A 72,089-nucleotide genomic window follows, 5' to 3' on the forward strand; every position below is an offset into this window, starting at 1 on the left:
ACACATGACAGGGTGGATTGTAAAAATGAAGAAAGATTTGTCTGACTGGGCTATGAGTGATCTGGCACTATAGGCTGAGTAATTGCAGTACTCATAAGATGCATGTAGGTTGTTAGGACCGTCTATTCAGAAATGCTCTTTTGAAAAATTTCTCCATATTAAATATATTTTATTATAAATCAGATTTTCAACATCATTAAGCCAGGAGTATCAGTTTCCAAAATGCTTTAGAATTTATCTTTTTGTCTATTGTTTTACTATTCCATTATGGTATGGGCATTATTATCTTATGAAGACACCAAAAATACACTATTTAACAATATCAGGTATTCATTTTGGGCGTAGGCTCACTTAAATCTTTGGAAATGCTGGTGCTTAAGAAATAAATAGTGCCAGTGACAGGAAGTAACTCTGACACTGAGACTTCCATGATGTAACCTTAGAGGGGAAGGCAGACACGATCAAAGAAGAAGTGGGTCTGGCCCACGAAAGCTCATCGCCTAATAAACCATCTTGTTAGTCTTTAAAGTGCTACATTGTCCTGTTTTTTGATTCAGCTACACCAGACTAACACGGCTACATTTCTATCATGATCAAAGAAGGCATAGGTTATACCATATTATCTTCTCCTAGACTATTCCCAAGTTTGGCTCTAAAATTTCAAAAGTTTCCAGATTATGTAGAACCTTACCACCAGAGGAAATCATTCATAGAATCAAAAACATCTGTTTTATTAGAAAAAAATAAAGCAGTGTCCCCACCCATAACAATCAGCTTCTCAATTGATGTAGCCAAGTAAAAATGTTCCATAAACAACATTCTATATAACATAATGGGGATTAAACTTTAAAAAGGAGTAAGAACTGTTATGGTAATAAGAAAATACTCACTAAGGTATGTCTACACTACAGCATTAATTCGAGTTAACCTAATTAGAAATAGTTAATTCAAATTAAGCTAATTTGAAATAACGCATCCATACACACAAACTATTTCAAAATAGCATTTTGCTATTTCAAAATCATGCATGCACACTGAGTGGACCCTGAACCGAAGTTAAGGGTGGCTGGAACCAGTGCCGGCAGGGCATCAGGTTAGGACTTGGTGTGGGGCTGCTGCCTGAGGCTAACTGAGCTCCATGCTTAAAGGGACCCTATTCCCACCCCGGGCAGACAGTTCAGGGTTCCCCGCTTGCTTGTCTACCTCGATGAGGGACAGCAAAGCAGTCCTGTCTAGGAGTGCCTGCACTTGGGACACCACAGCACTTGGCCACATAGAGCCAGAGCTGCCAATGGGCGTGCTGGCATGTCTCATGGGATTGTTGCCATCAGCCCAGCTGCAGTTGCTGCAGGCTGCCATCCAGGAGGTCCATTGGGGGGCTGTCAGGATCCAGTAGGCCCTGAGGGAGAGCGTCCACCCCGAGGAGCCCTCAAAGCCTCCCTGGTCCTCTCCACCAGGGACTCCTGCACCGGTTCTCCCTCATGTCCTTCCACTTACCCCTCCCTAGCCCCTCTTCCTGATGTCAAATAAAAGATACATATGTTCAAAAATAGAAACTGAGTTTATTGAACAAAACTGGGGAAGCGGGGATGAACCTCTGGGGAGACTGGGAAAAGGAGGTGGGAGAGGGGAAGAGAGAGGGTGGGAGAAGGGAGCAGGAAACCTGGGAGGAGGAAGCTGAAAGCAAGGGGAAGAAGGGGGAGGGCAAGCTTAGGGATCGGGGGTAGGGGTCTCACCAGACCAACTTGAGTTTTATGCCAACTTGCTCCTGGGTTCTCATGTGGCCTTTGGTGGCTGCGTTCCTCCATCTAGTGCGGAGATCATGGACCTTGGGGACATCCCCCAAACATGAACAAGGTTCATGATCTTCACCCTGGACCAGGAAGGCTCCTGCCTTCTCCAGCCACTGTCAGGCTCCTGGGAGCTGGCAGACTGCTCCTGGGGAGTGTGTGCCAGAGGCTTGCTGGCTCATGTTTTGGGGGCACTGGGTCAGGGGCCCCAGTGGCCACTGCTGGCTCTGGGCTGGCAGGCTTGGAGCTGGCACAAGCACTGTGGCCAGGGTCTATCCCTTTAATGGCTCTGGGGCTGAGGAGAGTAAGTTTTCCTGGTTGTGCCCAGAGTGGCCACCAGGGCTCCCTGGGAAGGGCTGGAGGCCCCCTATTTCGAATTAAGTGTGTACACAGTACTTAATTCAAAATAGCTATTCCGAATTTGGCATTACTCCCCCTAGAATGAAGTTAACCAAATTCAAATTAAGGGCTCCACTATTTCAAATTAAATTCGAAATAGCCGTTTGCATGTATAGGCACTATTAAAGTTAATTCGAAATAACGGTTATTTTGAGTTAACTTTGCAGTGTAGACATACCCTAACTCCTTTGAGAAAAATACAGAATCACAAGCAAGAGAGTTTGTTCTTACTTTATCATTTTCTTGTTTTTGTCTCTGGAGCATAGTCTGCTCAAGGTTGCTATGTTTACGAATCTGTCAAGTCCATTTGATTTATACACAGCACATGAGTGTCCCACAAAGACAGAATTTGTACTTTGTACTTCATCTAATGACTTGAGCAATGAGGAATATACTCACATCAACATTTGAGAGAATTTACCCATTCAACTTGCTGAAGCATTAATGTTTTGCAAAAGAGTTTGGTGATCTAAAGTGGAACCTTTCATTAGTTGAAGAGTTGGCCCTGCAAGAAGTTGAAAAGTCAATAAAAGCAAAAAAAATTGGGGAGGGTAAGAATCACTTAATTGGGAGAGAGAATGGAAGTGTAAGCATGTTGCCTGTCAATAGATTTCTAATTCCTCTGCAATATTAATTGACCAGAGTGTTGAAAATTTTATTTTTTTGGTCAATCAGAACTCAATTCTGTGTTCTATCTCTGATCTACTAACCTCCCTCCCTCCCCGCTTTTATAAATCTAGAACCTCATTCCAATGAGAGAAGAGGAGCTGCCATCTGAAGAAGAAATAAAGTTGCCTGAGAAATGTAATCTCATTCTGACCACTTTTTTAGCTGTCTCAATTTACATCCTCTTAAGTTGTGTTATAGGACTTGGGTTTGTTTGGATGCTTTTCTCAGGTCTTCATGGGCTGCTGCCAATCTATTTCATCCTGGCCATGCCTGCTCCCCTAGCATTTCCTATTGTAAATAATCTAAAGGAAAAGAGCCAGAATTTCTGTTAGATAAACTGCAATGGCAGGAGATTTAAAAGTGTGGTTTGGTAGACTTTTAAACAGTGGCATTCTTGCTAACTTATCTTCTAATCAGAAACTTGTTAGTTCTGCTAAATATTAGTTTCTGGGGTAGAAAAAGCTCCTTCAGTCAAAGAGCTGAGACTAGAGAGTGGACACACACAGTTATGACCTTGATTATATCTGCACTGCATGAAGAAACAGAAAACTAGACTAAACTCCCCAATTTCTGTTCTGCCATTCATGACAATCCCTATAAAACTAGATTTGGGTTTTCAGGAGGAATGATTTAGTTGTTCCACAATTTTGAATGGTCTTATGAGCAATATAGGCCTGTTAGAGGGTGACTTGGTCACATCCTCAAGTCCCCCTCTCTCTGCCTCCATGGTCCTACGCCACCCTCACCTGCCCCTCCTCGTCGGGCATGTGTGTCCTAACCGATTTGCTCCTATAGTTACTCCAAGTGGTGTGTGAGAGGGGGCCCGGCACAGCCCTAGCCCAAGGCCCTAAGATGAGGGAAAATATCTGATATCCCCCACCTGGCTGATGGGGCCATCTGCCGCAACTCATCAGCCTGCAGGTGATCCAATTACGCCCGCCCTGGGCTACTTCCTCACCCTGGTGTTCCATACGCTTCTTGCCGGGAGTCCAGACTCTCCTCCTCTGGGTCCCACACTGCCCTTCCCCATCCGAAGGCCCCAGCCACCCTTATAATGCCAAGGGCGCCACTCTCCTCCTCTCGGGGCTCAACCGTCTCCCTCCCCAGTACACCTGCATTGGCATCTTTTACCTCTGCTCCTCCCCCACCCCCACGGGATCCACCCCCGACACCCTCACTGGCATCAGCGTTCACTTGCGCCGGCGCCTCCCCCGGTGCCAGCCAAGCCACTGCCCACGTGGCACGCTCCTGCCGCTGCCGCAGCCTTCCCTGCCCGCTCACCGGCCGTGCGGCGTGTGCCTGATGCTGCCATGGCCTCCCTGGCAGCGTGGGGTGCCAATTCATCTCCCTCTGACTCCCAGAGGGGGCTGAAGGTAGTGCGGGGTTGCGTCACCCTGTTACAAGGTGTCAGCTGATGGTCAGGGCAGTGCGTGTGTGTGTGTTACACCTGAGTCTTCAACTGCTGAAATACAAGGTCCCGTTGCAGTGGGCAGTCTAGGTGAGACTGATGGGCACCCTGAGGAGTTTACCTCTAGGACCAGGGTCCCGTCGAGGAGGGCAGCCAACAGGCTGACAGGTGCCCCGCAATTTATAGGAAGAGCGTATTACATCTCAGATTTCAGCTGCTAGGATACAGGATCCCTTCGCAGTGGCCAGTCTAGGGAAGACTGAGAGATGCCCCAACGGATCTGTCACCTGGGAGTGACACGATCCAAAACGCCCAAGCTCTTCATATACCTGTCCCTTATGACCGTCTGAAGTTTCTTTTAAAATTGTGCTTGGTTCTATTACAGCAACTGAAGGAGTCAGGTCACAGCTTAAACAGTTACTATTTTATTGTTACAGGGTAAACTTAGCTTTTAAATGCTACTACTGTGTTACAGATAACACAGCCACTACAAAGGACAGGACAGAAATTACACTAATAAATCACTTACAGGTACCATGAAACCCTTTTGGTTCTTTGAGCTCTTATTAAATGCATACAAAATAGACACCTAGCAGGTATATATTCTTACCCCTGCGTTCCAGAGTTGGCGTGGCCAGCATCTTTCTCTCAATCCCTCGGGAAGAAGTAGGGCGAGGTTGGGCGTCCCACAGACCTCGGGAGACAATCAATACCTGCCTGCAGGTATAGATGATTGGAGCTCAAATGGGATGGGCTACTAAACCCCTGTTTGTACGCCTTGGGTCACGTAGGCTTCTTCCTGGTCTCAAGTGGCCAATTAGGAAAAATGGCTTTGAACACCAAGTTTCCCACAAAGGGTGCAAAGCATAAGTCACACCTGGAAAAATGCAGACAATGGGCACCTCTGGTATGTGATAGGCGAAGATTCCTCTCCTGGGACAGTGCAGGCGTGTCAATTACTGGTACTAGCCATCAGGGCAGTGGGAGGCCCCGGGTCGTCAGCTAGCCCATTTACTGTCTGGTTTCTGTTTATGGTAGAGTCAGGGACAGGCAGCACACCTGCATTCCCAGGGCATCAAAGGCTGACTGCCTTTCTCTGGCTCTCTGGGGGGAGGGGGAGGGAAAACAAGATGGGGTTCATGTCTGGCTACACAAGGCCCATAGTGCAAAAAGGTGATTGCTGATTACATCAGGACTGAATCTGACCTAGTCACCAGAGCTTGTTCTAATACCTGAAACTACATGAAAATCACCTGGTTTTGTGTTTGATAATGCATTTTGAAATTCAGGTTAGGTTCAGTGAAAGATGTTCTAAAGTTTACAAACCATATCTCTGTGGTTTAGGATTCAAACACAGCAGTCCTGTTATTTGTGTTGTGGGTGTTTTTGTCTTTGATGATCAAACCACAGCTGAGGGTATAAATTGTCACATGCAGAGAAGGTTCATACAAACCTATCAACCAAAACTACCAGTTTTGAACAGTTCCTTGATATACATCAAACTTCACGGTGGACATGCTTCTGTCTATTTACTGTGCACATAAATGATTCAGCCCTGTGTCATACTTATTTGTGCAAATGCAATCCTTGGTGCAGGGACCATGGTAATTAATAATCCAGTTGGAAAATAGTAAGAGCAGCCAACAAATGGACACCAGTCAATGACTGCTCTGTTGTAGGCTGGGAAATGCTGGGCATATTGCAAAGGTGCCTGGGAGATGTGTTGATCCACATTCTATGGGCACTTTTTATAGATGGAGGCTCTTACAGGTCTCTAGATCCAACATACAGTTACCCACTTTGTGAAAGAATGGCACTTGCAATACCTATCCTCATAACATAAGGTATTGTAGTGAGTCTGTGCTGCGGGAGCTCCTGGTAGCTGATGCAAGCACAGTTTATAGTTTTTGTCCCATAGGAAGGGAATGGAGTCTTGAGAGCTTAATTTAAATAAAGGTAGATGGAAGTTGTACCTATAATTATCTATTAGGCATGTACTTTCCTGTGGCTAGCACAGGTCTAACTAAGAAGACTTGCCTCTATCAACAGCATTTTCCTTTCATCTGCTGCTTTGTTCTCAGGAGACTTTCTTTAGCAGGCAGCCTCAGTAGAATAAGATCAGGTAGCTCTGGTAGTTTCATAGTGATCCAGGAAGTCACTTTAATAAATCAGTGCAATATACAGATAAGTCCTGCTCCTTGCTTATAAACAAATACAGCATCTTCTGGAGAAAAAATTGCTTTCTGGAACCACTTCAGTTCACATGCAAAATTACATGTGTATTAGTTAGGACAAACTTTCTAGTTATTTTTAAAAAACAAGAACAAAACTTAGCATGAGTAAAGGCATTGAACTTCTCCCAAAATAACTCATAGCAGATCCTTCAGAACAGATTTGAAAATTGTCAGTGACTAAAACATTTGGTACATTGTTCCATGATTAATTACCCCTCAGTGTCTAAAATTTATGCCTCATTTCCAGTCTGTTTGTAGAGCTTCAACTTTCAGTCACTGGATGAATGAGATCTAACTGCATTAGATAAGATATTTTAAAGAAGGTACGAAAACCCCCATGCTTCTGGGTATAAGACAGAAATGAGAAAAAAACTTCCAAGTTGTCTGTTATGCAGTTTATTGCTTTTTCCTTGAAAGCATTTAGGTCTAACCACTGAGAGATATGGGACTGGATGAAGCGCTGTATAACAACTCCTGTATTCCTGACAGCTGAGCAATGGATACTGCAACCAAAGAAGCCAGGCAGACTGGTGTCAGCCAGGCTTACCTGACCTGTGTTGCTTTGTAACTATATAACCAAATTAGATTGTTTCAAAAATAGTTTCACATACGTCTCATGTTTTTGTTGACATGACATTCAAACAGTATGAGTTAAATAGTCTTCTAAAATACATTTTATAAATATTGAATTTGTGCCATATATATATATAGTGCATTTTAGTAACTTCTTTCCATTGATATGTTACAATTAATCATTTTGCTATATTGAGATTAGTATTTAATCCCTGCTTGCCCGCCTGAAATCTAGTTTGATAGTGAGAACAATAAACCTCAGCATTTTCACGTTTACATTTTAATAGGGGACAGTATGACATGAGCCAGGAAAAACCTACACTTTTAAATTACCAGTCTGATGCTTCATCTTCCACAGAGCATTGCGTTTTTACCATTGTTGGCCTTTCATTGAACTCTAAGGTGCTGCATATTATGGAAATTGCTCATGCTATATTCAGCTTTAGTTTCAGTTGTGCAAGGAAATCCAAATTTCTGACATTGTCCAGTCAGTGCGTATGTCCATCTGTATAACTAAAAGCAGGGCTGTGTGGCTTTGTATTTAAAATAACAATCCCAAACAAAATATTGTATTGGTCATTAGTCAATAGTTAAAGTTGAGAAATGTTATCCCAAATATTTACAATATTTTTCTGTCAAACCCAAACATAAAAAATTATGCAAATCCCAGATGAAATGAAGTATGCAGTATTGTCACCAAATTTCTCTCACTACTCATTAGCCTCCATAGACAGCATATTTGCATAACAAAGTGACCTTAACGTTGTCCTGTTCTGACCCCAGTCCTATTTGTGCTTTTTTTGTTTTTTGTACCTGGGGCTTGAGCTTGAAAATCTTTATTCATGAACTTAAATGTTTGAAAGACAAGGCTGCTATAATGTATTGACTGCTATTTTTGGGTGAAGAACTTTGTGAAGGCTTTAAACAAGTTCTCAGACTGTGGTTGCATTTAACACCACAGAACTTCTGCTCATGTAATTACTGTAGACCAAGTAAAGTATATGTAGGTGGGGAAGTGTGATCTTAGAGGTATAGTTGTAGTTTCATTCCTCAAGTATATTAAAAAGGGCAGGAGGGGAGAAGTCCTCCCCCCCCCCCCCCCTTCCAGTGAGTTTTGTTTTTACATACGGAAAATTTACCCTTTCAATTTTTGGCTTCAAACTTTTTTTTAAAAAAAATTACTGTTGTCACACAAGTCCCTTTTTATAGATTTCAAGTGAAAAATATTTTTTATTTAAAAAGTGAAGTTATGGTTCTGAGCATGCTCAGTATACAGCAATTTAAAATGATTGAAGTAGTTTGATTTAATAGACTGCATCTCCTTGAAAACGAGGAACACTTCACATTACACTGCACAAACTCAGAAGTTAGAATCTGATCACTTCCAAAGTGAAGAGCTTATTAAAAAAAAGTGAAGTAGTCTAATAATTTTAAATTACTCTATATTACACATTTTCAGGTCTCTGATCACCTCCAAATTCAAGTGCTTATAAAACTGCTCCAATAATTTTAAATTGCTATGTGCAGAGTAATTTAAAATTGTTAAAGTGCTTCAAAGTTTTTTAATAAGTGCTTTAATTTACAAGTGAGTTGAGCAATACTCCAGTATAACTTCAAGATATTATTAAACTTGTGTAAAAATTTACCATCTGGAAAGAAAATTAAACATTTTTAAAAGAAAGGTGTTACTCATTGGGAGAGGAACGGGAAGTGGGGGCTAGAAAGGAAGTAGAAGGAATATATTCTCAAATCCCAGATTAATAAACTGCTAGTAGGTTAATAGAAATCCTCACTGCACATGAATAGCTTAAATGTGGCCAGGAAGCTTCCCTTAAAATTCTGGCAACATTCAGTGACCAATCAAAGAGATCTATAGGAAGAGAATAGTTGACAGAAGGAGTGCACAACTTATTCTAGGCTGATAACCAGTCTGACACACTGTAGTTATTAATCATTTTCTGTATGCTATCACACTCACCATAATCTTAATATAGTTTGGTAGAATATTTTTTCATTAAAAGCAAGGATTCTTCCTAAAATGAAAACTAATACGTGTCCATACCCCACTACACTGGATATTACTCATTTTAGGCTCAAGTTCACATCCTTCCTCCCAGTCAATTTTAGCATTGTATCATGATTCACTACTAGGTGGAGAATTATTAACATCAGACATATACAATCTTCTAACAGAGCTTGCTAAAAACTTTATGGTTGGCAAAGAGAAGTATCTTTGATTTCAGAATTATCATTTGGTATTGTGCCTCTTGTTTTGAGTTTCTTGGCACACATTTCAACCTGGAAGTTGAATAATAGTGATACGCTTAAGAGTAATATGTCATCCCACATTTTATGTAAATAAAAAGGCACCACAATGGAAACAAAAACTCTAAAACACCTACAAATAAGTTTTTTTTAACAATGAAAAACGTAACCATGCATGTAACCAATTGATTTCAATGAGAACACTGCTCCCAAATAAGACCTCTTATTTGAGACAGTACAGCAGGATTGTTCACTATGTTTGTAATATGTCCTGGAAAATTAAAACAGTTTCAGTAAGGGCTTATGCTAGCAGGTACTGAACTCTCTCAATTCCAGTTCACTTTGGTGGGAGTCCAGGGCATTAAAATCATGCTGAATAAGCTATTACATCCTTCATCATGGTTTATATTGGTGATACAGAATAAGAGATGAAAACAAATTGTTTTCCAGCTCCAATAATATGCCTATCAACTGAGATACAAACTCAGATGAAACAATACTGGGCATATCTGGCAATGAAAATCCAGGATTCAGAACAAGGACCAGGCACATACAATCATAAAGGGGCAATATATGCTCAGAAAACTGTTTTTCAAAACTACAAGTATTTTATAAAAATAATTACCATTATGTTAACTCAGGTGTATTTATTAACTCTTTTTCTGTCATAAAAGATTTAAATCAGAGTAACTTCATAGACTTTCATTGAATTACTCATTATTAAAAACCATTTGCCCTATTTGTTCCTGCTTTCCAAATCCCATAAAAAGACTTCAGTAATATCTAGCCTAATGTGTGTCCTTTATCTGAAGTAGATGAAACTGTGTAGATTTGTGTCACCTGAAGATCTGGCCTGTATGTATTTGGGGCTTGTGAATAGAGAGGTGGGTCTCTGAACTCAAATCTTTATATATGACCCAGCTGACTCTTTTGAAAAGTTTTGGGTATCTGCATCCTGAATGCCACAACTGCTCAGTGTATTTTTATGGAATGAACCAAAATCCCAGATGTATACCCTTGGATTTTTGGGACTAGGCAAAGTTTAATATCTGGATCTAATTTGTTACAATGCTGGAGAACCACCTTTTGGTTCTGAGGGACCCTCAGAAGTAGGTCAATTGTTCTCTCCTTGGGAAAATGCAATGTATTGGGAAAGATTTAATTTTGATTACTGGTGTGAAGTAAGCATCAGTGCTACAACTTGCCCCACCATGTTCATGCGTATGGCCTTTAAGGTACTGAATAAGATGATCAATACTCATTTTCTTTTTGAATGCTGGGACCATGATAATTAGTCCTTTTTCCTTTGTTTTGTGTAAGGAGGCAAGACACTCGCTCTGTGGTAAAAATATCGATGTTTACAGACCCAGGTGGAGAGCAACATGAAGAGAGTAATGAGAAATTTGACTGCTTTCCGTTCCTTTCCTTAGCTTTCGTGCTTAGTATTGCTGCATCCCACAGTGAATGACTAGCTACAAAGAGAAGGGACTGTTTAGGGACTGACAACTGAGAGCATTTACAATTAGCTGAATTGATTAACCTTTACAAATGCTGCTACTTTACGAGGTTTTTCCAACACTAGTTGAACAATATGCCTTATTGATTAAACACACTCCTTTACGATAGCTCTGATTTGTCCAGGACTTCACCAGTCATAAAGCCTGCCTGCATTAGCTGCTGTGTGTTCTTATGGTAGCTTGACACCGGAGACTGATTGGCATTATGTAAATAGCTCTCCCTGTCTGAGCTGAGGGAGTCAGGCTGCAGAAACAAGGGAAGTAAATCTGCATTCCAACTGCTTGTGTACAGCCTTATCTGTGCATAACTCCCTTTGTTTATCTTCATATATCTCACCCACTGTACAGGAGATACATTTTCTAGTCTACATGAGAGATTGGCAGCTATATTTATATACACCCACCCACCCACCCACCCCTAAGGGACATTATTTGTAACAACATTTATGGCCTAGGTTACTGATAGCATATTGGTTTGTGTACATAACACAAAATAATATGACAACAGAATTCTGTTTTGCATTGACTAGTATTTTTGAGACCGTTACATTACTTTGAAAGCTTATTGTTGGCCACAGAGCCCTGAGGGGAAGGGTTCCTAGCGATCAGTGTCCATCAAAAAAGCCATGTACTTGGAAATAATGTATATAATTGTCAGATGGATGCTTTCCCTAACCTTGTGCCCCATAAAGCTGCATGAACACACAGGGAATACCACCTGCCGTTTTTTCTTCTTTAGTATTTCAAGGAGCGAATTTTTGTGATCATGAAGGTTAATGGTCTGACAGCTCAGGCTGCTACAGTGCAAATTTATCAAAAGTCTCACCAGTGTCCTTAACACTCACTATACATGGAAAGACTGTTATGAGAGAGGCTAGCAGGAACTTAAATTTCTCTCTTGGATCAAGCAGTAGCTTCTCTTGCACAGAGACTTTGATCCATTCTGAATTGTGCTGAGTTACATACATTGGTTTAATTATGGGTGTGGCACAATGGAGACTAAATAGGGAACCCCGGACTCATTTCATTAGGATTTTGGTGGATTCACAAATATATCCAAAGAAGTAGAAAAGCCACTGGCCTTTATCTATATAAAAGTATCAGCAAGAATTAAGTATTTGGCACTTCTCCTTTTCAAGGATTGTGAAATAATATTTGGATTGTCAATGTGACATAAGTAGCACAAGGCATATGAGAATTATTGAATACAGATGTTTAGATGACTTTTTTAAAAGTCAAACTGTAATTTGAAAATATGTATGGTATATTAGTAATGTGAAAGATTCAACCAAGACTTAATTTACTCATGAGCTATGTATTTTTTATATATATATATATATATATATATATATATATATATATATATATATATATATATATATATATATATATGTGAATGTTTGTAAACACCTGTATTGAGTGTGTATTTAAATAAAAATTATATTCTGCATATAATAGAATTGATACATAGTGTATCAGAGGAACAATGATGGCACTAAGCCATTTCTTTTCTGAATAACTGCTGCATTTTTTAAAGGAAAAAAAAACAGGGAACTGCTGTAGCAAAGTCTGTAACATTCACAGCATGACAAACAAATTAGAAAACAGCAGATGCAGCACAAATTAAGATGTATTTAGCACAGCAGCCCATCAGATGTGTGAAAGTCTTTTGTATACCAGCTTTGCAAGGTTGATGTATTGCACTTTAGACAGCTGATAATGAACCCTTCTAGCAATTAGAGGTGGAAATACCAAGGATTCAAAATTGTGCTGTTCCCGGTGGGTTCAAGAATGAAAAACAAAACAAAAAACAATCTCTCTCACAACCGCAAACCTCAGCCTTCCATCCCCAGTGTGAAATTTACGGCTTTTATTTTTGTGGTGGGTAAACTGAACACATGTTTCAGATTACACCCATGCACCTCTGAATTTCTGTTTATTTTTACAACCAGCTATAATGTAATTATTTGATTTTTGTCATTTAACAAGTGCATATTTGTTATGTGAGGTTTTATGACCAATACATATCATATTGATGGTGCTTTGCCTATGTGATGCATTATTTAGTAATCTGATGTGAAGACTGTAATTTCAGCAATCTAGTCTTCAAATAGCAATAAACATTTTAATGGCTTAACTAATTTACATCATTATGGCTAGCATCATTTCATATTTTGCTTTTTCTTAATACTAATGTAGTCTCTTCTTCATACCACCCCTGCTCCCAAACACGCTCCTCAAATTATAAAGGGAGTTTTGTCAAGGAAAGGACTGCAGTGTTTTGGTCCTTGTGGCTCTTATCCGTGTACCTCTGGTTTGATCCTGGAAGGTGCCAAATCCTTTCAGCTTCAACCAAAAATAATGGGGTTTGAATGTGCTCAGCAGCTTGTATGATTGAACCCCTGGAGAGCAGAGTGTTGTACTGGAGCCAATATCTGTCTGCTATGTAGATAATAAAGCTTCCTTTTATATTGGGCCTTTTATCTGAGCATTTTGAAATGCTTTACACATTATGGAGGTACAGCTCCACTCTTATGGCTACAGAGATGAAATTAAAGTAGGCATTAAAGCTCTGTTATGTATGAATAAAAGAGGGCATCCTTCCCAAGCACCAGAGATTACTCTTTGGGGGGGTGCAGGGGGAATGCATTTTCTGAGCATCTTAATTGGCAAAAGACTTAGTTTAAGGTTCCTTGTGGCCTTGTATTTTTGTGAGAGACAGTGTGCTTTGTCTTTTATCTGCAGAGAACGTCCACTTTTCTCTTCCCATCTTGTAGGTTCTGGAATCAAACGCTGAATGTAGATAAAAGCTCAGCAGTGCAGATACCGAGACACTTCCAGATACTCCCAACAGGAGGAGCCAACTGCAAAAGTTCAGCTTCTGTTCTGGCTGCATGCCAAAGACTGGAGTTAATGATAGTTTCCCAGGACAAAAGGGAGGGAGAAGACAATTGCTAGTTTTCTCACTGTCCATTAGGCATAAGAAAGGGCAGGGGGACCCTCCAGGTGATATGCTGGAGAGAACATCTAGGACAGAGAGAACTGAGGAGAGGATCTGGGAAGACGTGGGAGGAGTGAGATGCAGAGGGGGTCTTGAGGAAAATGGGAGAGAAACACCAAAGTGTGGAAAACAGGAGTCCTACCCAGCAAATCCATTTGCAGCCCCTGCAGTCCAATAATAGGAGCTCCCCAAACTCTATCAATCACATAAGACTCCTACACCAGACCTGTTATAAAGTGTAATAGGCATTACAGACTCATAGCTGGGGCCCCAGACACTGGAGTCACATGACATCAGAATCTCAGGTTTCATTTAAAGCCCAGTTTGAAAACAAGAACCAAATTATGCATGGTTCAGTCTGCCCACAGCGTAAAATCATAGACCTCAGGGAGAGGACCTAATCTATTCAGCTTAACTCTGAAACCTGGTTCCACTTCAAAGGAGTGGTAGGGTGATTGTGATCCCAAGGGGGGATGCATAGGACCCCATATTTGCCTAAATTCAGGTCTGCCCCTACATATCCAGGACTATTGGTCCTGACACCAAAAGTCTCCAGATTTTTTTACACGAAACTCACAAAATGGTCAAACTATCCCATGACCCAACTTGAGATCTAGTGGTCACAAGATGATTTTTTCAGTCATTTTGTGGGCTGCAGACCAGGAAAGGTTGATTACCACTGGAGTAGGGGATGTCTGGAATATCATTCTGAAGCCACAGAAGTTAGGATCATATATGTTTACAATATACTGCCAAGTTGAACTGCCAGAACTGAAGGGCCACATGCTTTAATTTAGTCTAACCTTTTTCCATCTTTTGAGTGCTGTGGACTTATTCTTTCACCCACCCAATTTGGGTCCTATTACTTCAATAATTTCCTTTCCTTGCACATATAAGATTGGACAGTAAAAATGCAGATCTTACTATCAAACTCTTCTGAAAATGACACATTCCTCACTAAATCCTTTTATTTTGGTAGAATGAAGCATCATATCTGACATGTTGCTAGGTTCATTTCACTGAACAATACAGTTAAAGCTCTTTGAAATGGGAGAGGATAATAATACACCATTTTACTTTGTGGCATTTTTGTTAATCTTACTTATGATAGGGGTGATAACAAATCACCTACAGAGGATTTATCATAGTGACCTTTTCGGTCCAAGCAAAGGGTTTGTCTTGAACAATCTGCATAGCTTTGAAATGTATTTTGCTTTCAAGCCACAGCTTTTGACCTTCGTTTCAGTACTGTATAATATTGGTAGTCATTAGCAGTTATTGCTTGATATGATAGTTTTTAAATTAGACCAGATTGCTAGCCAAAGCACTCTGATTGCATTTAATCAGGAAGCGAAGATGATTCTCTCTGGGCAAATGACTTACCCTTACAGCTCTCTAAGGAGAGAGAATCAATCGGCTAAGAGTCTGTCACCTCTCATCTTTTGTTTATCTGGTTTCCCAATGATGGTAATATCCAATAAATAAAATATCAAGCATGGATTCATACTTTTGATTTTAAGGAAAACCATGGTATGAAATCACTTTCTGATAAAGCCTAAATAATACTATGTCTGATCATTTTCTGGTTCTCTCACAGTTCATTTTCGATAGTTTTATCTTTCTCCTGACAGTGTTCTGAATGACCTCATATTTAGTGATTCATTTTATGAATGATAACCTGATGTAGCAGTTGACTATGCAATAGCCTAGTAAATGTTGGAAAGTAATCTTATGACTGTTGTAATGACCATTGATTTAAAAGATGGAATTAGGGAACTTCCTAGCAATAAGTTGTATACAAACGTGAAAGAGACTAGGGAATCAATCAGATATATTGAATTCAGATTATTCTACTGTACCACACCTTCTATGCCTTTGCAGGTATTCTGAGAGAGAGAAACACTTTACTTTCTTTTAATGTTTTGAAAATATAGGGCAAAATCATGTCTTCCTATGTAAATGAAGACAGACTGGAGTTAACTGTGGAGAACACCTGTGAGGCTCATGTTTCCACTATTTCATCTTGTATGAAGTACAGCCCTTCTTACCCTGTAGAACCCCAACATTTCTAAGGGAAGCACAAGGGTCTTGTGACATCCATGATTGGGCTTTTCACTGAGGCTATTTGTTCTCTATGGCAGGACAGCGGCTTTCCTTCAGCTTTGGGTCTGAAAACTGTAGAGTCTCCCCCTTCCCCCTCAAAATGGAAGAGGTGAGAAACATTTTGTTAGTCTTTTTCCTGTTCTATACAGGCAGTCCCCGGGTTACGTACAAGATGGGGACTGTAGGTTTGTTCTTAAGTTGAATCTGTATGTAAGTCGGAACTGGTGTCAGCCGCTGCTGAAACTGATCACTTTCAACAGCGGCTGAATCTGGACGCCAGTTATGACTTACATACGGATTCAGCTTAAGAAACTGTCAGCCGACGGTCAGGGCAGTGAGTCCCTTATGACCGGCTGAAGTTCTTTTAAATTGTGCTTGGTTCTGTTACAGCAACTGAAGGAGTCAGGTTAAAGCTTAAACAGTTACTATTTATTGTTACAGGGTAAACTTAGTTGTTAGATGCTACTACTGTGTTACAGATAACACAGCCACTACAAAGGACAGGACAGAAATTACACTAATAAGTCACTTACAGGTACCATGAAACCCTTTGGTTCTCTGAGCTCTTATTAAATGCATGCAAAATAGACACATAGCAGGTATATATTCTCACCCCTGCGTTCCAGACTTGGCGTGGCCAGCGTCTTTCTCTCAATCCCTCGGGAAGAAGTAGGGCGAGGTTGGGCGTCCCACAGACCTCGGGAGACAATCAATACCTGCCAGCAGGTATAGATGATTGGAGCTCAAATGGGGTGGGCAGCAGAACCTCTTTTTATACCCCTTGGGTCATATAGGCTTTTTCCTGATCTCAAATGGCCAATTAGGAAAAATGGCTTTGAATGCCAAGTTTCCCATGAAGGATGCAAAGCATAATTTACACCTGGGAAAATGCAGACAATTGTCACCTCTGGCATGTGATGGGCGAAGATTCCTCTCCTGGGACAGTGCAGGCGTGTCAATTACTGGTACTAGCCATCAGGGCGACGGGAGGCCCCGGGTCGTCAGCTAGCCCATTTACTGTCTGGTTTCTGTTTATGGTAGAGTCAGGGACAGGCAGCAAACCTGTGTTCCCAGGGCATCAAAGGCTGACTGCCTTTCTCTTGCTCTCTGGGGGGGGGGGGAAAACAAGATGGGGTTTTGTGTCTGGCTACAGAAACCCAGGCGTCCCCAAGTCAGCTGCTGCTGAAACTGGTCAGTGGCTGATTCCAGGAAGCCCGGGGCAGAGCAACTCTGCCTCGGGCTTCCTGTAGTCAGTCCCTGGTCAGTTTCAGCAGCAGCTGACTTGGGGACGCCTGGGGCAGAGCAGCTGGGGTGCTGCTGGGTTGCTCCAGTAGCACTGCTCCTCGGCGCTACTGGAGCAACCCAGCAGCACCCCAGCTGCTCTGCCCCAGGCATCCTGATTCAGCCACTGCTGAAACTGACCAGCAGCGGCTGAATCAGGACGCCTGGGGCAGAGCAGCTGGGGTGCTGCCGGGTTGGTACAGTAGCGCCGAGGAGCGGCGCTGCGGGACTTACCCGGCAGCGCCCCAGCTGCTCTACCCCAGGCATAGGCAAGAAAAGCCTGGTCTGCTGGAGAGGAGGAGGGGGGACACTAGCTGCACCCCCCCAGCACACCAGGGAGACGCGGGTGGCGGGACCGCCCGCGTCCTCCACGGCTTTGCTCCGTCTCCCTGGTCTGCTGACCAGGGAGACGGGGAGCAAAGCCGTGGAGCACGCCTGCAGCGGGACAGCCCAGGCGCGCCCGGTCTGTCCCGCTGCGGGCGTGCTCCGCGGCTTTGCTCTGCGTCTCTCTGGTCTGCTGGGGGGGGGGCTCCCTCCCCCGCAGCAGACCAGGGAGAGGTGGAGCAGCTTTTCTCACCCCGGAGGACGGGGGCGGTGGGACTGCAGCGCATCTGGGCGTCCCGCCGCTCCAGTCCTCCGGGGCAAGAAAAGCCCCGTTCATAACTGCGGATCCAACATAAGTCGGATCCGCGTAACTCGGGGACTGCCTGTACACTGGCCTGGTTTCTACAAGTAGCAAAGGATTATTTTTTCATCCATAGTGACTCCTGTACAAACTACTTAAGGTAAAATTTGTCAAGTTTTAACTTTAGCAACGAGCCCATTTACTGTGTGTGTGTGTGTGTGTGTGTGTGTGTGTGTGTGCGCGAGAGCGAGAGCGAACGAACAATATTCCTGTTTAAAATTGTCAGAAGATCTACTCTGTGACAATTCTACTGTGAAACCTCATCCCTCCCTACTTTTGATTACTAGATATGATAAACTCGTTAAAGGGCTAGTGCTTTCTGGGAAGAAAATTCAACAAAACATCCTCTCCTCATGATGAAAATGCAGTCACTTCACATACTATTTCCCCCTCATAATTGCAAATAGCTAATCATAATTAGGAACCATGCTGTTGGGGAAAACTGCTCACCCTTGGCACTAAAAAATAGCCTTATTGAACTTGTGATTTTCCTTTTTTGTATTCTAGAAACCTTTTTGAAGCACTTGCTCAGCTCCCACTTCATGTCTGCAGGGTTTGCCTGCAAGTACCACATGGATTCCTGCAGAAATCACTCTTCCACTGACCCTCTGAACTGCCCCACTCTCACTCCTTTTTTTTCTGCTCTCTCTATGCAATTAGTACTTAATTTACATTCTATCTTGTTTTTCCGTGAGGAATTAGCATCAGATAAGGCATTTCACCTCTTACCATTCTAGTTTCCTCATCAAATGCTTGCATTGTATGAACCTATTTGAAAATTACTTCAGCATGGCCTAGTTAAACTTATTTCAGTATTTAAAAAATAACAATCCAAGAATCCAAGGAGGATTAATGATCAGCAGGGTGGAGGTGATGGCCTGTAGTGTGTCCAAGGCCTATTCACTCCAGCTGCTTATTAAACACAAGGCAATGGCCCATGTCAAGGTCATTATTGCTATTATAAGATAATCAAACAAACATTTATACAACATTTCCCTGGAGTATTTTTGCCATTGTACATGTCAGGATTATCACACCATTGATATCTGTGTCACTCATTTGCAGTGTACCTAATTTGAGGGATTAACACAGACTGTGTTGGTCTTATCAGACTGAGAGTCTCCATGCTGTAAATTGGCAAACAAAGTGTCTTCAAAATAGAACCGTCTTTCAAACAAACCTACCAATTTCAAAGCCAATTTTTATTCTTGGAAAGTGAGCATTTACCTTTGATACTTCGCAAACTATCTGTATGAGACTAGTACAAGGAGATTTATGCCAAATTTGACCCTTCGATTTTGGTAAATATGGTCACGTGGGGGTGAGTGGCAGTCTTACATTATTTTCATGTAGCCTTGTTGGTTTTGTCTCCTTTGTTACAACCTATTGAGAGCACTAATATTTTCCTACATATATTTTTGATTGGCATTCCATTTGTTTTACACTGTTTAAAAGAAATCACTATAGTATATCTATCCCATCCAATAATTGAAAGGCATGTCATCTACTCGCTTCTTTTAATGGCATGTGCCCCCATTCAGCACTATTGTAACAATGCCTCTGCCATTTAAAATGTTTAAATTAGTATCTCTGTCTACCAGTATCTTCCTATATTGTGGTTTACAGGTATGAGTCTTATATTAATGACATAGTAAGGGTTTTTTTTACTTTTAATTTTTTTCTTTTCATTACATTGAACTAGAATTATGAGAGATCTTGTAAATTATTGAGTCCATATACTATTGGCCTTCTCATTATTAAAGTATATTTTCTATTCCAACTTGAAAGAGATCTGTGGAGACTTTTTGGTTCTGCTATCTTATGGCTGTAGTTCTAGGTATTAATGACTTCCAAGACTGGGCCCAAAAATGACACGTTTCATTCAGACAATGATCAGTTAGATGAAGGGCAGATGATTGGGAAAAGCCCCCAAACACACCAGTTCTTCATGAAAGGTTGTATTTCTACATTACATTGTTCAGCCTGCTGATGGGCATTGTGGTTGGTCTTTTTGCTTCTGCACCGACAGTTTAGGATTTGCTATTCCTGGTTCTTAGCAGTTGGAAAAAAAAATCAAATTATCAATTTAAATCAAAAGAAGAAAATGAAATCAGAGGAAACTTGTACATGGGGAGATGTGCAAAATAAAAACAAAATACTAGCTCAATAGCAAATTCACGTGACCTGATGGCTGTCAGATGGTCAGGGCTTGTCCAGTTTGAAAAATCAAAGTAATCTTTAGTATCTCCAGAATAATTTGTTTTGACCACTTAAATGGTACCTCAGCAATGCAATATAATGGCAAAGTAGAATGAGTGCATCTGAGCATTGAAAAGGCAGAAATTCTGGGAAGAATCTTAACTACTCACTACCCAAAACTACAGAATTGGTTCATCGTCAAGATTTATTGTCTCCTGGGGATAAATTATAGACAACAGCTTTCTTCTTTCTCTCCTTATATATCTTGTATGTTATGAAGGCTATTTGTTTTTTTTCTGAAAAATTCTCATAATATATACAATTATTAAAACAGCTTTAGGTTTTACAAACTGCTTCACAACTGAAAAACTTAACGTTTGTTTTTTTTGGAAACTGACCATTTTGGTGTTCTGGATTATTTTAGTTTTGCAATGAAAACATTTGGTTGAAAATGTTTGGGTAATATTTTTGTCAAGGGGGGAGGAGGGGAAGCTTCCATTGGTGACAGGAGAGAAGCTCTGAATAAAGTCATTTTTTGTTTAAAAAAGAAATTAAATGAAAAATTCTGGCTACTGGAAAAAAATTGTGGCGAATAACAATAAAGAAAACAACCTAAATGCAGGAGCAGAGAACCTTTTTTGGGTCAGGGACTGCTGACCCACAGAAAAATCAGTTGGGAGCTGCATACAAATGAGAAGCAAAACCACCCAAAATCCAAAACCCTTACTGTGCCCCCCTACTGAGAAGGAGAGAGACACTCCTCACATTCCCTTCACACACCACAGCCTGGAAGGCCCAGGCTAGTAGACTTTGTTTGCTTCAGCCCTACCGTGTGGCAGCACGGCTGGAGCACTGGTGCAGGCTTCTCAATTTTGGGGACCAGGGAGGGAGGAACCCTGAGCCTCAGGGACCAGATCCAGGCAAGCTGGGGCTGCAACTGACCCCCAGATCCCAGTTTCCCCACCCCTGGATAAAAGAAACAAGATGGGTGAGGTAATTTTTTATTGGAATAACTTCTTTTGATGAAAGACAAACTTCCCATCTTAGAGCTCTGGTTGAAGTCTGGGAAATGTGTCAGAGTGAAATATAATGTGTTGCAGATTGTTTAGCATAAATAATGAATGCGTATTTCAAGAGAGCAAGTGGCCTATTAACAACCTTCAGTTATAGGGGGCAAAGGCTGGGTGAGGAAGACACCTGGGCGAGTAGTTTTGTTGTGGATTATAGATTGATGCAAGAAGACGTACATCCAGTCTCTCTATTCAATCCATAATTTTTAGCAAAGTCTTATGAAGCTTCTTTATTGAAAGTTTCGTGCAGGTTTTCTTTGACGATGAAGACTGATAGGTCAGATTTATTGTGATGACTTTATGACAAGTGTTCATTTATCTTTTCCCAGTGTGTCTGGTTTCACCCAAATAATTTATTGGAGCATTTGCTTAGTGGATGAGATACCACATGTAGGATCTATGGAGCTTGCAAGGTATATTGAGAGTGTTTAACATTGTAGCTGGGGAGATATGTCTGTAGCTTTTGCATCTTTTGTTCTGACAATATCTGGTTTGTGGGGAGCTATTTCTAATGATAAACTTGCAGAGATTGGGGATGATTTGAAGAGCAGAAGAGGGGAATTTAGGAAAGCTTTTATTCAGGACAGGGTCCCCATTGAATATGGGTTGTAGTTTGACACCTTGTATGATATCCAGTGGAGTGGTAGGTGACAACTAGGGGTGTGTAAGTCAGAGAGGGTTTTTCCCCCTAATATTGGAGCAGGTTCTCTCAGGGCATTTGGGTTGCCAATTCTCTACTCTACTTCTCTGGAGTGTCCTTGTTTGGAGAAGGTGACTTTCAGTGTTAAGGTGTATATTTCCCCCTTTCCTTTCTCGTTATGGCTGGAGGAGAATAAATGGGCTACTTCACTTTGAATGGTCCTTTGAAATGCCTTATCTATATACGCTAAACAATTGGTTCCACCTTGTGTTTTAGCTGTGACCCTCTGAGTACATTTCTCAGACCTGAAGAAAAGCCCCGTGTACGCTCAAAAGCTTCTCACTGTCTCTCTCATATACAGGAGTTGGTCCAATAAAAGATATTGCCTCTCCCACTTTGCCTTTCTAATGTCCTGGGACAAATATAGCTCTTGCAGTCTCTTGTATAACATGGTATAGCCCATGGGCACCAACTTCCCCTCTAGTCAAGGGGTGCTCAACCCACCCTTACTCCACTTCTTCCTCACTTCTTTCCACATCTTCTCCTTATTGTGCCTCATTCTCACTCGTCCCAGAGCCTCCTACATGACACACAATAGGGCTACGTCTACACTGGCACCCTTTTCTGGAAATGCTTAAAACGGAACAGTTTTTCCGTTATAAGTATTTCCAGAAAAGCATGTCTACATTGGCAGGATGCTTTTCCGGAAAAGCACTTTTTCCAGAAAAGCGTCCGTGCCAACGTAGATGCGCTTTACCGCCAAAAAGCCCAGATCATCATTTTCGCGATCGGGGTGTTTTTGTGGAAAAGACTACTGTGCTGTCTACACTGGCCCTTTTCTGGAACGGTTTTTCCGGAAAAGGACTTTTGCCCGAACGGGAGCAGCATAGTTTTTCCAGAAAAACAATGGCGATTTTACATTAGATCATCATTGCTTTTCCGGAAAAGCAAGCGGCCAGTGTAGACAGCTTGCAGCTTATTCCGGAAAAGCGAATGCTTTTCCAGAATAAGTGGCCCAGTGTAGACACAGCCTAGTTGTTTGCAGTATAGAGGAGGCACTGGAAGGGGAGGGAGTGGAGTTCATCAGTAAGGCTGCTGGCAGGAGAGAGTTGCTAGGGCGGGAGAGCAGCTTGGCTGCCAGTGGATGCTGAGCACCTGCTAATTTTTCTGCCTGGGTGTTCCAGCCCAGGAGTACCCATGGAGTCTGTGCCTGTGATGTAACAGGCCAGGCTTTCTGAATTGAAGACAGCAGTGGCTACCACTGCAACAATATTAAAACATTGACAAATGACCTGGCATATGATGTCTCCTTGAGCTCAGTGAATTGCATGTGACAGGCCATGAAGTCCTCTAACCCCTTCCTCTCTTTTGTATAAGCAATTTACATTTAATTAAGTTACTTCACATTAGGTGTTCAGGATTAAAGCAGAATAAAGAATTGCCCCTTCTTATCCTGGCTGTGATTGTGGGGGTGGGGAGAGAGAAGGAAGGAGGACCTAAACACTCTGTTCTTTTCTGTCACTATGGAACATTCATTGATTTCCGGACTCTGACACTCCCTCGGCGGACTTGTGCATCCATATTCCTCACTAATGGATTTTGCATTTGCATCCCTGATTTAACCGAAACATGTAAAAATTAATGCTGCCAGACAGTTCCCTATTGGTTACACATATGAGAAGACTCAAGAGTGTAATTTATTCCTTGTGTAGTTAATTGTAACTTATGCACATTAATTGGCTTACATTCTGCTTATTTACCTAAATATTTTTTTTTAAAAAATGCTTGTTTTTGAACACTGTTCTCATACTTTCTTGCAAACACAAACAATATGTGAAGGTGGAAGAATACCAGCAGACACAAAGTTAAAGATTAGAGTTGACATCAGCCCCATGTTTTTTTGGGGGGAGTCTGCACTGTGGATTACACTGCAGGATTTGATCCTTGTATTTTAAAGAGGGGAAAACTTATTTCCAGGATTTTTCTACTTTTATGCTCAACATTGCTTCAAAGCTCTGAGTCAGGAAATACTGAAGCTTCATTTGAAATGAATAGCACGGAAAAGATTTGTGACGGTTGTGATCTCAGTGGTATTACTCTAGATTTACACTGATGTAACTGAAAAGAGAAACTCACCCTATGTCCTTGAAATATTCCCTTGCACTTTTCTTTTTCCAACCTTAACTTTGCCTGAGCATATTAGTGAGATACTATAGCACTTCAAGTTTAAGTTAGTTAGGTGCTGCCAGTGACATAATCCAATAAATAGAGCCCTGAAAATCTACTGATATTCGTGGAAGTGGATATCTGTGGATCACTTTTGCAGATGCCTCACAGGGATCTACCAGTAAAATATTTAGGAGGAATTACTGACTTGAGAATGGCATATGTGGGACATTCACCCTGTGTAGATTGCCATTGTTGTGGATTGCACAGATCCCATGGAGATGCTCTGACAAAGGGAGTATGTAGAGGTCCATAGTTGGTGTGGGACCCTACATTGCCAATAGATTGCGCAGGACTCCTGTTACTCTCTTGGGGTATGTCTACACTACAACGTTAATTCAAACTAACTTAGTTCGAATTAGTTAATTCGAACTAAGCTAATTCGAACTAATGGATCCAGACTAAAAAACTAGTTCGCATTAGCGTTTTGCTAATTCGAACTAGCATGTCCACATTAAGTGGACCCTGAACTGGGCTTAAGGATGGCCAGAAGCAGTGCCGGCAGGGCATCAGAGGAGGACTTAGAGCGTGGAGATGCTGTCTCAGGCTAGCCGAGGGCTGTGCTTAAAGGGTCCTGACCCCCACCCTGGACAGACAGTTCTCAGGGGTGCCCCGCTTGCAAAGCAGTCCTGGCTTGGAGTGCCCGGACTACCCACACTGGGCACATCACAGCACTCGGCCATCATCCCGGCTGCACTTGCCGCAGGCTGCCACCTGGGGAGAGAGGGCAATTGGGGGGCTGCAGGAGAGCTTCCACCCCCAGAAGCCCACCGAGACAGCCCAGTCCTCCCCATCAGGGGCTCGTGCCCCATTCCTCCCTCACCTCCTTCCACTTACCCATCCCTAGCCCCTCTTCTTGATGTACAAAATAAAGATAATGTGTCTTCCAAAATGGAATCTGTCTTCATTGAACAAAACTGGGGGAGACCGGGAAAAGGAGGTGGGAGAGGGGAAGAGAGAGGGTGGGAGAGGGGAGGGCAACTAAAATGATCAGGGGTTGGGAACAGGTCCCATATGAAGAGAGGCTAAAGAGACTGGGACTTTTCAGCTTAGAAAAGAGGAGACGGAGGGGGGACAGGATAGAGGTCTCTAAAAGCAGGAGTTGGGTGGAGAGGGTGCATACAGAAAAGTTCTCCATTAGTTCCCATAAAGAAGGACTAGAGGACACCAAAGGAAAGGAATGGGTAGCAGGCTTCAAACTAGAAACAGAAAGTTCTTCTTCACAAAGCAAAGAGTCAACCTGTGGAACTCCTTGCTGCAGGAGGCTGTGAAGGCTAGAATTTAAAGGGAAGTGAGATCAAGTCATGGAGGCTGGGTCCATGGAGTACTATTAGCCAGGGGGTAGGAGTGGTGTCCCTGCCCAAGGTTTGTGGAAGGCTGGCGCGGGATGGCACGAGACAAATGGCTTGGTCACTGGTTTTGGTCCATCCCCTCCAGGGTCCTTAGGGTTGGCCGCTGTTGGCAGACAGGCTACTGGGCTAGATGGATCTTTGGTCTGATCCAGTACGGCCATTGTAAGCTCAGGGCTCAGGGTCGGGGGTCTCAGTGTACCCCCTTGATTCTCTTGCACACCTGCTCCTGGGTGGCCAGGCTGGCAGCTCTCCTGCCTTAAACGGCCACTTTCCTGTGCCTAGTGCGGAGATCGTGGACGAGGTCCATGATGTCTGCACTAGGCCAGGCGGGTGCCTGCCTCTTGCGGTCCCGGGCAAGCTCCCGGGAGCCGCCAGCCTGGTCCCGGGAAGAGGGGGAGGGCTGGGGGGCATCAGGTGGGTGGCTCAATCCGTGCCAGGTGCAGGGTCTGCTGGCTGGGTGCTGGCAGGCTTGCACCTGGCACGAGCACTGTAGCCAGCCCGTGCCCCTTTAAGGAGTCCGGGGCCGGGAGGGGGGCATACGAGTTTCCCTGGTGTTGGCCAGAGTGGCCACCAGGGAAACCTGGGGAGGGCTATCCTCCCACTAGTTCGAATTAAGGGGCTACTCACCCCTTAATTCGAACTATTTAGTTCGAACTAGGATTAATCCTCGTAAAATGAGGTTTTCCTAGTTCGAACTAAGCGCTCCTCTAGTTCGAATTAAGTTCAAACTAGCGGAGCGCTAGTGTAGCGCCTATCAAAGTTAATTCGAACTAACGTTCGTTAGTTCGAATTAACTTTGTAGTGTAGACATACCCTTGGAGTCCATTGGTTTTGGGCACAAGTCCAGGACTTCATTCTTCAGGTTAGGGAAGAAGAGTGGCAAAACATCTTCTCTCCTGCCTCCAATGATTATGAGGAGACTTTTGCTAAGATGAGATTCCCATGAGATTTCCTTTCCCTAAGCATCTCCTGAAGGTTTTACCTTGTGCATTTTAGTTGACCTAACAGGAGATGCTGATTCTAATTTGAAGCTAAATTTGCTGTTTTTCTGCAGGAAAAATAGCCAAAGGGACAAAGAACTCCAGTGTATTCTGTATTTTTTACAGAATCCTGTATTTGAACAGGAAGTTGTCTCCAAACCCCCAAGATTACTGAATTTTCTGTTCCTCCTTTCCTTTTAGATGATGTTTTACTCAGCTGTCATATAAAGAAAACATCTGAAAGTTATTGATGAACAGGATGTAATTACAAAGCAGGTAACTAGGAAGATAAATGGCCTGAAGGGACTGACAGTTGAGGAAAGAGGAGAGAATTAAATGCGTATTGTTTGGAAGGGAAATCATAGGGCTGGAAGAGACCTCAGGAGGTTATAAGAAATGACATAATGTTCATTCATTTTGGATACTTAGGGTGGGAGACACATTTTTAAACACAATGGCAGAATGTGAAATTTTGCAAGAAAAAACTTACTCAACTGCCGAAGAGCTGGAAGAACAGCTAGAACCCATCGTAATCTTCTAAGTTCAGTTGAGATGTTCCATATCTGATCTGCACTAGTTGGGAGGCTCTAGGAGGAAAGGGGAGGTGCTGACTGGCAGGGCCACCAGTGGGTGGGAAGCACTAAGGGAAAAGGGGAAGAGCTGATGGGGGGGGGGGAGGGGCAGTGGTCTACCAGTGCGCGCTCAGGACCTACCATTTTCTTTCCTGTGGGTGCTCTGACCCGAGTACCCATGGGATTGGCTTTTAAGCATGGTGGTGGGAAATTTGAGGACAAGGCAATTGCACCAGGAAAATTTCTGGTGGGGATAGGTAGTGAGGAAAGCCTCTGGCAGCTCATATATGCCTTTCACTGATACACGTTGCTACATGCTGCAGTGTGGACATAGCCTGCCTTTCAAAGCAGCATGCACCTTTGTATAGTCTGCATGCTCTGCCGCTGGTATGCCATATAGATATAGCCTTGAGAGAAAGAGAGCTGCCTATTTCACTGAACACAGTATGAGGTTATCTCCTGCTTTATAATCTATTTAGATATTAGTATCCTCTGTTGTGCAGTATATCTAAACTGACAATTCTTAGATTAGATAGATTATGTCTTCTCAGGATCAGTTTATCTGACTAAGGACAAATCTTGCTAAAATTGATGGTGGTGACTCATAGGTAGCTAGACAACCAAAAAATTACAGAGAGGATTGATCACCACCCATATTTTGGTCTATTTGACCATGAAATTGGAAGTGGTCAGCTGGGTCCTATGTGCCTCATAAGCATGCAGGTTTTTTTAATCCAGGAGGTGATCTTACATTTGTCATGCTTACAAGAAGAAACTTTGTCCTCTGTGATATCTCAGCCAGCAGGGAAACAACATTCTACATGAGCTTGCTGGAAAAATTGAATTTTCACTAATTCAATCCAAATTTTCAATGACTGTATTAGTCTTGCTTTGCAAGGGGAAAAAAATGAATCAAAGTTGGTCTTCTGTCTGCAATAAATCAAAGTACAGTACCTTACCATTCTCAATGATTCCTTCACTGAAAGCTATTCTAATACTACATATAAAATGAAAAATTTAATCTTACCTAAAGAACAAGAGAATGCTCCATGAAATAAATGCTTATGCTGGCGAAAGGCCTGAGCCAAAACGTTGTGTCTGAGATTTGATATCTGTGCACTGTATCACTGACAAGATGTGGTGCTAAGATCAAGATCTCAAATTTTATTTTTTCCAGAGTTTGGATGTTTGGGTTTAACCCATTTTAAAAAGAAGTTTGAGCTATGAACTAAGGTATAAAGCCAGATCTGAACTTGATGGACTTGGCAGAGGTTCATCTTTAGGTACATCAATAACTAATTTACAACTTCTATTTCTTCTCAGAGCAGCAGATCTCAAAATTATTTCTAAATCCAAATTCAATATAATGATTCTAAGGATGTAGGGGTGGAGAATTCACAACTGAGGGCTGTGGTAGTTCTTAAAGCCAGAGCTGCAGATGGTAGAGAGCAGTGCTTTGCTGGCTTCACTTGCCTGATATAGGGTTTTTTCGTTTTGTTTTGCAGGGGTGGAGGGGAAAGTCAGGTAGAATATCTCACAAACCACTGAGAAATGCATCTTTAGCAGTATTTCTTACAGCACCTTTTTATCCGGTGTGAAATGGGTAGGACCCTTTTCATTCTTCCATCCTTCCTGACCCTACCCATTGTTTTGCTGGTATCCTGCCCACTTGGTGCTTAGTGTTTGAGTTCTGTGAGTGCTGGCATTCTGGCTGCTGCCTGCTCAAGGTGAGGAAGAGTTTCCAGCTGTCCTCTTCCCCCTTCATGCTCACCTGCTCCAGAGTAGCCAGAATCTAACAGTATAAAGGATTTGAGTAATCAGATGTACTTCATGCCTCATGTTACTTAATTAGAGAGGAGAAATGTTAGCCTGAATGTAGATATTGATTGAAGTTGTGTAGACAGCATGGGTTTTTCCCCATCACTGGTCTAGTCACACTATATATATTTTCCCATAAAACTGAAATATTATAAATCACTTTTTAAATATTTTCACTGAACAAGAAAAAAATAATCATTTATATTATAGACATGTAAATTTTACTTAAAAATACAAACCTAGTTTGAGACTTGATGCTGTGGCCATAAATCATGTACAATAACATTGTAAATGAGATAACTGTAACATTATATTCTCTGGGCAAGGTTAATAGATTCAGTGCAAGTCTAGCAAGAAATTGTAGCTGACATTTTCCCATTTCTTTCAGAAAAGCCTTTATAAATCCTCAAGTTGTAAATTGGACTGGATTAGGTCCCAGTGGAGAAAATCCTAGATTTAGTGTTTTTAATTTCCTAAGTTACTGAGTAGGAACCAACTTTATAACTATAGTCAAATATGACGAGGGGTCTCTGTTAGGTTGCTTTTGTTATTCCTGTTCTTTTCTTTTACTAGCAACCCACTTCTGCTAGTAAAAGAAACCTACCAATTTTGCCAACAAATGTTAAATTACAATATGCCCAAATTCACAAGTAAGGCTTTTTGATATTTCCAAGAGGAAGACCATAACTAGAGCTAAAGTATCTAGTGAGCCTTTTCAGATGACCTTGTAGGGTAATATAGAAGCCACCTATAAACAGCTACCAGTTTTCTAATTTCATGTGTCAAACACAACCAAAATAGATTTCAACAGTGCACATTTAGTCACAGGAAGTCTATTATTCCTGCACTGCAGGTGAGTACAGTAAATTCCATTCACATTATGTCATTTAAAAGAAATGGCCATTATTTTAGTCACACTCTGACCTGGTTGGGTCCTGACTCAGGGTGGTGAAAAGGAGGGAAGAGGAAAATTGGTGGCAGAGGTCTGTGCTTAGCATTTGAGGCATTAATGTTGCTTTATAGACATTGAAATATAGCATGTTGGGTTCTCTGTTTTTAGGAATAGGAATCCATCTTGGGCAGAAACATAACATTCATATGTTTAACTGTATTAACATCATGCATAATTGGATGGGTTGTTGCTATTAATTTCACTTTCAGCTTCAAATTAACTTCCAGGTCTGGGGCACTGTTAGACATTTTCATGACACCTAATTTTCCTGAATACTATTGCTGATTTCAGAGCACAATGCTTCATCACAGGGAAATATTTAAAACTATCTGCATTTTTAACACAAAGGTAATCTGTCCTTTGCAGATATTTCACATACAAAGATTAATAATTTACATATGTTGCTATGGCAACTATATATCAAAGTATAATAAGTCTAGACTGTGCTATTCATGCCCTTTGAAACCAAAATCAAATGTAAATATCAAGTTTTTTACTAGAGCTGCCTAGAATAATTTACTGAAAACTAAAACAATACTGGAAAAAAATCACCCCTTGATTGTCTCCCTTTAGAATAAATTTAAATGAATAGCTGACCTATAGACCTTTTTTTTTGTATATGCTAAGATGAGCTCTCAAAATTGTGATGCAGAGTCTGTTATATACCCACTTAGGCTTGGCCTGATTCAATAACGAAAGTTTTATCTGTGGTTCCAATTACACCCATAAATCCTCAGAATGGATAAGTATGAACCTAACACCCTGAAACATTAAATATGTATCTTCATTTTATTCATTATATGAAAAAATAGGAGCAGCAAAAAGCATGGTGACAGACATCATAGATGGTGACTGAGTAGGTGAAGTGGCTAGTGATAGGCTCATATGCTATCTTGTGATTCCAGCTTAAATTTTGCTAGATGAGGAAAACTCATTTCTGGATTTTCTGCTCCTACATAAATAAAAACATTTCTGAAAATCTGATCCTAATCAGCATATACCTCAAGATTTCAGCTGTAAAGTACTGGTTTTAACTGGCAATTTAGGGCTTTGTTCCTGGAAAAATTAAAGGATTTGGCAGTACAACACATGAAAGTAGGTTTCATGAACAAATATGTATACATTGTAGGTTGTCTATCTGAATTTCTTCACCCCCCAGAATGGAAAGTAGGTTGGTAACAATGGTGCCTTCTCCCATTTCTCTGGAGAAAAGGAAAGGAAAGCACAGAAGAGGGATGAATTTTCCTTTATTGGAAGTGAGGTAAATAGGTGAATCTATTTCAGACACCTCCTTTCTCCCTGGCAGGGTGGTTGCTGTTCCACTCCCTGGCAATAGTTGGGAAGCAATAGAAATTCCTGAGTCAGGATCCCACTCTTCTTGCAGCTCCTATTTTTCTATATTGATGCAGCGGTGAAAGTAACTTAAAATGTCTTACAGGTACTCTCCTATTGCAAGCCGTCCCTGCCAGCTCTTTAAATAGCTCCCTGCTGGCTTTTGCCAGCACTTGCCGGACCTGTGCACCTGCTTGCTTTCACCTCTGGTTTTGATGAGTCCTTGTCTCACCAGCCAGAAAGAAGTGGGAACTCCAGGGGAGCAGATCTCCCGTGTGTGTGGCAGTGGAAGAGGAGCTCTTCTGTGCTCCCCTTTGAATTAAACCCGACTCTGCCACTAAAAGTTTTGAGAAGAGTAGGGTTGAAGTTGTTAGGAGGAGAAAGACTAGTTCAATCAGAAGAATAAGGTCTGATACCTCATGAATCAGTGTTGACAGAATACATTGGTCGGAGATGAAAGTCGTTCCCATCTGCCTGGGTTGTTTGAAATGAGTTGACAATATTAGGCTAAGTCTACACTTGCACTTTACAGCACTGTAACTTTTTTTGCACAGGGGTGTGAACATCCTCCCCCTTCCCTCTGAGTGCAGCAAGGTACAGTGCTGTAAAATTTCAGTATGAACCAAGCTGCAAGTGCTTAGGAGCTGAGTTCCCAGAACTGTTAGCAACTGTTACATCGAACTCCCCTCATGGAGGTGATTTAAACTTTTAAAATGTAGACAAAGCCTTAATCAAATTCCTAGTGAGCTCGTCACCCCAGAAAATCATGGCCTTTGCTACCTTTGCTGTCAATCTTAGCTGAGGACTCCAAAATACCATCTTGTTCTCTACAAGTGGTCCTACCAGATCAGAACTGAGGCATCTGGGCATGGCAATGTGAAGAAGCTTACATTGCCACAGCAAATACTTAATATTGTTCTGTAGATAAGCTGATAATGTCACTCTTTTGGCAAGGTCAGACTCACATCTTCCAGAAATGCTATGTTAACTTAGGGGAAAGCAATCTCAAAACCTTGTGGTCTTTTCTTAAAAAAAAAAAAAAAAATCTTTGCAGTGAGGTAACTCTAAATTATTTAAGACCGCTTATCCCATATTTTGCATCTTCTCCAAGCTTGAAGAGCTCTGAATATTGTATATTTTTTAAAAAGCTTTTTAACTCCCTCTCTGTTCTAAGGATGCTGTTTCTAAGCAAGATCCATACTGGATATCTTAAATCTTAAATATTTAAAATCGTTCTGCTAATGAGATATTCTCTATTATTCTTTTTTCTCAGTAGTAAGCCCAAGGGTGCACAAGGATATACCTACTTACTTTAGGTTCTGATAAGTCTTCAAAGATTCTGATAACATGTCTAAAAAAGTATTTATTGTGAAGAGAAATCTGTTCATGCATTGCTACGTTTTCTCCCACAAGGTAATATCAATGACATTAATGTAATGATTCTCAAACAAACTGTGGTTGTTGAGAGAAACAAGCTTACACAGAGCTCTTCTTCAGGTTTGGAGAAAGTGCTCAGCATCACGGCTAAACAAAAGTTGGAACAGATTGTTTAGCATAAGTAGTTAACACATTTCAAGGGACCATTCAATGTGAAGTACAAGACTTAACATTCTTGTAAATATACCAAAATGATTACCAAGAGAGGAAACTAGTCTGTTGCTGGACAAAAAGTTTAATGGGCTCTTTGTGCTCAAACTGATCTTACTCATGGGGCTTTCTAATGCCAGGCTCACACAATGCCATTCTATTGTTGAATGCCATGAAATTCCATGGTGCTAATTAAGTTTTGTGGGGGTTTTTTTTTACAGGTTTTTCCCTTGGAATACAGTTAATAATTGCCCTTTTCTGTTTGATGCTAAATTAGTGTTTTATAAATCCTTTCATATTGATTATTTAGTACAGGTCTTTTAGGATTATGACATTAATAAAAGGTCTCCAGTCAAGTTGTCAATGTCAGTTGCACTTCAATATGTATCAGCAAAGTAAGTATAAAATGTGTAAGATACAATATATGCTTTAAAGCCAGCTTAAAAATCCTTTGGACATGTCAGTGGAGGATAGCTTCATAGGGGGATTTAATACTAACATGAGGTGTCTGAATGCTCTGTCCTTCATTGATCAGGTGGCCACTACATGTATATTCCAAAAAGGCACTGATATCAAAAAGTTTTTTTACCAAGTCCTTACTAAGATCATCGGAAATAGATAGTCTCTGTGAAATAAGATGAAAATTCCTCACAGAGACAGGTGCTGAGTTCTGGAATTGTGGAGACGGAGTCTGGATTTATGAGGCAATTTTCAGCCAGGAAAAAGGAAAAAAATCAGTGGGGGTGACTTTGCCACTGCTGTGTCAAGGAAGAAGTAGCCTTTTTTTTTTTTTTTTTTTTTTTTTTTTTTTTTAATCTTTCACAGCAGTGTTACAATTCTATAAAAATTCTTGGTAGATGAGGCTGAGTGTAGCAAGCCATGCATTCCACTACCCACATATCCTTCCTCCATTTTTTTGACAGTTTGTCCAAGAATTATGGCATTTTGTTGGAGAGCTTGGATGGAATGGACTACTTTCTCACTAGTGTACCTATTATACAGTAGACTTCTGATAATCCGGAACCTATGGCATTTAGGTGGTGCTGGATTATCAGATATGCCGGACTATCAGGAGGTACATATAAGCAGGTTATATATATATTGTATACATTATATACTGTATATAAAGTGTTCTTAACCCTTTTTATTGTACATACTGTATACAGTATACTGTAATGTGTTCGTTTTTAAGCCTTTTTTTACCCTTTTTGCTCAGTTCAGCTGCTGCCGCTGTTACCTTGTGACTCTTTTTTTGCCGAAGCTCGCTCACTAGGCTCTTGCCATTTTGATGCCGGACTATCAGGAGTGCCGGACTATTGGATGCTGGACTATTGGAGTTTTAGTGTAGTAGCCAGAGAATAGACTGATCCTCTGGGCAAGTCTACACTTCACTGTAAACAGCTGAGGTAGAAAAGTACTATTATTCCCATTTGACAGATGAGAAACTGAGGAACAGAGGGAATATATGACTTGTCTAAGATCATATAGGAAGTCTGGCTGAGTTGAGAGTTACACACAGCTATTGTAAGACCATTTCCTCTGATGTGGGGAGAGTTCTCTTTTACACCTGGGGTAAAAGTGTTGGGAGTATAAATCTTGCATTTCCTATGTCTGCATCCAACCTGAAGACTTAGAGCCATGACTCATACCACATGACACCCTATGTTTCATTTTGGTTAGTTACCACAAAAATACAGTTCTAAAAATATTTATCTAGAAACAGCAAAAGAGTTTTTGAGTTTCAGTGAAAGCTTTTCATGGCCCAAAAGGCCAGGCGTGGTTTTATTTTCAATATTAGATCTGAAAATAGTGTGAACTTTTTTTGGATCTTGGGACGCAGATAGAACAATCCTGGTTGGGGGTCAGAAGGTGTTTCTGTGTGGATTTGTTCCCGAGTAGCTGTGGGGAGGCTTTTAAGGAGATCCAAGATCCATAAACCTGGGCACCCCGGACGTCCCATCATCTTTGGTATTGGCACGCTCACTACTGGTCTATCCAGCTATATAGACTCTCTTCTCAAACCCTTCGCAACCAACACCCCCAGCTATCTCCGAGACACTACTGACTTCCTAAGGAAACTACAAAACATCGATAACCTCCCCAATAACACCATCCTTGCCACCATGGATGTAGAAACTCTATATACCAACATCCCACATGAAGACGGATTACAAGCAATTAGAAACACTATCCCAGAGGACACCATTGCCAACCTGATAGCAGACCTATGTAACTTTCTCACCCACAATTATTTCCAGTTTGAGAACAACTTATACCTCCAGATCAGCAGCACAGCCATGGGTACACGCATGGCCCCACAGTATGCTAACATCTTTATACCCGACCTAGAACAACGTTTCCTCAACTCCCGTCCCCTTTCGCCCCTTCTCTACCTACGGTACATCGATGACATCTTTATGATCTGGACGCATGGCCAAGAAACACTGGAGATATTCCACAGAGATTTCAACAACCTACACCCCACCATCAACCTCAGCCTGGATCATTCTACACGAGAGATCCACTTCCTGGACACCACAGTACAAATCAACAATGGAAAATTAGACACCACTCTCTACAGAAAACCTACCGACTCATACAGTTACCTACATGCTTCCAGCTCCCATCCAGAACACACCACACGATCCATCGTCTATAGCCAAGCCCTTCGATACAACCGCATCTGCTCTAATCCCACTGACAAAGACCAGAAGCTTCAGGATCTCTACCAAGCATTTATAAACCTCAACTACCCACCCGGAGAAATAAAAAAGCAAATTGAAAGAGCCAGACGAATACCTAGAAACCATCTACTTCAAGACAGACCCAAGAAAACCAACAATAGAACACCACTTGTCATCACCTACAATCCCCAACTTAAACCTGTCCAACACATTATCAATAAACTACAGCCTATACTGGAACAGGATACCATACTCCAAGAGGCTCTGGGAGACAGACCCATAGTCTCCTATAGACAACCACCTAACCTCAAGATGATTCTTACCAACAACCACAGGACATACCACACTAATACCAACCCTGGTACCTTCCCTTGCAACAAACCCCGTTGCCAGCTTTGTCCACATTTTCATTCTGCTGATACCATTATTGGACCTAACCAAGTGAATTATAAGATCAAGAACACATATTCCTGCGCATCCAGAAATATAATTTATGCTATCATGTGCCGAAAGTGTCCGTCTGCTATGTACATGGGACAAACATCTCAGACACTTCGCCAAAGGATTAATGCCCACAAAACAGATATCAGACAAGATCACAAAGAAAAAACAGTTTCTTGCCATTTTAACCAGAAAGGACACTCTCTCAATGACTTAACCACCTGCATTCTGCTACAAAGACCTTTTACATCTGCACTTGAAAGGGAATCCTCTGAACTGTCATTCATGTTAAAATTCGACACTCTCCGGGAAGGAATGAACAAACACTCAAACTACCTTACCCATTACCAAGATAGCTTCCCCAATTATCACCTCTAATACCATTAGCTCACAGACATCCCACTCGCCCCACCTCTAATATCATCAATTCACAGACACTTACCTTCCTTCCTTCCCCTCCCCCCGAATCCCCCTCCTGTTCTGAAATGTGATTTGTCCTTTTCATATGTGTTCACTTTTTTTTAATTGTATCCTTTGGTATATATGGTTGTGACTATTTTCTTCCACTATTTGATCTGAGGAAGTGGGTCTGGCCCACGAAAGCTCATCATCTAATAAACCATCTTGTTAGTCTTTAAAGTGCTACATTGTCCTGCATTTTGCTTCAGCTACCCCAGACTAACACAGCTACATTTCTATCACTATTTAAAACAGGCTTATAATATATATGGAGACATACCTATCTCATAGAATTGGAAGGGACCTTGGGTCCAGTCCAGTCCCCTGCCCTCATGGCAGGACCAAGTACCATCCCTGACAGATTTGCACTAGATCCCTAAATGACCCCCTCAAGGATTGAACTCACAACCCTGGGTTTAGCAGGCCAATGCTCAAACCATTTTAGCTATCCCTAAAATAGGCGTAATCCTATTTTAACATGAGTTTCATAGAAGTGGGCCTATTTTTAAAGTGGCAGATCTCAACCATCTTATATTGCTTGTGCCATAGTGTTTCACTTTGCTTGGCTATGTTCGGAGAAGAGAGACTCTACATTTTAACTTTTATGTTGCATTAGGTTTGAATTTAACAAATGCTTCTCTTGTGCTGCAGTAAACCTAGGGTTACTCCATTGACTGTAATATAGCTTCTTTGTAGCTATGTCAGTGTATTTTGGAGCATAATTTGAGTCCCTATGTATGAAATGAAGTAGATGAGATCTATGTTTATATGGTACTTTCCTGTATTTTACTGGTACAAAATGCTGGGCAATGAGGTTCAGTGTTTTCTTCACACTAATCACTGCTGCGATTAGACATGGTGTGATGGAGACTGTCTTGCAGGCAAGCATTAGCATTAGAACAGTCCTTTTGTGAACATGCAGTCAGGTCAATAAGTACATGATTATAAATTAGCTTGGTGGACTAGTGTGGCCGTTAGCTGGGTCGAGTGTTCCTATTTCACATAATTGTTTGCCGCACCTGAATTAATTTGCGTGTTTAAATTCTGCATATTAATTCTTTGCTGCAGGAGGTAAAGCTTTAGGCTAATCCCTTTAATGCTGTTCAGTATAAACACCTTAATCAAGCAACAGCTTTATAATTAGTTCTACTTCCAGAATGGCTATAATTTCCTACTTTTTATTGTTCATACCTTATTCCAACTTTTAATCACAGTGATTAGACTTCAGAATGTCAGCATCAATGAACTCTCATAGAAACCAGGATAGTTGAGACAGGTTTGTAAAATCCAGGTTTTAAAGAGCATAATTTCTATCCCACAATTGTTTTACAGCATCACTAAGAATATTTCTCTCTCATGGATTTTAGTCACAAGATTTATTGAAAGGAGATGAACATTTGTATTAAAAAGAGTGTAATTGAAACAGAATTATATTTATCTGTTTTGTTGGCTGTGAAAAATGCTGACATGATTTAATTTTATAACAGCAAAGAGCAGTTTAACAAATATCCCTTATACAGAAAACCTTATAATATGTAAATAATGGTTTCACTACTAAAGATGTGCTGATCCATTCTACTTGTTATCTATTTTCCCACTGAGCATTTGGAAGTACAAATTATCTCTGGCAATATGATCAGTCAGCTGGTCAGGTTACATAGTTTGGGAGGCAGCATTTTAAATTAAGAGTCTTAAATTAACATTTAAATTAAATATACTAAGACAGTTATTTGTGTTAATTACATGCAGTCCAATTGATTATTAAAAACATACTCACTGAGCTTTAGCAGAGCTGTAAGAAACCTTTTACCTGTGAGGAATCTTTTACCGTGCTAATGAACTTGCTTTTAATAATCAATTGGACAACATTTAAAATACAATAACTGTGTTAATAAATCTAAGTGAAATGCATATTTGAAATGTTGAATTTAGAGTATAAAAGAGAATATAAAATAAATTAACATTTCTGTGGATTCCAGTTGAAAAGATAACTGTAATCTAAGATATTTTATACCTTAGGTTGGCTTCTTGACTTAAGGGAAGTAACTTTTCTAATAAATCAAAATGGTGAAAACCACACTGCTTAGTGCATATGACCAATTTCTGTTGAATAGTATGTTAGTGACTTTGATAGTTCTTCTACATATAAAAAATGCTCATTTAGTTTTTTTTAAAGTAACCGTTAGAATAGGCATGCTACTGATGGAATATAATTGAATGAATGTAAATATTTATTTGTAAAGAAGGCGCAACATGTATTTGTACTTAAGCTCCAATCTTGCAACTGACTCCACATGGGCGGACATCACTGAAATCAATAACACTAGTGGGCACAGAAGTATGCCAGTACAGAACTCCATTGACTTCAGTGAAGATTCACCCACATGGAGTTAATCCTAGAATGGAAGCCCTTTGTCAGAATTCAGTGCTGTTTCAGACTTTTCTGGAGGTAATTACAAGTTTTAGTTGATGACACACAGATTTTGGGGGGAAGGATGTTAAAAATATTAGTCCTAGATGGTAAATTATATAGTAATTTAATTCTAGTTGGTTAATTTCATGACTGATATGACTTCTTGAATACGGGGTAAAAGGATGCAGAAGGCCCCTACTCATAAGGTTCACAGGGGTTGTTACACTTCATGCTATCAAAAATTGCTGAAGATGCACAGTGTTGGAATGAGGGCCTGCATCAGGCCAAGTTTTTGTGCAACATAATGAGCACAGCTGGTTTATAGTATGATGCTTGATTGGCAGGAGGTGTCAGCAGACCAGCTCTTAAAGCAATTGGCAGTTTCGTGGCTTCTGCAAGAATTTGCCTACAGTTCTGATAGCTTTTACTTGCTTCTTCCCAGCCTTGTCTCACTCCAAGTATCCTAGCTTTGACCCTCGGTTCTAACATTTAGTCTCTGACTCTGGTTTTGATCCTTGGCTGGGATTCATGATTCCTTATTCTCTGCTTTTGATCTTTGGCTTTGGCATCTGACTTCTGAGGCTAACTCTGACCATGCGCTCCTATTCCTGGCTACCAACTGCTGATCTGATCACTAGAAATGATTGTCCATGTCCCCGGTCACTGACACCTGAGGGGACTCCACACTCATATCTGGTGAAACTAGGCTCTGTGATGTCTTCATTTCCTTCTCCAAAGTTGTGTATGTCTGGAGGTAAAAACAGGAACACTGTTAAACTAGAGGAGTACAACAGGGAGAGTGCATGAGATAGGAGGGCATCAGCCACTGTTACACCTTTATTGCTCTCCCCCCTGATTGGTGGTTGTGTGGATTCCATCCTCCAGACCCATGTAATTTCCTTGTACAAAATCCATTTGGACTTTGGAGTGGGGGAGGGGTCAACTTTACCCATAATAAATAGGAGTTTATACCTATATTAATACTGATCATCATTCATTTATAACTTTCTCCAATGGAGTGAGAACTTCACCTGCTGCAAAAACTATAGCTGATATGAAAGAAAACAAAGCTGAATATGGCACATGAAAAACACTCATGGTTGGAGAATAGTTTTCCTGCTGTGCAAACCTGAATTCTCATCAGGTCTTTCAAACCCCCTTTGTAGGGGGCTTTAATCAGATTGGACTGACAGCTGATCCTGACTAAAACATTCATGATTACATTTAAACTATATTGAACATGAAAGGTATCAGAATTAAAGTAACAGAAAGTGACATAAGGACTACTTGATTAGAAGAACATTTATTTTCAAATTACAAACTATTCTTTTCATGCTATCTTTCTTTTTTATTTTTGCTTGTGGATCTAGTATTTTACTATTGACACTTAGCTATTTTTTTCTTCTATTTTATCCTTTACTTGTCATGGATTGATAAATGAAAAATGAGGTTAGAAGGGGAACATTTCCTAAAATTCTACTTTTACCTTGTTTGATTTTCTCATTGGTATGGTATTATCTAGTCAAAAAGACTTCCACCAGCAGCCTTTTGGGAAGTGTTCTTTGTTACAGGAAGTCTTTTATTTCATTCCGCCAAAGAAATGAACCAATTTGATATGATCCTTTTATCTCAGAGAAAGGGCACAACTTCTTTATTTTCAAGGTTGTGCATTTTTTTCCAACTGTAAAACATACTATGCTATTGAAGCCATAATTATATGTTCTTGTCAATCAATCTTAACCTACTATAGTATGGTTATGCTGTTTTATCTAAAAAGAGAAGGATTAAAGGCTTTGAATGAAATGAAAGGTACATATAGTAAAGAAAGTATAATGCACGTCGTCACATTTCTAGAGAGGGAGAGGAAAAAGGGGAGATTACCAATATTTGATTTTACATAGGCACTAAATAATTATTTAAGCAGAACTGTAAAAATGGTAAGAGGAATGTTACTTTCCTTTCCTGTTTGTTGTCCTTATAACTGCTGCAAAAATGGAATTCAAGTATTTTCATGTGTGTATAATAAAATATGATCATATTTTGGAAATAATTCTTAAAAAAAGATTAACAGTAATGAAAAGAGGAAAAAAACACAGTGAACTTTGTGTTAATGAGAGAGAGAGACCGACCGACCAGACAGACAGACAGACATACAGACTGACTGTTATTCACAAATGAGGAAAGGTTCCAAATTCTGCATTGAAGTCTTTCGTGTGATCAAGTTCTTTTTTCATTTCAGAATTGGAAAAGCAAAAGCAAAAATGATTTATTAATTAGCATGTACAAGAATATTTTCTATGTATCAACATGCAAACTACAAACCTGTGTTTCCTTTTTCTTTTCTGCTTCAGTCTCCCATATGCTATTATTTTTAGTGGGTCAAGTCCAGACATCCCTACTCCATTTTTAATGACTCTTTAGTCAAATCTCATGTAATTCAAATTCACCTGGGTAGTCCATGACTGTGTGGAAGCAGGGAACTCAAGAATTTAGGGCTGCTATTGGTCATCATACTTCTGCATTTGTCCCTCCGCTGTTCATCCCTACAGTCCTGCCGGATTGTCGTGCATTTGTATGGGTTGTGGGGAGGCAGTAGGAATTATCTTGGGCTTTGTGTACACTATGGCTTTTGCTGGAAGAGGCAATGCAAATGAAGCACTGATTAGCATATTGTCACACTTCATTTTCAGAATCTATTCTGAGCCATTTTTGCACAAGGGCTTTTTGCGCAAAAACAAGCAGTGTGGATGTTTCCTTTTTGCGCAAACCCCCCTTTTTGTGCAAGATCCTTATCCCTCTTCAGGGTTCAGTCTGGACGTTCTCTTTTTTGATGCTCTTTTGTAGTGTGGATGCTCTCTTTCGGAAGAAGTTTTTTTGGCAGATCTCTTTCAAAAAAAGCTTCTTCCGAAACAAGCCTGTAGTCTAGACATAGCCTTGATGAAAAGTCTCAGGAGTAGCCGTATTAGTCTTTAACTTGAAAAAGAATGAGAGTCCTGTGGCACCATAGACTTGGACTCTGGACTCTGTTATCTGATATCTTGGACTCTGTTATTTCCACTGCAACTCATCTGATGAAGTGGATTTTACCTATGAAAGCTCATGATACTATATATTTTTGTTAATCTCTAAGGGTACGTCTACACTACAAAGTTAGTTCGAACTAACGGACGTTAGTTCGAACTAACTTTTATAGGCGCTACACTAGCGCTCCGTTAGTTCAAACTTAATTCGAACTAACGGAGCGCTTAGTTCGAACTAGGAAAACCTCATTTTACGAGGATTAAGCCTAGTTCGAACTAGATAGTTCGATTTAAGGGGTGTGTAGCCCCTTAATTCGAACTAATGGGAGGCTACCCCTCCCCAGGTTTCCCTGGTGGCCACTCTGGCCAACACCAGGGAAACTTGTCTGCCCCCCTCCCGTCCCCGGACCCCTTAAAGGGGCACGGGCTGGCTACGGTGCCCGTGCCAGGTGCAAGCCTGCCAGCACCCAGCCAGCAGACCCTGCACCTGGCACGGCAAGAGCCACCCACCCGATGCCCCCCAGCCCTCCCCCTCTTCCCGGGACCAGGCTGGCAGCTCCCGGGAGCTTGCCCGGGACCGCAAGAGGTGGGCACCTGCCTGGGCTAGTGCGGACATAGTGGACCTCGTCCACGATCTCCGCATTAGACACAGGAAAGTGGCCGTCTAGGGCAGGAGAGCTGCCAGCCTGGACACCCAGGAGCAGGAGTGCATGAAAATCAGAGTGGTCCAGTGAGACCCCTGAGCCCTGAGCTTAGATTGTCTGTACTGGATCAGACCAAAGGTCCATCTGGCCCAGTAGCCTGTCTGCCGACAGCGGCCAACCCTAGGCACCCTGGAGGGGATGGACCGAAACAATGACCAAGCCATTTGTCTCGTGCCATCCCTCTCCAGCCTTCCACAAACCTTGGGCAGGGACACCATTTCTACCCCCTGGCTAATACCACTCCATGGACCCAACCTCCATGACTTGATCTCACTTCCCTTTCAACTCTGTTCTAGTTCTAGCCTTCACAGCCTCCTGCAGCAAGGAGTTCCACAGGTTGACTCTTTGCTTTGTGAAGAAGAACTTTCTGTTTCTAGTTTGAAGCCTTCTACCCATTCCTTTCCTTTGGTGTCCTCTAGTCCTTCTTTATGGGAACTAATGAAGAACTTTTCTGTATGCACCCTCTCCACCCAACTCCTGCTTTTAGAGACCTCTATTCTGTCCCCCCTCCGTCTCCTCTTTTCTAAGCTGAAAAGTCCCAGTCTCTTTAGCCTCTCTTCATATGGGACCTGTTCCCAACCCCTGATCATTTTAGTTGCCCTCCCCTCTCCCACCCTCTCTCTTCCCCTCTCTCACCTGCTTTTCCCGGTCTCCCCCAGTTTTGTTCAATAAAGACAGATTCCATTTTTGAACACAATTGTCCTTTATTTTGTACATCAAGAAGAGGGGCTAGGGAAGGGTAAGTGGAAGGAGGTGAGGGAGGAATGGAGCACGAGCCCCCGATGGGGAGGACTGGGCTGGCTCTGCGGGCTTTTGGGGTGGAAGCTCTCCTGCAGCCCCCCCGATTGCCCCTTTCCCGAGATGGCAGCCTGCGGCAAGTGCAACCGGGCTGATGGCCGAGTGCTGTGATGTGCCCAGTATGGGTACTCTGGGCACTCCAAGCCAGGACTGCTTTGCAAGCGGGGCACCCCTGAGAACTGTCTGTCCGGGGTGGGGGTCGGGACCCTTTAAGCGCAGCCCTCGGCTAGCCTGAGACAGCATCTCCACGCTCTAAGTCCTCCTCTGATGCCCTGCTGGCACTGCTTCCGGCCAGCCTTAAGCCTGGTTCAGGGTCCACTTAATGTGGACATGCTAGTTCGAATTAGCAAAACGCTAATTCGAACTAGTTTTTTAGTCTGGATCCGTTAGTTCGAATTAGCTTAGTTTGAATTAACTAATTCGAACTAAGTTAGTTCGAATTAATGTTGTAGTGTAGACGTTCCCTAAGATTACTGATTGGTAATTTGATATGAGAGAGAAGATTGCATTATAATCTACTGAAATTAAGTTTTAGGTACTAAGAAGCATGTTTTGTTTTTTATGTAACCATGTTGTGTGTCTCTTTTAAAATTTTTTTTTGCTTAATATCACTTACATAAGTTTGCTAAAAAAAAGTTTAGTTGGACTATTCGGTCTCCATGCTGTTATATGAAAGTAAAATGTTAGTGTTCATTTAACTGACAGGTGAGTCTGTACTCAGCCTCCTTGGAGGCAGCAAATTTAGTAATTTCTGAGTGTGTCCAGTGAAAAAGGGTAGATACTAGAGAGAAGTTTTTAGGGATCTGATGAGATGGAGTTCACTGATTGTTACCTGCAAGGCTGGGAGTGTTTTGAATAAATTTGCTTGTTAGGCAGACAAAATGGTATATAATATGGAAGGGAGCTTACCAGGGGTGAAAACAACTTAAATTTCTTAAAAGTACTGTCCTATCACAGCCCACCCTTCTTCTCTTAGGAGTGGAGGTGCAGGGGACTCAGGACAGAGTATGGAGTGGAGTGCAGGGGACTCATGACAGAGGGTTGGGATGTTTGTGGAGGTGTTTGTGGATGAGGGGATGCAAGAGTCAGGGTTGAGACATACGAGGGGCTCATGGCAGGGGACTGAGTTGTGTGAGGATGCAGAACAGGAAACTGGGGGTTAGACTGAGGTTGTAGGCCCTTGGGCTGCGTTTCTTTGTCTGGCTTGGGCTGAGCTGTTGCAGCTGGGCAGCCACGGCTGGATGATGGACTGGGCCTAAAACAAGGCTGCCATGGCTAGCCAGGGGCCAGGCCAGGATTGCCATGGCAGGATGAGGGCTGATTCTGCCTCCGTTCCATACCCCCAGTGTAGCAGGAGTGAGGACACCACCAGCCTCTCCTGTGGCCAGATGGAGGCTGAAACACTGGGCCAGCCCCAGAATTGGGGCCAGGGCCTGGCTGCCATGGCTAGATGGGACCAGGCCCCAATCAAGTCCCCTCCCAGTTAGCCCAGCTGGGAGCGTGCTTACTTTCCCCAGCTCCCTTTAAATCTGTCTGCCTCCTGAGTGGAGTGCTCCAGCCAGTTCTTGCCACTGCTTAGCCAGCTCTTACTGGAGCAGCACAACAGGGTGCACTATCTTACTTCCACCTCTGGAGTTGACTCAGCCTAATCTCCAGTAATTTTCTGACTTGCTGAGAGCACAGTGGAGTGGGGGAGAGGCTGGGGCAATACACCGCCCTAACCTCATGCTTACTTGAGGACTATGGGAGGGCATGTTTGCATCCTCCCCTTCCTGCCCTGTCATCCCCGGCTATGGGCCTGCCTTTCTATGCAGAGTTCAAAGAAACCAAGGAATTATAGATAAATATGTTTTATGTCAAATAGGCACCTGCTGTTTGCTCCTTGTTAGAAGAAGGGAGTAAGTATGCATTATAGTCACAAGACTGGAAACTTGAACACTGGACTGTAAATCACACAATGTATGATCTAACAGATAAAAATTGAAAAATGATAATTGGAGATCTGTTCATGAGCTCACATCATTGGTGAGTTAGAGATACTCCTGTTATGTTAATGCATAGAACAGATCTTTTTATTCCTTTATTCTCTGTGTTTCTTAAAATAAATTCTAATACTGTATTTTCTCCCTTAAGCATTGAGATGAAATAACCCTTCTTATTAAAACACTCTCTGAGGCTGGTGATATAAAATGCTATATAAAATTTTCTTCATTATATCCAAATCCCCTTGTTCCTAAACAGCTTTATAACACACACATATTCTATTTGTACACATGCTATTTTCCAAGTAGACATAATCAAATCATGTTGGTGTACTTGAGGATAAAACAGAAGTGAAATAAATGAAAATGTTCCTTAGTAAACTATCATCTATTTAATCTCTCTAAATATTGATAAACATTGTATTTCCACTAAGGATCCAGTCCTTTAGCTTCTGTTTACTACGGAACAAGTATTGCTTTGTAAATTATAAAACAAAACTGCGAACCAAGTACATCACCATCTTGTGTTATACTCCACCCACTACAAGGCAAATAGTGGCATGGAATCAGCACCTTTCTGATCTTTTATGGCCTATGTGAAATACTCTTCTCCGATCTGTAAAGATGTCCCTGTATGTGTCGTGTTGTGTTTTTCCTGATATTATGGTCTACGCTTTTTGCATAAAAACTGGTCAGAATGTGTTTGATGAAATGAAATTGCATCAAAGCTGGAACTGTTTAGGCTTCAATTAAATCTTCATTAAAATAATGCACATTCAGCTATTGGAGGTAGTTAGGGCACTGGACTCGTGTATGTGAGATCCAGGTTCAAAACCTTGCTCTTCTGGTTCAAAGCAGTTTTTCTTCTCTGCTAACTCTGCTTCACACAAAGCCGGGATTCAAATCTGGGTCTCCCACATCTGAGCTTCCTCCCATTCTTACTTAGGGCATGTCACTGGCAAGTTTTTCTGCCAAAAAACCCTTTTTGGAGACAAAACTCCAGTAGCATTCATACTGCTGCAAAGCAACAAAAGGCACAAAAAATGCCCAGTTTCGGCGCACAAACCTTCCACCTCCATGAGAGACCTTATAATTTCTCCTTCCTTTTAGTCTCAGCAATCATGCAGAATGCACCACAGGAGGTTTTATTTGCCTTTATTGAACTCCAGAATATTTCTTAATGCCTAAGTAGCTACTCTAGACAGCGCTTTGAACTCTGCTGCTCTGCAGACAGGTAAACATCATACTGTTTTTATAAGGAGCTAGTGGCAATCCTGGTGGGCGATCCTACTTCCACCTCCAAGAACCCTGTGAATACTTCTGGGGACACTGAATCAGCAGAAAGAGGACTTAACCGATAGGATGAAATCATAGATGAAGTAGAGCTAGACGAGAATTTGGATTCACAGCGAGGTCAGCTGGTGCTACAATTAGAATGTGTGTGCCCCCTGTGGACTTACCACAGTCAGAAAAGCCCCTCTCTGCAATTCCAGCAATTATGTCATCTACGTTTCCCAGAGTCACAGCCCTTCGCAAGAAAATGAGATTGTCCAACATTCTTGCAGAAGTGCAGCACTAACGGTAGACTTCCCCACCCAAACTGATTTGCCACAAGCCAGTAGAAACAGGAAGTGGCCAGTTCCCATACAGCAGTTGCCACATGCTTCTCTACCAAGAGGGCAGCTTTCATTCAGTTGTTCTTGCTCTGCAGTTCAGGGGCCAGCTCAGCACACAGCGCCAGGAAGGTTGCTTTATGTATCCTGAAATTCTGTAGCGCCTGGTCTTCATCCCACACCTGCATGACTGTGCAATCCCACCACTCGGTGCTGGTTTCCTTCACCCACAAGTGACGGTCTGCACTGTACAGGTGCTCTGCAACAGCCAAATGCGGAGCTAGGTTGCTGCTGTCCATGTCACTCGGTGTCATCTGCCTGTGACTCTTCTTCCTCTGTGAGTAACTTCAGCTGTAACTCGGCTGCAGCGTATCATGACCTTGTGACATTGATCACAGCATAGGTGAGAAGAGTGGGATCCATGATTTTTCATAGCCGATGCTGGAGTGCACAGCAAGGACTGGCAGTTTCACAAATGGCATGAAAGGAAGCCGGAAGCCCCTGGAGGGCTCTGAAACAAAGGGGTGCCTGACGGTATGTTTTTCATGTTCCCAAGATGCGCTGTGCTCTGTTCCATGTTCCCACAATGCCTAGCGAAAGAAGGTGTTGCTAGTCACTGTGGGATTCATACTCACAGTGCTTTGCTCAGTTGGCTAATGGGGAGTTGCAAATGTGACCTTGATCTATAGAAAGAGGGAAGCAGTGTGAACACATTTTGGTGACTTTTTTTGGGGGGGGGAAACTGTTTGCATGTTGACATTAATTTGATCATCTAACCTTTGCATTGTAGACAGGACCAATGGAGGGCAAAGGAGGCAGTTGGCCTGGAGTTCCACTACTGCAGCAGCAGCAGTGGTCAGAGCCCTGAGCCCTTTTAAATTGCTGCTGGAGCACTGCACCATGCATTCCATGTGGCTCTGAGAACTGGCTAGGAGGTGGGGGGCAGGGCAGGGCAGGGCAGGGCAGGAGTAGTGTGCTGTGCTCCCTGCATCATGGAGGGCTGGTTGCCCTTCCCCCCCTTCCGCTCAATGCCCTGCTTCTGGGAGCATGGGACCACACCCTCCCGCACCTTGCCTAGGGGTCTGCAGAGGCTGTTGGTGCCCCTGAGTGTAGACATTCATGCACTTACAAATATTTCAGCACCTTTTCCTGACTTAAAAGCTTCAGGTTTTCAATTAGAAAATGGCTATTTTGAGGTACTATTTTTGCAAAAACATCCCAAAAGTTTTATTTCCAAAGCAGAATGAAAATATATCTTGAAACCTCAAAAGAAACCTCAAAAATGCAGTTGCTGTCCTGTGGCTAGCTTTTCCTGCAACGAGGTAATAAAATTATAATCTGGGATACCTTCACAGGACTAGGAAATACAAAACAAGCCTTTAGAGAGGGAAGAATAATTAAATATGGTTAGTTAATACTAATTTTTTTTGCTGCGTACCTCCAAAGCTTCATTAAAATTGACCTTTGCCACATAAAACTATGTTTATCTTTGATTTTAGTGCTACTGTTTGCCTTTCAAGACAAGCTCTACAATTCATGGAGACACTCACATAGAGACAGATTCTGCTCTATTAATCTCTCACAACACTATTAAATATGGGGATGATCTAACTGACAGCAGAATTTGGCTCTTTATCATGAAAGCACCCTCATGCATATTTAGGATGACATTCTCTGTTCAGTAAATATTTTCTGACCCTTCAAGTTTTGTTTAGAGCAATTTGCTAATGTTTGTTGAGTTTAGCCGAGCATGCAGTGAACAGTATTGTTTTTTCAATCTCTGTTACAATTCAGAAAGACTTGGTTGGTCCTTGCATGCAGTGAGGCTTGTCTCTTTTGAGCTCCCAGGCAACAACCCCTCATCTTGATTACAGAGCCTCCTACAGAAAGATGGGCCTAATCCCAGCGCTCCATCAACTCAGTAATCTATTCCAATCAAGACTTGATGGATTTGATGGGCCATCTGTAGCCAAGCGCGACAGACTCAAGGCAGATCAAACATGGAGACGCTTGCAAAATCTTTGGGAACAGCTTTCTACGGATACTCTGATTATTGTGCAAACGAAAGTGCATAGCCTAAGAGAAGATTGGATTTTAAAACTCCAAAAAATATTGTTTAAAAAAAAGAAATTAAAATGAGGAAAAGAAAATTTATTACATCTTTAAAACAGTAGTGTGAACAAGCAATTATATTACAAAGAACAGAATAGTATAGAATTCATCTGTGAAGATTTTGATACAGTAATTATCACTAGTATCTGAGCACCTCATTACAGCTAGATACCTGAGGTTTATAGTGTCTGTGTTATAACCCCTATGACTCTAATCCTATAAATGATTTTATTTGAAAGAACCCTTCCTCCTGCATGGTATTCTGTTGACTTCACTGGGGCTATATCATTGTAGGATCAGGGTCAAGAATGTTGTCCAGTTGTCTAAAACTGAACAGTTATATTACATAATGACAATTAAAAATGATAGCACTCTCTTGGTTCATCTAATGGTGCATCGAAGTATTTTTAATGCATGAGCCCTATCTAATATTCTGTTTTATTTTACAAGTAGCAAAAACAACAAAAAAATTAATGATTCTAGTTCCCAGGTATTTGCAAAGTTGTTTATACATTTCCATCTGAGTGATCAACCAAAACAATTAATTTAAGGTGTACTGTTTGGAATAGAAATGTTCTGAGTTGAATATTACTTCCGTATTACTAAATCTGTTTTTAATATAGCTCCTGGCAACTGACTTTGATTATGTCTAATTTAATTGCTATTGGGAAGATTTAGATCTCTAATATTTAAAGTAAAACAAGTTATTAAATGCACGGTCACTTTTAGTGCACGGTAAAAGTGCTGTTAGTGAAAATAATGACAAGATATCAATGAAAAGTGGTTGCTTTTTCTATATACCCTTTGGATAGTCCTTCTCTTTCAAAAGCTCGGCTGGCTACTGTGACTTACCAGCAAGATTTAAATAAACATTTCTTAATCCATTCTGCCTACTTGGCTTTAGGGATAAATTGTACACAGTCACTGTTTAATCTAAAATTTTATCTAGGATTTCAAAGAATAGGGTCACAAATGATCCTGAAACAAATTAAGCATTAGGCACAGAAAGTAAATCTTTCCTATTCTCTTTCATTTAATATAAGTCTCAAGACAAAAATCTCAACTTTCAAGTGACACTCTGCTCTTTTTGTGTGTCCGTGTAGGTGGAAGGGGGGGAGGAATCAAGGAAGTTAAGCTATTCTTCCACTAAACTTGCAGGCACATAATGAATGTAATCTGGAGAGTTTTTAGTAAACAGATATATTTTAAATAAACAACGGTAACTATTCGGAAATGTAGCTTTTATTAGTACCATATTTGGGAGCATTTCTTTAGAAATTGCTTGCAACATAACCACGTAAAACTATAAACCCATGTTTTCCTTCGGTTGCTTCTTAACCTGCAGCTTTTTGAGTATGTGCTTTGGTTCATTTCAGGTTTTGCAATCTAATTGCTACTGTGTACAGCTGAATTCCCCATTGAGCACTAATAGCATGTTAGAAGAGAGTGTGAAAAAGTCAAAGGAAATGACTGTCTTTAATAAATATAAAAGACATCTTCTTCTCTAATTTTAAATTCAAGGATATCTTCACATGAATAGATTCAAAGCCAGAGAAACACACAATAACAGGTCTGGTTATACGGTTTGTTAAACACAAAATAGAGCTGTACAGCACAGACTCTGCTTCTGTCATGACTGAAAAAGTAATAGCACGTTTGAAAAAGAACACATTTTAATGAAGATGCATCTGATACAAGGAGGAAAAATTCTTCTGACTTGTCATAACAGACTACGCAAACATATCCATAGTCATTTTATGCAGGGCAGCGTGTGGGTGGGGAGGAAGGTGGATTGGCAAAATCTGATCAGTAGTTGACTTGTAATATTAAACACCTGGAAATTTCTTCTGTTATACCTTGATCATCGTGCTCACTTGCCTTCATTCCACTAATTCTCAAAAGATCCCCACCAGCAAGACAATGGGAATTCTAATTTGCATTTCCTTCTTTAGGCTGAGAATGGACATAGATCCAAACTGAATTTAATTTAACTTTGTGAATAATAGTCAGAAAAAGTGAATGCTCAAATGCATGTAATACCATAATCATCCACAATTATCACTGCAATCTGAAGAAACCGTAAAATGTGTGATAGGAGTACACTTAAGTCCTTACTGGGTAGTATGTGTCTTCTGGAAGCTCATAGGCCATATCTACCCTAGGACATGAGTCCAAATTTACTAAATTTGACTTCGCCCAATTTTTTGACTTCGCTCAAAGTTCCACATCCTCACTACGAGGAGTAATCAAATGTAGTCCAAGGCAGGGTCCGTTAATGTGGATGCACTACCTTGGACTCAGAGACCCAAGAAGCACTTTGGGGAATGTCAGAAGGCCTCTTGGAGGCCCAATAAGTTTGAATTAGTGGCACTGGAACATCCACGCTAATGTTATTTTGGACTTACAAGTTCAGGAATAGTGTTATACTTCATGAAAAGCAGGATAACAGAGTTTGAATTCCGCAGCCCCTTATTTCAGAATAATGGGGTTGGTAGTGTGGATGCACTGTTTAGAACCTGCGGGAGGGGCTAATTTCAGACTAATGTAGACTTCATGAGGGGCAAAGGGAAGGGGTTAGGTGCTGGTAACAACTGAGCTTTAATAACTTTTAATGTTTATACCTGAGTAAAGATGTTGCCAACTCTATATTGCTTGCTCTCATTCATACACACTTCTTTACACATCCCCAGGCAGAATAATTGATCTGACCTTAAATATATTTGCAGAGTTGGACAAATTCTCTAAAATGACTGCAAAACTAGCCTGACTGAGGACAAAGAAGGATAGTTATCAAAGAATGTATTCCTCTTCCAGCCTATTGTAAAGGCGCAGTGCAAAGAGGGGAAAAAACAGTCTTGTGCAGTGTAACTGAGAACTAGGAAAACATGCAAGTTATTCTTTTGTCAGCTGTGGGCAATGCTTTTCTTGGGCACTAATGCAGATTCTTCAGTCATGGGATACAATAAAAACAGGCCATTTAAAAATAAACTACGTACAAAAGTATTTTTACTTGATTGATTCTTTTAAATCAGCATTTTAAATAATTTCCACGCACTTGAGAACTATAGGGATTTATTTTTTAAAAAGTTGAAATATCCCTTTTTTGACAGATTACATGATCCCTGTCTAGGGTGGTGAGTACTGAATAGCCTTTTGGCATCTTATTCAGCATTCCCTTGGTGTGTTGCATATGGGATTGAACAAAAAGGCACTTCCTTCCTTTTCCCTTCTCGCACTGAATTGATGTGAGGACTTGGTGTGTAACTTGAGGTCTCTGGACGGGGGGAGGAGAGGAAGAAGTCTGCATGACTGAAGACCACCATGTGTGCCTAATTCAAAAGGAAGGAGAGATGACCGGGAGAAGAGAAGAAGGCCATGGGCTATAGGAAAAAGGCGAGGAGAAAATCCAGGAAGAGTGTTGGTCAGAGGGGTTTATTCTCTTTGTGTTGTAGTTGAGGGACTTTAGCTTCTCCTCAGGTTGAGGGCAGTGGTCAGAGCTGGTGTGGGTCACCACCAGATCACAACAAACAAAAACCCAAAGGTGCCCTGAGGTCAGAGTCCTGAGGAGATGTGGAAGAAAAAGCAAGAAGGAAATGCAGACTGCTTTTGAATTCCAAAACCTGCCACTACCCCTGCCTGTCAAGAAAGAAAGCTCAGCTGAAAATTACACTTGTTTTTTTTTGTTGCTACTCAGCAACTTGGAGCTGCATAGGTGGCTGATAGGTTCTAATGAGCGTCTTTCCTCATGATCCTTGACATTTGCCTTAAAAACTCAATTTCATGTTTTTAAGTGACAGCTACGCTCTCATTTTAGGCTGAAAAACCTTTACTAATTAATAAGGGCTCTGTGAATGTTTTGTGAAAAACAGAGAAAGAATGTTTGATTCTAGCTTTTTATTTTGGATATCATACTTGAATTGTCTTGTTGTCTAATATTAGACATTAGAATTGAAATGATTCCAGAACAAAAAATATTCTCCCCACAAAATTATTATAGCAACGTGAGAAACACTGAAGCTTCCTTGATGTGTTATGATAGTTAATGGCTTAATGCCAAAAGCATTGAACCTTGGACAATTAATATATGGGTTACTTCACCTTTTCAAAGTGGTTTCTTTGAGAGAGTTTCTCATTCAATGAGATAAGTATATGCTGGGTAACTTCGTTTAGAGTGTCTATACAGTGGACAGGTTTCAGAGGGGTAGCTGTGTTAGTCTTTTTCAGCAAAAACAATCCAGTGGCAATCTTATGCCCTAAAACCGTAATGTATTTGTTAGTCTTTAAAGTGTCACCAGACTCCTTGTTTTTACAATGAACGGTAGCCATATAAAGGACACAAACAGTAGCTAGAGGTTCTTCCACACTGCTAAAGGATCACAATGAGTACACATTAAGTTTTAATTTTGGGAAGAAAGTATAGCTAGATATAGCGATAAGACTCCAGTTTCCAAAATAAGAGCTGTGAGACTGCATTAAAAGACAGCTCCTCAAGTTCAGGTCAGTGTAATCTTTTTTTTTATATTTAATGAAGAACACTTTAAACATTTTTAAAGTAGAAATCCGATCACAATTAAAATGGTGTAGAGTGAGTGAAAAGTTCATGAAGGGCCCATGATTGTTTATGTAATCTCATGAGTGGATAACTACATAAACAAATTCTACTTAGAAAGATAGATGCTGGTTATTACTTTTAATCTGATGGGATGCATATCAAAGCAGTCTCTACTAAAAGTAGTACTTCCCCATTTTGGAGTAAAAAAGAAACAAGTAGTTTGCTTTACAAATCTTTTTATTTGGAATTGGGCTAAAAACATCTCTTGGATCAGCCTAGGGCCTAAGGGTCATGATCCAAAAAGAGTTAAAAACAGATGTTGAAGTTCTGATTGTCCTGCCTTTCCGGTATGACTAAACTGGTGGGGTATGAGGTCAATCCCCGCTAGGTGAAAGGGGGATCTATCCTGGGAAAACTTGATCTGGAAAAACAGTCCTAGTTTGGAAAAAGCTGAGAGTCATTGTCTTAAATATGGCTTTAATCAGTTTGTGGTGAAATGAGACTGAATTAGCAGGTTTTTAAATTAAATATATCCCTGTATAAAAATCATTGACTGTCATTAAAGGTAGAATAAGGTATGCAGCATTGTTCCCTCTATATTTTTTCATCCATGTGTGGAATATTTTTTCTTCTACGCACCAAGGCATGTGCAGAACAGCACCACCATTATAAACACATGCTGCCAGCTATGGGCACTGTGGGCACTCTGCTTATCAGTTGCATGGCATGTGAATCTCTCCTGGGTGGCTGCTCAAGTTCTCAGCTTATAGGGAACAGTTGCCAAATGAATAAGATATGAATAATTTACACTTAAATTTGTCTTTAAAAATATGTGATTATGAAATCATAAATAAAAGGAGACAGACCTCTGTGCCCCCTGCAGTTGGAACAGCAGACACATCCATGTTGAAATGTTGCTAATAGAATACTATTGCAGTTTCTCTGATCAGCATGAACAGGGATCTGTAAGGCTGGTTCTGCTTTTGGAGAAGCATGGACAATTACATGAACAGATATCCACATACCTGAAGGTACAATTTGACCACCTGTAAACCCATGATTGTGCATCTAATCTGTATACTATTATAAAAGGAGAGGTGTTCACCATGCCATCTTTCCCAGAGAACACTGGAGAATACACAAGATTACACTGGAAGACTTCCTCTACCCCTCGTACCAAAGCGAGATGTGAAAAGCAGCACACCATTTTCCATACAAACTTTAATGGAAGATTTTGTAAATGTAAGGTCAGAATGACTTCTGAGACTGTTAACCCATTAAATGCTCTTGGTAAGCTGCAATATTTGTCAATTATAGTAATTAAGCCTCTAGTAAATACTCTTTTATATATTTCTATTCTAAAAATGTTAGGCAAACTGAGGACTCATGATCTATTTGTCTGGAATCAGATGTGCAATTAAAATCACCACTAAGTGGCAATACTTGCATCTTCATACAGATGTTAAATAATTCAGGTTAAAGAACCTCCCTTATACAGCTTCCCATTCATTTTACATGGAATCCTTTACATATGTTACTTGACTGCAAAAGAGAATGATTGTGAGATTCAGATATGATGTTTCTGTGAACTCACAAGTGTTTCTTTGGCAGATGCTTGCACAACTTAAGATAATTCAATTTACTTTTTTATGATGTCCTCACATTTCTTAGAGGGGGAATCTGACAGTGGGCAGTTTTAGTTTATCTCCACATATAATTGCAATGAGTGCCAAACAGTCTTTAAAAAAATTCAAACAAAAACACATCAACTTATGATCAGGTTTGAACTCGGTTGTAAAATAAAGTATGCCAAGTATGAGTCTGTTGCTCTTAACTCAATGTCCAATGAACTATAAATATGACTACAATAATAAGAGGAACTATGATATGTGCTGCCATGTGGTCACAACCAAATTGATTCACATCCCTCTAATATAGCAACAATTTCACAGTGTACATCTTAGGATTCTATACATATTATTAGTAACTGGTTGTAATTTAGAATAATTTTGACCTTACTAGTTGACTGAGCCTAATGTGATTGTGACAGTTGTGCATGAATGAACTTGTGTATGATCTATTGCTGCTTAATTTTCCTTTTGTCATACTGCAAAATCTAGAGAAACCACATTATTTATGAAGACTTTACAGCAGAAGTTACTGTTGAATAACTGTCTAGATAAAATCATAATTAACTACCTTTCCCAAAATGTCAAACATGTTACACAATTGCACTCATGGGATTATACTGATAAGCAAATAAAAATGGGATAGTTTTCTTTGAAGCATGTTAGTTCACATACTTTCTCTTTTCCTTTTACTTGCATGGTCTGTATTCTATGTTATGGAAACATGGCTGACAGCTCCTTAGTTTAAGAGCAAATCTCAGAAGAATTTGAAGTAGGAATGAAAGCCCAGTTTCATGCTTCAGTAATTTAATTCAGTTTTCAGATTTGGTATAGCAACTTTTCAGAGGACATTGGTGTACTAATGTTCATATGCATGTTATTCTGAATTGTTTAAGAAATCTATATTTTGCTTTTCTTATTCATTGTGTCAGTTGTGTGCCTTATTTATTTAGGCAGAGCTAATTATCAGTGGCGTTCTTTGACCTGAATTTAACTTTAATTTCACTTTCAATGCAATTATTTGTAGAAGGTAGGAAAAAGCCAAAAGAAAACATATAATCCTAATCTTTTGCTACCTCATACAAAAAAAAAACTGAATAAAAGTATGAATTAAGGTGACAGAGATAGATGAGATTAGTTCAGTTTTTTTGCTTGACAGCATTTTCCCACAACATATGTTCAGTGTTATCAGGGTTATTATAGAGAACACAGACTAATCAGGTAGACAGATTCACAAACAGTGACTGGAACACATGGTGGCCTCTCAGTGTTGAAAACGACCATCATAGTCATTTGTAAACATGATCGGATAATGTAAGTATTTACCATTTTGCTTGTTTCAGCCAGTCTTAAAAACCAGCAAACTTGTTTCAGTGACTGGATGAGGAAGAAGCTTGTAACTTGGGCTTGTTTGCTGCTGCATAAGAGAAATGAAAAAATAAATCTGACCTTTTTCTAATGGGCCTAACAATGAATGAATCTATTAAGAACTTTACCTTTAGTAATACATTTGTGAGCATAGTTTAAGATGGGGCAACTTTAATTGTGATTAACATCAGGCATATCCTCTTTCTGCTTCTCTAAATTGTTAACAACAAACCTTTTATTTATCAGATGCTGCATCTGTGTGAAAAGGCTAAGTAAATTTGATTATAGGGAGAAGCAGTTCAAGTTCGACATGACTGATGTAGCCAATGGTAAGTGGTTTGCTGACCTAATTTTACAGCTGTTCACAGAATTAATTTGTAAACAAATTTGTTGGGTATCTACAGCAATCCTATGCAGTAGCCAATACAAAGTCTTTTATTGCAGAAGATTTTTGTGATATTTGCAGTTGGTTAGAGATCAGCCCTTAATATCTTTTACTAGATGAGCCAAAGACTTGTAGTTGCTGGCACAGAAAGAAATAATTTAAGTCATATACCTTGGTTATATTTATTATTATTTATTATATATTTATGAGCTCTTCAATAGAGATTCAAACTTGAAGAAACTGAAGATGAGGCGCTTCCTGTAGCACTACATTCTATGATTCTATGAAATCATTCAAGTTTCCCAGTGGCAACCTTTAGTATCCCATTAAGCTTGTGATAAAGATTTATTTCCCTTAACATTTCCCAACTAAAATAGTGTAATTGGAAATTAAAATTGCACAAAGTGATATAATGAAATCTTCAAAGTTACAGTTAAGAACAAGTTCAGATCACAATTTTCTGCCACACTATCAATTTTCCATAAACTTCAGTTAAGATCTTCATCTGATCAAGGAATTATTACTTGCCAAAGAAGTTTTCATAACTTTCATAGAGAGTTGTGCTCATCCTAGGTTCATAAACTCCTAACAATACTGATGTTAGAGATAAAAAGGACCTTGTGGGGGCCACATATCTATACAAGCGACACCATCACAGGACCTAACCATGAGCCACAACCTCAGGGGCTCAAACAACTGCACACCTCTAATGTGAAATATCCCATCAAGTGCCAGCAATGCCCCTCTGCCATATGCATTGGCCAAATTGGACAGTCTCTATGACAAAGGATAAATGGACATAAATCAAACATCAGAAATGGTAACCCACAGAAACCTGTAGGGAAACCTTTTAATCTGCCTGAGGTCACTCTATCATGGATTTTAAAATAGCCATTCTTCTATTGGTTGGACCTCACTGGTCTGGCACCTTTGGGACCTGAGCAGTCCCGGATGAGGGAATTTGCTGGATCAAGGAACGTCCCCTGCCTCTGGCCCCCTCAGACTGCCCCCCTCTCCACTACCAGCACAGCAGCACACAGCCCTGGCCCTGCTGCTCTGGCACCAGTCCCACTACTGACCAGAATGTGGCCCAATTGAGCTGCCGACCTGCTGCAGCCCCAGACAAGCTTCCCCTTCTGGGCTTCAGTGGCCTGGCCTTACTCCCAGCCAGGTCTGTCCCCACTGCTGGGCCCCACACACAGCCCCACTCAGGCTGCCATGGCACAACCCCACTGCCTGGCTGGCGCACACTGGCTGTCCCTGCCCTGCTATTACAGCCCCACTACTGCCATCTGTCTGCTGAAGCCCTTGCTTCTTGTGGGGCTCTCAGCTGCTAGCCCTCCTGTCCCAGTGCTTTCTTGTTCAGCAACAGTCACGAGCTGAAGAGCCAGGGCACTCAACTTCTCCCAGCCTGGCTGCAGATCTTTGGGGGAAAAGTGAAAATGACAAGATGGTCAGCCAGCAAGACAAAAGTTCTATTCTGGAGAACCGAAATTATTTTCATGGTTGTCCCAAATTGGAATTTATTCCCCATGAAACATCAAACTTTTCTATGAGACAGGTATTGTTTTCTGGACAGCTGAACCTGAGTTCAGTGTTTGAGTGTAATACAGAACTTGCTGATTGGCTGTTGACATCATGATGTTTTGCACACTAATCTCTCTCTCACACTTCCTAAAATAAAAACCTGTCAGTTCCAATACATTCATTCATAAGTATAAATCCATATAGTTTATAGCCAATGTATAAGCCACGTATGTTATAGGTGGATCTGCTTGTTCCCATTACATTTGAGTGATACTCCTATTAATCTAGAATGCTTAGGGTGCATCTACACTGCACCCTAAGCTTTGAGCTGTGCAAAATTCGTAGCTTACTTTGAAATAGCTTATTTTGTAATCTGTTGTTGTGAAGACAGCGCCAAATTTTGAAATAAACTGCTATTCCAAAATGTCCCTTAACCCTCATGGAATGAGGTTTAAATGGATGCTGGAATATTGTGCCCATTTTTATTTCGAAAGATATTTTGAAATAACAGGCATGCTGTCAAGAGGCCGAATAGCTATTTTGGGATACCGGAACTGTCCCAAACTAGCACTGCAGTGTAGACGTACCCTTAGTGAAATCTTGTTGTCTCTTTGTCCATTGCTACAGGTCAAACTCGGGGATATCATGTGGTGTGATCTGGAATGCTTTGCTTTTGATATCGTGAGTTCAAAAAGGCAATGAGGGTATATCTGAGATCGGTCCCTAGCAATTGGAGTTTCTTGCAAATTACTGTTGGATAGAAGTTTTTTCTTAATTCTCCCAAAATGAAGAAAAATCCAGATATTTCTGATTTCCCTTTTGGATTTGAAGTTTTTTACATATCTTTCACTGAAAGTGGATTTTCCATTTTTATATTAATTGTAGACAAATATGTTGGGAATTAAAAAATCCAAAAACCTGAATCTGATGTCCAAAAGATGCTGTTTTGTCCTCAGTATGTTGGAGAGCAATCAGTTCAACTGGTTTGGCCTATTAGGTTAGTGGAAGTAAATTGACAGGGGAATGGAGAATAAAAGTTCTGAGTACAATCTTGGTCTTTCATTTCCCTGGCCTGCAGGAGTTTAGTATATAAGGGTATGTCTACACTACCACCCTAGCCTCATGTAGCCGCAGGCACGGAGTCCGAACTAGCGGACGTTTAAAAATGGTGGCGCCCGGCGATATGCAAATGAAGCCCGGGAAATTCAAATCCCGGGCTTCATTTGCAACTCCGGTTGCCTACATTAACCACCCTAGTTCGAACTAGGGTGGTAGTGTAGACATACGCTAATAGACTCGAGTTTAATCTAGAATATGCCCTCAGAGTGGGTTCAGACACTATATGGCTACGTCTAGACAACAGAGGGATGTAAATGAAGCACTTCAAAAGTGCAAATGAAGCCTCACTTCATTTGTATAATCACATAATAGCGCTTTTTTGAAAAAGCACTATTTCAAAATTGAAACCAGTCTAGATGCGAAGCTTACAGGATCTTTCGAAAAAGTGCCTCTTTTATGAAAGAACCGCGTCTAGACTGAGGTTTCAATTTCGAAATAGTGCTTTTTCGAAAGAGTGCCATTATGTGATTATGCAAATGAAGCATGGGATATTTAAATCCCGGCTTCATTTGCACTTTCGAAGTGCTTCATTTACATTCCTCTGCCAACAGAGGGATGTAGTCTAGACACACCGTATATAAGCAATTGATGGGGAGCAGGTTTAAAACTAATAAAAGAAAGTTCTTCTTCACACAGCGTGTAGTCAACCTGTGGAACTCCTTGCCAGAGGAGGCTGTGAAGGCTAGGACTATAACAGAGTTTAAAGAGAAGCTAGATAATTTCATGGAGGTTAGGTCCATAAAAGGCTATTAGCCAGGGGATAAAATGGAGTCCTTGGCCTCTGTTTGTCAGAGGCTGGAGAGGGATGGCAGGAGACAAATCGCTTGATCATTGTCTTCGGTCCACCCTCTCTGGGGCACCTGGTGCTGGCCACTGTCGGTAGACAGGATACTGGGCTAGATGGACCTTTGGTCTGACCCAGTACAGCCGTTTTTATGTTCTAAGCTATATACACCATGTAACCTTCCTTCACACTTCAATGTAACTTCTGTGTATAGAGTATCTGTTAAGGTTTTAAAAAGCCCTGTGTTCTTTAAGCTTCAGCTAGACTCCTAATGTTGTTTTACTCCAGGTTCTTGTATGTGAGTATATATGAGTACATCCTCAATAGCTATTATGCTCATACTAATTTTTGGCAAACAGAGATCTTATTTGTTTAATATCTATTTGGTGTACATGCAGCAGAGCTCCTACCAAGCCAATGGTTTAGTGAATGAATGTGTACTCTATTTTTTACTGGTCTTATGCTATTTTATACTAGTATTATTGGGTCAAACATACTTTTGCATGTATCTTTAAAGGTTAATGATGACCTGGTTTGGTTCTAGTTGAATACCTGTCATCACTTGAAAGCTAAAACCACACTAATAGGGAAGAAAAAATTCCTTTTCTCAACACATCAGAGTAGGAATGTTTAGCAAATTATTGAAAATATAAATATTTTGCTCAACAATAGGGACTGCCCCTCCTGAATAGTCATATCCATGGCACTATTTTTCATCTGAGAAATTTCATAGAAATATGAAAAATAATAATAAATATGAACTAATTCTGATTTCTAGCACTGCACAATAAGTCTCTGTGCACCAATAGACAGGGGTTTTGTTGTCGTTGGTTTTTTTCCCCAAATGAGCCTTCCCGTTCTTTCTGGTTTAATCCAGACATAACTAGTAAATAATTATTTGATACCATCTTTTGTAAGATTATGATTACACCTTGCTCCTGAGAGTGCCCCTATTTTTCATTTTCATACCACTTAGTGTTAATTGTACACCAAGAGGCAGCATGTCATTAACAGTGAGAATCAAGAAGATTTTTAGCTATATTTTCATTTGTTTTTCTGGATGGGTTTGTCTGTGTGCCAGAAACTGGAATTATGGAAGAGTGAAACTGATATGTGGCCTTTCACGTTCACTTATATAAACACAACAAGGCCATCAAGATTTTCTAGTTACAAGTAAGGTTCAAACGTATGTCCTTCTCCAGCATCTGACCATCTTAGCACATGAGATACAAGAGAATGTCTTTCAAAGTAGTAACTTAAATCCCACAAAAGAATAAGCAATATTTTAGTGGCAGTGGCGGATTTAGGGCAGGGCGAGCGGGGCGGCTGCCCCGGGCCCCGTGCTTCCTGAGGCCCCGCGCATGCGCCATGGCACCATGGCGCCTGAGCAGTGTCAAAGGGAGGGCCCCATGAAATATTGCTGCCCGGGGCCCCGCGGCGCTGCCCTGGGCCCTGCGGCACTCTCATCCGCCCCTGTTTAGTGGTATAAGTGAATATTTTGTGATTACTCATACAGATGCTAGGAAGTAGGTATTCATATCTAGTTTATTGAATCTAGGTTTTTATACCTTGCTCATTGCCATAGTATTTGAATGCCTATTAGTGGCCTCCTGAATCCCACTAAAATTATTTGGCTTTGGACCCAATCCAAGCTAAACATTCATACACTTGAATTAGATACCACTTAGCTATAAATAGGACAGCACATAAAAAGCTCTTCCTTTATATTAAAAGGGCATTGTGGAATGTTTAAAAACCAGAATTTTCACTTTCCTTAAAGCTGTTATAAGCCAAAAGATCCAATGCCTTTTTTTTCTGAGCGATGTTTAAAGAGGGTTAAGAGTTACTGTGTAAGTCCTATAAAAAGGCATTGTAAAATTGTCCATCCCAGCCCCCCCTCCATGCTGCTTTATTTAACTACCAGGTGTTATTTCTGGAGCTGGGCTAACATCTGGTCTACACCTTCATCTGTAATAAAAGAAAACCCTCTTATGGCTTCATTGGGAGCTGTGCCTGCATAATGGCTTTGGGATAGGCCTGTCATCAGTGATACCTGAGTACCAAAGGTATAGTAAGCCAGATTTTGATTTCAAATACCATTGGAAACAGTCTGGGATAAAATCTGGCCAAATCCTGCATTGTTTTAATGGAACTACTCAGAACAAATATACTTAAACCACCACAAGGAAATGAATCCTGAGTTCTATGTTGGTCCTTGAGGGTGTGTCTAGACTACAGGGTTATGTCGACAAAAGTGGACTTTTGTTGACAAAACTATACCTGCGTCTACGCTATTGCTGAGTTCTGTCGACAGTAAGTCGACAAAACGCAGCAGTTTTGTCAATACAGTAAGTCCCCGGGTTATGTCAATCTGACGTAAGTCGGATCCCTAGTTACGAATGGGGGGGTGGGGCGCAGCTAGTGAGTGGTGACTCCCCCACTGTTGCTGCCCCTGGTGGCGCGGGGGGCGCTTCCTCCCAGCAGACCAGGGAGACGTGGAGCTAGTGCCCCCCCCCAGCAGACCAGGGAGACGCGGAGCGGCTTTTCTCGCCACGGAGGACGCGGGCGGCGGGACTGTCGAGACGCACCGCGGTCCCGCCGCCTGCGTTCTCCGTGGCGAGAAAAGCTGCTCTGCATCTCCCTGGTCTGCTGGGGTTGGGGCACAGCTAGTGCGCCCCCCCCCTCCCAGCAGACCAGGCTTTTCTCGCCAACGCCTGGGGTAGAGCAGCTGGGGTGCTGCCGAATTGGTCCCACCGCACTAAGGGTCGGTGCTACCAGACCAACCCTGCAGCACTCCAGCTGCTCTGCCCGAGGCGTGTCCGATTCAGCTGCTGCTGGTCAGTTTCAACAGTGGCTGAATCTGGATGCCTGGGACAGAGCAGCTGGGACGCTGCCGGGTTGGTCCCCAACCTAGCAGCACCCCAGCTGCTCTACCCCAGGTGTCCCCAAGTCAGCTGCTGCTGAAACTGATCAGCGGCTGATTCCAGGAAGCCCGGGGCAAAGCAGCTCTGCCTCGGGCTTCCTGTAGTCAGCTGCTGGTCAGTTTCAGCAGCGGCTGAATCGGGGACACTTGGGGTACAATATGTACCAGTTCTGACTTACGTACAAATTCAACTTAAGAACAAACCTACAGTCCCTATCTTGTATGTAACCCGGGGACTGCCTGTAGTGGTAAACCTCATTCCACAAAGAATAACACCTTTGTTGACAAAGTTCTGTTGACAAAAGGTAGGTGTGGATGCAGGGAAGAATTTGTCGACAATAAAGGCCTCGAGGAAGAAGTCCCGGTGGACACTCCTGCCATAGCTTTCAACTCTATTGTTCCTGCCTGTAGCCATCTTTAAAAGGCACAGGTACCCATGATTAGTATTCTGGCAGCAAGCCAGCTCCAGCCAGGACCCTGAGACTGCACTGCTCTTTCCAGTCAGGCAACTCGGAGCCATATCCCAGGGACAAGCCCCCCAAGGATCCCCTGGTCCTTCCAGAGATACATCCCCGTAGGAAGCCAGGGACTCCAGATGCCAGGCACCCTCCTGGTCTGGACCGGAGATAAAAGCCCTCTTGGAGCTCTGGTCTGAGGAGGAGGCTCTTCAGTCTCCACAGTCCAGGCAGAGGAACGCAGACATCTACGCCAGAATGGCTAATGGTGTGGCAAGGAAAGGCCACCACCCCTGCACCTTAGCCCAGGTCAGAGCCAAGGTCAAGGAACTGTGGCAGGGGTACATCGGCCCATGAGCACAGTTCCCACTCCAGGGAAATGGCACACTACTGTGCCTAATATGAGGACCTGGACTGGATCCTGGGGGAAGGGGAACCCCTGCCTCCCGAGAGGGTTGTGGAGTCTGGCTTGGAGACCCCTGTGCAGCAGTAGCCTCAACTCCAGGGTGAGTCCCCAGCAGATGACCAGGAGCTTCAAGAGGAGGAGGAGGAAGACACCCACACTCAGGAAGCCTCCCAGACAACTTCGGACACCAGGGAGGGAACATCAGGTAAGTGCTGTCAGGGTCCAACACACACAGGGCAGGCAGGAGCAAAGTGTATGGTGCAGTGCTGATCACAGCCTGAGGCAGAGGGGCACACATGGCCAACCCCAGGGAGGGCTGTCCTACCCCTGCACTTGCATGTCTGTGAGGCACCACCTGCTCCTGCAGGCAGTGATGCCAGGTGCAGGCATGGGTTGGGGATGCTGGGATTGCCACGCAGCTTCAGGCCTCTCAGTAACCTGCAGGAAACCCAACTGTGGCCTGACACTTGTCTGAGCTGCTTGGCCATGGGGTGGAAGGGTGGGGGATGGTGGCCTGCACACCTTTTGGGCTCCAGGGAGGCAATGGCTGCTGGCCAGGCCACACCATGCCTTCCTGAGACCCACATAAGCATCCTCTGACTCAAGGACAGGCACTGACTGCTGAGAAGGAGGGCATGACCTTTCAGGGAAAGTGTGGGCATGCATGACTGATGACTTTTCCCTCTTGTCCTTCACAGCCAGACCAGGAGAGGGGCACCACACCTGCCCCACCACCCAGACAACTGCAGGGAACCCATTGGCACTGGCGCATGTATTTGGACCTGGTGTGCCAGCACATCTCGGTCCTGCAAGGGATGCAGGATGCAATGAACCGGAGGACGGAGGCAGAGGCAGAGTGATGCAGGTGCTTGTTAGACAAATTTGTCCAGCAATGCACTGAGATTTGCACTGCTATCCAGGAGGCCATGGCCTTCTCTGGTCCTGTGCCTGGTCCTGCTCCTCCTGCTGAGCCTGCTCCCCCCTCAACCCCTGCCATCCCAGACCCAGGTACAGCCCTACCTTCTGCCCAGCCCCCTACTATCCAGCCCGTATGCGTGGCCATGTGCCAGAAGGCCTCCACAGCCAAAGAGCTAGGGGCTCTTCATCAAGGCAGCACCCTCAGCCCTGAACCTCCCTCTCCCGTTCCAGGTTGACATTCCCCCTTCCCATCGGTGAGAGTTTACAAACACTTTATTTTTTTTTGAACAAAAGAGTATTTTAGTTTTTCAAAAAACCAACAATGAAATAAACTGTAAACATTTTTTCACCAACACCTGTCTCTGTTCTCAGTGTGTGATGAATGAGTACAATGTGTGAATGTAGGCCTGGAGGGGTTTTGGGGAGGAAGGCACCGGGGGTATAGGGCAATCCCACATTTGGAAGGCCCTGGGGAAAATCATCAGTCTCCTTGGGAGAATTGTTCTGTCAGGGCGTCTCAAATGTGCAATCTCAGCTGGTGGGTTTGCTGGATGGCAGCTGTCCGGGGCTGCTCAAAGTGCCTCACCTCCACATCAGCTCCTGTCCCCCATGCAGGGAGGAAGGCCTCCCCTTTCCTCTCCACTAGGTTGTGTAGCACATAACATACTGCAACCACATCGGGGATGTTGTGTTCCCCCATGTCCAGCTGAGTGAGCAGGCATCTAAATCTTCCTTTCAGATGGCCAAAGGTGCACTCCATCTGGAAGTGAGCCTGATTCAGCTGGGAGTAAAGCCGTTCCCTGCTCATATCCAGGAGGCTGGTGTAGGGCTTCATGAGCCAGGGCATAAGGGGGTAGGCTGCGTTGGCCACGATGCATAGTTCCTCTCCTGAAAGAATGGCCCAGCCTGCAGCCTGCGGTACAGATAGGAGTTCCGGAATATGTGGGCATCATGTGCCCGGCCTGACCACCCGACACAAATGTCTGTGAATTAGCCCTGGTGGTCAACCATGGAAAAGTAGCCCTTTCTATTAATATACTGTGCTGCTCGAAGGGGTGGTGCGCCGATCGGGATGAGAGTCCCGTTGAGTGCTCCACTGCAGTTTGGGAAACTCAGCCCCGCAAATCTGGCCAAGATGGTACCCAGGTATCTGAGGCAGACAGTCCTGTGAAGCAGCTCCAAATTGATGGCCATCACCACCTGCAGAAAGGGACAAATACAAACACGCATAATAGGACATTAGAGGAGTTGCATGAGCTGAGGAGAGGTGGTCTCCAACCCTCCCCTCCCAGACCTCGAGAGCCCCTCCCCTCAGGCAACCCCTCCATGCCCCCCGTACCACTGCAGCGTGAGGCCAGGCAGGCTTCTACGCCTCCCATCTCATCCCTCATTCCCTGTGCCCGGCCCTGATTGTCCCCCTTATCTGCTCACCCCAACTCCCATGGACTGTCTCCTGAGAGTGACTTACCTCCATCAAGACAGCCCCGACAGTAGACCTCCCCACGCTAAACTGATGTCCCACGGAGTAGGAGCTGTCGGGGGGTGGCCAACTTCCACAGAGCAATAGCAAAGTGCTTCTCCAGGAGGATGGCGGCCCGCAAGTGGGTGTCCTGGCGTTGCAGGGCAGGGGCAAGCCAGGCACAGAGCTCCTGGAACGTGGACTTCTGCATCCAGAAGTTTCAGAGCCACTGGTAGTCGTCCCACTCTGCATAACAAGCTGGTCCCACCAGTTAGAACTGATGTCCAGCCTCCAAACTCTCTTCTCCAGGAATAAGTTTGGGGCCAAGGGCAGTAGGGCTGCAGTCTGAGTGAGGGGCTCAAAGCTGGGCTCTGAATCCAGCTCTGCTGCAAACATCATGATGGTCTCATGAAGATGCAGCAGAACTTCCATCATCACAGCACGGGGCCATCGCCTGCCCAGGGGCAGCTCAGGCTCCATGGCCAAAAACACAGTGCAAATCAAAAGACCAAACCCGAAAATAAACTGCTGTGGTGTCCAAGGAAGCAGGGCAACCAGAGCAAAAACTGCAGCAGCTTTGCTTTCCCTCTGGGAGGTAGACAAGCCAAAAGCAGGAGCAGAGCTACAGCTATCCAGGAGGATCCCTTTAAGCACGTGTCCCTACAAAGAGCATGCAGCAGCTCCTGGAATTTAAGGCTGCCCCTGTGACCTGCCAGAAGCCTTCTTTTGTTGACAGAGCATCCAGCAGTCTGGACACTCTTTTTCAACAAAGTGGATTGCTTTTTCAATCTGCGTACTGCAGTCGAGACGCTCTTTCTCGACAGAGGCTTTGTTGACAGTATCTGTCAACAAAAGCCTGTAGTCTAGACGTACCCTGAGAGTTGGGGAGTAACATGACAGATTTTCATCTACTGCTTTACAATGGGGTTGACAATTCCCTCCATTTAAGTTCCTTTTCCTTACCTCATACCACATCAAAGCGTTGTTCTTCAAAAATGCTGTTGTCCTTTGTCCTCTAAGCAGTTGATACATTTGGTGCACAGTGTCTCATTCCCTCCGGGAGTATTTGTAAGGTCACTTTTACAATGCTACAACTATCTTCTAATGGTCTGGAAGAGCCCAAGGATAGCTTGTCCATTCTGTGGCTCCATGGCTTGTTGAGTAGGGAAGTTTTTGCGCCAGATGATTAATTCCCTCGTGGCTACAAGCATTGCTTCTCACTTTATTCTCTGTTTCATCCGCATAGAATAAAAACATTTTAAATTCAATAGAGGTATCCTTATTTGCTTTAAAAATGACACACACATAATTTGTTAGAAGCCTTAGTATGTCAACACTTGATTTCATTATGTGAAATATTCATTAGAGAAACTTATAACATCTCTATATTTTCTTTCAGGGCATTGAATCTTTAGTGAAAGGGCTCAATCTTAAATTTTTAAATAAGGTGACTTTCTTAATGGTGCCTTCTTTATTCTGCTGTTTTTGAATTACAAATGAAAAGAAAATGAATTACAAATGACACTAAAATGGCAAAACAGAAAAAGAGATTGTCTGGATGTATTTTAAAGCTAACTGTGCACACACATTGTTATTGAGTAGTGACAAAACAAAATGGATTACACAGAAGTTTCAGTAAGATATTCTGCCAAATTAAATGGGCTGTTATATTGTAAGTTGATGTTAATTTAAACCTCATTTATATTAATGTAAAGCAAATCGCCGAAGCAGAAGTGAAAATGGAACAACATCTATTAGCAAATTCAACCTAATACTCTGGCAGTGTTATAGACATATCATTAATTATACTGCAGTAGTCACAGCACTAAATCACTTAGTGTAAATCTTTTTCTAAATGCTGACCTTAATTTTGGCTACTATCAAAAGAATACTTCATCTAAAAGACCTATCAAAATATTGATTTGAAACGCCTTGTATAATCAAGGTATCCTCAATTATATTGTCTAGTGAAATGGAATGGTTTGCGTCATATTTTGTCATCTCTGGATAATTATTCTTACAAGAACAAAAAATTAAGCTTCAGATCAGTTTTCTGTTGGCTAAGACAAGACCCATATTGAGTAATTGCCTGTTTTATTAACAATTTATTTTTTCCTTTGGATCAGTGTAAAGCAAATTCTGATGCCATGCACATTGGATCACAATTGATAAGGAATTTATGATGCTAATCATAAATCCATTTTTGTTCTTTCCCTACTCAGCAGAAGCCCTGCAAAGTAAAGCACTATTTGTAATATATTTCATGCATGTGAAGTGAAGATATAGTGTAGTGTTTTATTGTTCAGTCTGGTATGAGCTGATTTTTCTGGCTGGTATTGACTGTTTCTGCGTCATCTATCACTCTGTGGGGGGGATGAGAGGACTTGCTACTTTTGATAAACTGTTAGTCATGAACTTGTAGGTGTTACTGATATTTGTACCACATGTGGTATTAATGTAATATACATACTGATGCAATCTATGGAATGCAAAATATGGAGTGTAAATAAGGATACTTTAAAATAAGCACAGGCCTGCATTAATATGAAGACCGAGGGTGATTTAGGGGGCACAGCACTGAGCTGGGAGCCAAGACTAGCTGAATGAACTAAATCACTTGATCAGTTTTCCCGCATACCTTTTTTCTGTCTTGTTTGTAAGTTCTACAGAGCAAGGATAGCTTCTCACAATAGGTTTGTACAGCACCTAATTCAAGGGAGCCAGAATTTCAAGTAGGGCCTCTAAGTAAGTGTTGTTGTAATAAAATAATTGTATAAAGATGAATGCAAAAACGACGTGAATGTCTTAATGAGGGTATGCAGTTAAAAAACAAAATGAAAAATTGAGGATCCAAAAGTAATATTAAACTGGCTGTGCAGTTTTTGCCCTGTATATTTTAAGTCAGGGTGGGGAACCAGCAGGCCAGGCCACAGTTCCCATTGGCCAGGAATGTTGAACCACGTCAACTGGGAGTTGCGGGGCTCTATGCCTGAGGACACTCAGTAAACAAGCCATCTTGCAGCTTGCCAGCAGCTAATCCTGATGAAGCGCATGTAGCCGGTGGGCCGGAGGTTCCTCACCCCCTGTATTAAGTACAGGGCCGGACAGAGGCATGGGTGAGCCGGGCAGCTTCCCAGGGCACCAACTGATGGGGGGCGCCTGATGGCAGCTGTAAGGGGTGCACGGCATCCCTTACAGTTGCCATCAGGAGCCGTGTACCCGGCTCCCGCAGTACCGGCCTGCCCGCATCCCCGTGGCGCCGGCCAACAGCACCCTTCCCTCCATGGCTGCGGGGCCCTGCACTGCCTGGTGCGCGCACGCCAGCAGTGCTGGCCGGGCCAGGCTGAGCAGCGCATGCACCGCGCACCCCAGGGGCGGGCCCGCGCCTCACGGGCAGGCCCACGCATGTGCCCTGCATCCGGGGATGGCGTCACGCATCCGGTCCCAGGGCACCAAAAGGACTTGGGCCGGCCCTGATTAAGTATATGAATTATTCAGCATACGGCCAATAGTGCTAATTGCTATCTTACTCAAGTGAGAGTAATGAAAGGATGTGGTTTGCAGTTAGACATACATTATGGTTCATATTTAATGTTACATAGATGCATTAAATCATAGACTGGTAGTGTTTGAAGAACAGAAGCGCCCATTACATCATCTCGGCTAACCTGCTGTACAGCACAGAGCACTACATTTTATTAAGTTACCTCTGGATTGAACCCAAGTTCCTCTGGATTGAGTTAGACTAGGACGTAATTTATATTTGGCTAAAACATGTTTTCCAAATACAGTAAAACTCCAATAGTCCGGCATCAAAATGGCAAGATCCTAGTGAGTGAGCTTTGGCAAAAAACGAGTCACAAGGCAGCAGTGGCAGCAGTTGAACCAAGAGAAACTGGATGCCAGTCTGCCACTGGCATTGTGTGACGCTGGACAGTGCTTGTGCTACAATAAAAAGAGTTAAAAATACTTTATATACAGTATATACCGTGTGTGTGTGTGTGTGTGTGTGTGTGTGTGTGTATATGAAAACAATTTTATAGTACCTCCTGACAGTCCAGCATATCCAATAATCTGGCACCACCTAGGTCCCAAAGGTTCTGGATTATTGCAAATCTACTGTACAATGCTGCAGCTGGATACTTGGTTTATAGATATTCCCCATTTTTGGTGAGCTTTTTTTTGTTCTGTGTTTAACTGGGAGCCATAATATTGCATCCCCAGAGAGACAGATCAGCTGTGTTAGTTTTGTTTCTGATGAAGAGAGATTTTCCTGTGCGTAATCATGTGAGTGTAACCATGGTTTTGTTTGACTCTCATCAGTGGTGCAGTGTTTTTTGTTTTGTTTTTTTAAAGTGGCTAAACTAATTAAAATATAAATCTATATGCCCCAAATGTGAAGTGGGTAGAATCCATTTCTATGTATTTACCTTTATCTACTCTATTAATTCTCATCTGGTTCCAGTCTCTGTGTATCAGGAAAGTGGGGACTTCTAGGGAGTTCTCATTATGTTACTGATGCCATGGCAGGGGCGAGGTAGAACCAAAAATTGATGAGCTCACTTCCTGAATCCATCTTAGGGAGAAGCCAGTTTAGGGGAACCAAGAATAAAGGCACACAGTGCCAGCTGCAACATCACCAGGCCTCATTTAACCAGTATGGTCACTGTTGTTACCACCCCACAGCACGTGTATGAATTAATTGCAGACAAAGCAATATTGATCCTGCCCAGGCTGCTGAATCTGTAGTAGTAGCAACTTAAGCTGAAATGAACTGTTCATGACATTGAGGGAAATGTAAGTCTGATGGAGGGATGAATATAAGTGGCAGGCTGCAACCTTTTGAACTTTGAACTCCATATTTTCTGCGTCCCCCTTTTCACATACCAGACATTGAACTGAGTCTAGTACAGAATTAAAGGGTTCACACTCTATATAAAACAAACTTTTTGGAGTAGACCTTCTTCAGATTAGCCCTAGGAGTCAATTCTCTTCTGAATCCTCTTGCATATATACCTCCACCCATGAATGTACTTCAGTCTATAATTTTTTTTCTCCATAAAATATCTGCCAGTGAAATCCCAAGTTAACAGTGGGAGCTGGCTCACTTATCTTTTATCCACATTGGACACGAGCTATCAATAGTGAGAGACTAACACTGAATTCTATCCTTGCTGCCTTGTAAACTAAACCTAGCCTCCATAATGCTGCAAGGAAGATTAAAAAAAATAAAGATGGTATGGCGCCCTTGCCGTGATGGACAAAAATTACTTCCTGATCCCCTTGCTAGGCAATCAGAGAGATCAACAGCACCCTAGAATGTTAAAACGGACACCAAATAACAAAGGTCCTTGTTCTAAAAAAGAGGCCACACCATCCTAGTCTTTCCCTTATCAGGGCACAGAGTGCAATCCTGCTCCTGCTCTCCCCAACCTAGCTTCCCCTAGCTTCCCTTTATTAATAACAAATTGGCATAAGAGATCATTGCAGCCAAGAGGTTAGGTTTAAAAGTTACATTTATAAGGCTGATGAGAGCATTCAAGTTACATTACACAGGATATATATATATATATAGAGAGAGAGAGAGAGAGAGAGAGAGAGAAAAAATAAACTTCAGTTCAAGGCATGGGCTAATTATTTACTGGTGAGATTTAGGAAGAAACTTCTACTATGAGCAATTACTTCA

Source organism: Pelodiscus sinensis, chromosome 6, assembly GCF_052426305.1.
Source record: "Pelodiscus sinensis isolate ZL-2025 chromosome 6, ASM5242630v1, whole genome shotgun sequence".
Lineage (NCBI taxonomy): Eukaryota > Metazoa > Chordata > Testudines > Trionychidae > Pelodiscus > Pelodiscus sinensis.